Source organism: Solanum dulcamara, chromosome 8 (assembly GCF_947179165.1).
Source record: "Solanum dulcamara chromosome 8, daSolDulc1.2, whole genome shotgun sequence".
NCBI lineage: Eukaryota > Viridiplantae > Streptophyta > Magnoliopsida > Solanales > Solanaceae > Solanum > Solanum dulcamara.
The window spans coordinates 28,796,668-28,868,756 of NC_077244.1; positions in this window are offsets into that span (position 1 = coordinate 28,796,668).

A 72,089-nucleotide genomic window follows, 5' to 3' on the forward strand; every position below is an offset into this window, starting at 1 on the left:
TGTTGAGTTTTGGGCCACGTTTCAAGTGCTTACCCAAGCCGTAGCCTCTCAAGATAATACAAAAGTTTAGATCCTATGAACCTAAATATGGGTACGATGGTTATCCGAGTTTGTGACTTTGCCTACATGAACCATTCAGAGTTTCATGGCTAAGGTGGATGGGGATCCACAAGAATTTATTGAGGGTACTGGGACGATCGTTGATATCATGGGAATTAGTCTAGTGGAGAAGGAGGACTTGTTGGCTTATCAATTCAAGGGGGTTGCATAAGTTTGGTATGACTAATAGAAGAGTTAAAGAGGTAGAGATGATGGTATTGTTGATTAGGAAAAGTTCAAGCATGCTTTTCTTAATCGTTTTTTTACATTGGAGTTGAGGGAAGTACAGGTTCAAGAGTTCATCAATTTACGATAAGGTAATATGAGTGTAAGGGAGTATGCTCTTAAGTTCACTAAGTTGTCAGAATATGCTCCTTTCATGGTCGCTGATCCAAGGGCTCATATGAGTAAGTTTGTTTTAGGTGTGTTGGACTTAGTGGTCAAGGAGTGTAGAATCACCATGCTAATCGGGAAAATGTACATTTCTAGGCTCATGAAACATGCCGAACAAATAGAAGAGAAAAAGTTGAAGGAGAGGCCTAGAAGAGAGTCCAAGAGGGATCAAACCTATGGTGGTGAGTTTTCATATGGTTAGTGTGGAAATGGTGTCCATCCTCAATTTCGTCAAAAGTACTCCGGCAAAATTTTTTTAAACAATCCAGCTCCAAAGTTTGATAGGGATAGGGTGCCCATTCCTAAGGTTCAAGAGGAGCTCCGAGTGGCCAAGTCATTTCTCCGTGAAAGACATATGGAAGAAAACACACAAAAGAGTGCTTGGCGGGATCAGGGGAATGTTATAGATGCGGTATGCTAGGTCATCATGCAAAGGATTTTAGAAGTGGTGGACGACCCCAGGCTCAGACTCAAGCTACAGGGTCCAATAACGGTTAGTGCTAAAACCGATTCTATGCTTTTCAGACTAGGCAGGATGTGGAGGAGTCTCCCGATATTGTGATTGCTATGTTGAAAGACTTTGAATTTAATGTTTATACATTATTAGATACGGGTTATACTCTATCATTTGTTACTCGTTATCTTTCTATGAAGTTTGCTGTTATTCCTGAGATTTTGTTAGAGCCTTTTTTGCTCTATACTCTTGTTGGTGATTCAGTTTTGGCTAAAAGAGTCTATAAAAGTTGTCCACTTTCAATTTTCCATAAAATCAGCTTAGTTGATCTTTTAGAGCTTGATATGTCTAATTTTGATATTATTCTCAGTATGGATTGGCTTTATGTATGTTATGCTTCTGTATGTTGCAGAACCCGTATGGTCAAGTTTTATTTTCCTGATAAGTTAGTCCTAGAATGGAAAGGTTGTAATACTTTGTTTAAAATTCAATTCTTCCCGTGCCTTGAAGCTCAAAAAATAATTTCCAAATGTTACATATATCATCTAATTTGGGTTAGGGACATGAATTCCGAAGCTCCTACTCTTGAGTTAGTTTTGATCATTAATGAGTTTTCAGAAGTATTTCCAAATTATCTCCTAAGTATCCCTACTGAAAGAGAGATAGAATTCGGTATTGATCTTCTTTGCGATACCCAACATATCTCTATTCCTCTTACCAAATGGCTTGGTAGAACTAAAAGAATTAAAGGACCAGTTGAAAGATTTGTTATATAAGGGTTTCATTAGACCGAGTATCTCTCCATGGGGTGCTCCAATTCTCCTTTTTAGGAAAAAAGATGTTTCTCTATGCATGTGTATCGACTACCGGCAATTGAACAAGGTCACAATTAAGAATAAGTATCCCATTCAAGGATTTATGACTTGTTTGATCAAATTCAAGGAGTAAGTTATTTTTCAAAAATTGATCTTCGATCGAGTTATTATTAACATCGAGTAAGAGTATGTGACATTTTGAAGATGGCTTTTAGAACTTGGTATGGCCACTTAAAATTTTTTGTTATGTCTTACGGACTAATGAATGCTCTACAAATTTTATGGATTTAATAAACAGGGTGTTCAAGCAAATATTTTGATATATTTGTTATTGTATTCATTGATGATATATTGATCTATTCTCAGAGTAAGGAGGAGCATGATGGTTATTTAAGGAGGAGTATGCTGGTTATTTGAGGATTGTCTTGCATATTCTCAAGGATCTTTAACTATTTGCTAAGTTAAGCAAGTGTGAAGTTCCATATTTTCTCCGGTAAAGGTATTATGATAGATCAAAAGAAAACTATAGCGGTTAAGAATTGGCCTAGACCTTTGACTCCTTTTGATATTCAAAGTTTCTTGGGCCTAGCCTATTATTATAGATGGTCTGTGGAAGGATTCTCTTCCATTGCATCGTCCTTGACTACTTTTCCTTAAAAGAAGGTGAAATTTCAACAGTTCAAGGCATTTGAGAAAGGTTTCCAAGAGTTGAAGGAAAAACTTACTTCCTCTCCAGTGTTGACCTTACTAGAAGGGTTTGATGGTTTCATTGTCTATTATGATGCTTCAAGGGTTGGCTTGGTTGTGTTTTAATGCAAAATGGTAAGGTGATAACCTATGTTTCTAGGCAATTCAAGGTACATGAAAAGAATAATTTGACTCATGGTTTGCAATTAGAACCGGTGGTATTTGCTTTAAAGATTTGGAGACACTATATTTATGGTGTTCATGTTGATGTATTCACCGACCATAATAGCTTGCAATATGTTTTCAACCAGAAGGACTTGAACCTTTAGCAGAGGATATGGCTTGAGTTATTGAAAGAATATGATATGAGTGTATAATACCATTCGGGTAAGGCAAATATGGTTTCTAATGCTCTTAGTAGATTGTTCATGAATAGTGTTGCCCATGTTGAGGTTGAAAATAAGGAGTTAATTTGTGATTTTCATACACTAGCTCATTTGGGTGTTCGCTTGGTTAATTCGAAGGATGATGGTATAGTTGTGCAAAATAGTTCCGAATCATTGGTAGTGGCGGATGTTAAGATAAAGCAAGACAATGATCCTATCTTGGTTGCGTTGAAGAAATCAGTTGTTGAAAAAACTATTAAGGCTTTCTCCCAAGGGGGGATGGTGTACGTAGATATCAAGGCCATTTATGTGTTCCCCATGTCGATGGCTTGAGAGAAATGCTCTTATCCGAATATCATAGTTTGCGGTATTCTATTCATTCGGGTTCCACAGAGATGTATAGAGATTTGAGAGAAGTGTATCGGTGGAATGACATGAAGAAGGATATTGTAGAGTTTGTGGCCAAGTATTGTAATTGTCAATAAGTGAAAGTTGACCATCAAAAACCAAAAGGTTTAGCTCATGATATTGATATTCCTATTTGGAAGTGCATAAACTTGAATTTGGACTTCATTATAGGTTTGCCTCGTTCCCATAGGCAACATGATTCTATTCTGCTGAGGACTATGCTAGAATTTATATTCGTGAGTTGGTTAATGTTACCCCTCGTACTTTTGTACCTTGAAAGACTTTTGTATCTTGAGAGGTTTTTGAGTTTCTTGGAAGGTTCTAAAGCTTCTTAAGCTTCTTGAACGTCTTAAGCTTCTTAAGATTTGCTACATTCTTGAAAGCTTCTTAGAAGTTACCATGTGAACCGGATAGGCTATAAAGCTATCAAACAATGCTAAGGAAAGGAGAATGTGATACCCATGGAAGGGAAGATTGGAAATAAAGTTATAAGAATCCGGGAGGAATTAGAGGCCAAGTAGGGAGTCGTAGGACCCAAATTACTTGTGTAAGCTATTACTTTGGATGTGTTACATACGTAAGCTACCAACTTGGAAATTTTACATACTTAAACTACTTGAGTACGTATTCGTAAAAGGAGATGAGATTACGAACCCACGAGGGGGAAAAGAAGGTGTCATGTGGCAGCATGAGAGAGTGCCACATGGAAGAAGTTGGAGCAAGGGGTGGGCCCCCACATGCCACATGGCAGCCCATGATTGGAGGAAGGGTTGTGTTGTCCCAATGAGGGCTTGACACATGTCACCACTTAGGGGTTGACATGTGTCACCAATTAGGGGTTGACACGTGTCACCAATTAGGGGTTGACACGTGTCACCAATTAGGGGTTGACACGTGTCACCAATTAGGGCACCACTTAGGGGTTTACATGTGTCACCACTTAGGGGTTGACATGTGTCACCCCCTTAGGTGTCCTATATATATATATATGTCTTATGACTTATTAAAGTTCCATACTTATCTAGAAAATTCAAGAACAAGAAAGAAGAGAAGAGAAGAAACTAGAGAGGGAGAGAGAGAGCTACGGTTTTGGAGGAGAAAAAGGTAAGCTCTTCGATTTCGTTCCATGAATAAATTATCTAGGGTATAACATGATGATATAAAGGTGTTAATAATAAAAAATTATGGTTTGTAGCAGCACCAAAACGTTAACAAACAGCCCTGAAGTTTCAGCTGCGCTAAAGAAAATTCCGAGGTAAGTTTTGGCGAGTTTTGGGTAAGGTAAAGTTTTCTCTTTTGAACTGGAGTTTATGATTATTTTATGTGTTATATTACATTTCTTTAATGAGGTTGTAAGTAGATAAATTTCATAAGGACGCTTGACGTTAGAAACGAACTAAATTGAAGTGGTTATAGCTAAATAAAAGTCGAGTAGTGGATTATCGTTGTGGTGATGTGGGTGCAGATGGTTGGGTTGCATGTTGTAGGGATTTAAAGTGTTTTAAAAAGGGTTTGGGTGCTTCTGCTTTTATCCACACGACCCTCCGTTTGGTATGGTTAAAGATTTTATGAAACAAAGGTTAGAAACTCTATTTTGATATCGTAGTTTTGAGCTAGTGGTTTGGAGTTGTATTGAGTAATCTTGAAGTGATTTAATTATATATATGCTGCTGATTTTTGTTGTTGGTATGGTTTTTGAAATGGTGGCTGAGTTGAAATCTCAAGGATATTGAAGTTATAGGGGAGATGCTTCCCGATTTTCGGTAACTTAGGAACTAGTAATGAACTAGTCTAGGGAAATGGATAAAGAAATGACCTCTATGGAGACTTGGTTATAGAGTTGGAATTTTAAAGTGAAAGTCCATTAACCATAGTATTACTTTCATGTTAAATAGGTTCAAGAGACGACGAGGCGAATGTATTAGGAGTAATCTGTAAGAGGTATGTAAAGCTAACCGTTCCTTCATTTGGCATGTATTTGGCATAAGTATGTAAAGCTTATTCTTTATCTTGGCATGTTTTGACGTAAGTATATAAAGCTAATCTTCCTTTTTGGCATGGTTTGTATAAAACAAGTATATGACTTTTATATGATTCCAAGGAAGTTCATATTCGTAGAGCCGCTAGGATGGCCAATTTCTTGACTTCTAAAAGATATTTTGTTATGCCTTGATACATGTATATAATTCCAAAAGTTCTATTTTGATATAACCTATAGTAGCTTTTAAAAGGTACTTGATATGACTCTTGTCTTTATTTTTGAATGATAGCTCATTTTAAGTACCCCATCGAGTCTCAAATATGATTTAAATTGCATCTAGTTTGTCACTACTCCACTCGTGGATGCCTCAATGCTTTTTTTCATTGAGCCCGAGCTAGGTGTGTTATCGTGCATACCTCTCTACATTGTTTACCATACCTCGAGCGAGGGGGAAGGTATGCCCTGTACATGGATTTGTGGAGTTATGCTATTCTATGTACACGTATGCTGATGATATGATATGATATGACCATCTGATATGATATGATTTATTATGGAGATATTTCCTACTCTGGATATATGCTATGCTATGGCGCTAGTGATGGGGTGGCGACCATATTTTGTTTATCGAGTCTTGTAATGGGGCCGGATATGGCATATGTTTTTCCGCTTGCATTATCTGGGGTTGTAAAAAGCATTTTGATATTTCTAGATATTTTGCCTTTGTTTGGCACATTCTGTTCTGGTGATGACTTTATTTATTACAGTCCTTGCTTTATATATTTGGTATATTTTCCATACTGACCCTCTTTTTTGGGGTGCTGCATTACATGCCCGCAGGTATAGATGCTCGGTTTGCTAATCCGCTCTCTTAGGACATCCACCCTGTTGGTTGGTAGTGCTCCTTTGTCCGAAGCCCTATTTTGGTACTAACTTTTCTATTGTACATTTGTACATGTTGGTTAAGGGTACGATGGGGCCCTTTCCCATTATATGACTAGGCTATCATTGTATAGAGGTCTGTAGACTTGTGATGTGGGTTATGTGTATATGTTTTGGGCTTTGTGTTCCGTGATGGCCTTAATGGACCTCTTGTGCTATATCTATTCTCATATGCTCTCTAGTGACCCCTTTTTGATTTCTACTTTTGTTTGTTCTGCTAACATGCTAAGTGGGGCTAAGGGTACATATGGGTGCCCAACTCGGGCACCAGTCATGGCCTACGGAGTTGGTTCATGACAGTTAAGCTTCATGGTGTTCCGTTATCTATTATTTAACATCAAGGTACTCAGTTCACATCTTAGTTTTAGAGGTCTTTCCTAAAGGGTCTTGCTACTCAATTTAAGATTAGCATAACTTTTCACCCTCAGACAGATGGTCAAGCTGAGCGTGCCATTTTGACCTTGTTAAGTTGAGTGTACCATTCAGACCTTAGAAGATATGTTGAGAGAATGTGTGATTGACTTCAAGAGTATTTGGGATAGTCATTTTTTGTTAATTGAGTTTGCTTATAACAATAGTTACCATTCTAGTATTTAGATTGTTCCATTTGAGGCCTTATATGGTAGGAGATGTAGATATCCTTTTAGTTGGTTTTAGATTGGTGAATTTTCCTTGATTGGACCTGAGTTAGTACATGAGGCCATGGATAAGGTGAGACTCATTAGAGAAAGATTAAAGACTGCTCAGAGTTGATAAAAATCCTATTCAGACGAGAGAAGAAGGGAACTTGAGTTTGAGGTGAATAATTGGGTTTACCTAAAAATCTCACCTATGAAGGGTGTGATGTGTTTTGGAAAAAAAGGGAAGCTTAGTCTTTTCCATGTAGTCCTATATCAGATTTTGAGGTTGCTTGGAAAGGTGGAATATGAGTTGGATTTGACCTCAGAATTGGCATCAGTGCATCTGATGTTTCATGTGTCCTTATTGAGGAAGTATGTTGGTAATCCTAACTCTATTGTACCTTTGGAAAATATTGGTGTAAAGGAGAGTTTATCCTATGAGGAGGGTCCGATTGAGATTCTAGACTGATAAGTTCAAAGGTTGAGAAATAAGGAAATAGCTTTCGTTAAAGTGTTATGGAGGAACAAGGAGGTCGAAAGCACTACCTGGGGGGCTGAAGCTAATATGGTGTCATGATATCCTCATATCTTCGCATCCATTCCAAGTTCAGGTATTAATTTCCTTCATGATTCACTCAATCAAATCTGTTTATTTCAGGCATTCTCATATTTTCATATGCATGCATGTTCAAGAAATGCGTTTTTAAGTCATGTTTTAGCTTGGTATTTAATATTCTATGTTTTATGCATCATTGATATGTTTTGCATTCATGTTGGGCTTGTATGTCTCTTTTGTATTTCATTCATTCTAGTTTGATTACAATTCAACAATGAATGTTCCCAAGGGGGAGATATTGCGAGACCAAGAAAGTTGAAAATTCATAAAATAGTGTTTAAAAGAAAATTTCTCAAAAGTTACAACTTTTTGGGGTTTCATAGAGCCCTTTGATGGACTGTAGTGCTCTTCACGAGCCATGAAAAGGTGCTGGGGAAAAGCATTGATAAGTGGGAATTAAGGTAAAGAGTCTACGGAGGGCTCTATGGGTCATGGTGTGTACCAAGGATTGTGAAGTTATCCGTGAACCTGGCCCCTCAAGACCCTAAGTTTGATTGATGACCATGAGAGAGTCCTACGATTTGTGGTAAGTCTACTCTCAGAGGGCATGTTGGGTCATTCTTCACGGAGCTCTTTACAACCCACGGATCTTCCCATGAGCCGTGAAAGGGGCATATGGAAATTGACAGTTCTAGGCCAAGACCCCTCCTATCTATGTCCCTCTCCACTGATCGTGGAGAGGTTGACGGCCCGTAAAGATCCTTTATCTAGAGGACCCGATCAATTATTTTAAAGGGGTACTTTGGTATTTTCCGTATTAATTCATTACAGTATTTGGATGGTTTTTGGGGTTAAGTCCTAGTCTATTAATGTCATGACCTGGCCTAGAGCCTAGTCATAACACGATGATCGAAACTCTGAAGGATCCCAACCAATCCTCTTTGCATATATCACATTCATAAGGTAAGGTAAACCATGATAAAACAAGCGGAAGAAGAATCTCATACATGGAACTCAAAAAATTGAAAATGAAATCTCAAATCATATGTCCAAATGGACTACACCAACTCTATGTCTAAATATGCCTTTATCATACTAACCTAGGTAGGGTCATAGAATAACCCACTAGCTCCAACATAGTCTAAGGGTAGAAAAAAAGAAATAAGCTCAATAGGTAGTCCCCGAAGCATGAGGACTTACTAAATCAAGTAAACAAGTCTTCTATCTAGCCACGGGAGTGTGTGGGGTGATGTCCAAACCCTACATTATGAGACAATGTAGGAAACAAAATGTGTTAGTACTTTGAATGTACTAAGTATGAGGGCATGACATGAAATGTAAATAATGAGATGCAATGATCAAGTAAATACATAATAAGATAAGATAAGTAAAGACGTAAGAGAATCATGATGATCAAAGAATTTGAAAAGCATAGTTTAGATTGTGAAAATACGTAAGAGATCATACATATGTGGGATAGGAATCAAAACCAATATTAAAAGTATACGATCTATAACATGGAATCCCGATATTACCCTTACATCGGAAAAGGGGAATCTACTTGCCAAGGTAGACTCTACTCTATTTGGCAAGTCATAACATACGCTTTATGTGGATCCACTAACTAAGCCATGAAAGCAACTTATGATGGCACGTATTTTATGAGATAATGGGATGTTACTATGGGTTTCTTGCCTCAAATACGGGAGAGAATGCCTATCCCAAGGTCCACTCGATGCTAAGTCAAATCCTACGGAATACATAACATATTAACATACTTAGCATATATCATAACTTGTTCATAAACTTCATATTTCATAGAATATATCATTTCATAATATACTTGTAATGCGAGAATTGTCCTTTCATCATTATAATCATATTTGCATAATTCATATAGTTAGGTCCTAGGTCACCACTAGGGCCCTAAGTCACCTTACTTCATAACTTGCATGGAATTCATACCCTGAACATACTTGTGATTCATGATCACAATTCATACTTGAATTGATAGTAAAACTCATATGAATAGTCAATTTAAAGAAAAATCATGATAATACCTTTGAAATCATTGAATTCATAATTATACTTCATACTTCATCATAGAAAATAGGCTTCATGCATGGGAAATCATGATTGAACTTAAAATCATGTAATTCATATAGAAACATACTTATAATGATCAAATATGATGATTTAAAATCATAATGTAAACAACCCATTGTAATTCATAAGATTAGAGTTACAAACCCAATTGAAATTCATGAAATTTTGAGTAGAAACCTTGGGACTCCATGGGTGAAAGGGACCCATGGATCAATACCTACATACCTTGATCAAATTTGACCTTGGAGTTGAAAGAGGAAGCTTGTTCCTGAAGCAACCCTAGCCAAAAGCTTGATGAAGAAGATAGACTTTGGAGGAGCCTTGAGAGAGAAATCTTTTAGTTGATTAGGAGTTAATGAGGGAAAAGAATAGATTAAAGAGCATTTAGGATATTTTCATACTAAATCTAGTCCCAAAAATGTACACATACATTCATAAAAGAATAAGGAATGACTAAAATACCCCTCATTTAACTGAAGCTGGGACCCACTACGGAGGACCCATCATGACCCGTGATGCTCATCACGGTCCGTGGTGGTGTCTGTGATGTTTGACTTGATCTTGAGTTTTTGAGAGTTACAGGGTTAGTTTTAGAACTTTCTTTACGATAACCTTCATGGTTCGTGAAGTGCACCACGGGATATGAAGAGTTGGCATGGTGTAGGCACTGTAGGGTGACCTGTAGGAGTGACCATCACGGAACACACCACGGTCCGTAAAATGTTCCAAGGCCCGTGGTGGCCAATAGTGGTCCTTTCCTTGGGGCCATGTTTGGAGGCTTCAGTGGAGGGGTCACCACGGAAGGCTTCGCGGCCTGTGGTGCTCACCAAGGCCTGTGATGACCTCCGTGGTCATTATTTGGTGCCAAAATTATAGGTTTTCCAGATTTTCATTTTTTGATCCTTATTTCCCAACTTTCCAGATTCCGAGGTGTTACAATATATCTGTCTTGGAATATTCGTCCTCAAATGGGACTCAAGCTAGAATGAATGGAATAGGAAAGGAACATAACAACCCAACATGAATGCAAAACATCTCAAAAAGCCATAAAAACATGTGATCTTCAATATTAAGCAAAAACACAACTTTAAAACTCATTTTGTGAACATGAATGCATATGTAACCATTGAAATAACCAAAATACATGATTTGGGCTAGTTGGTTCATGAAGGAGCTAAATACCTTAACTAGGCATGAAATAAAAAAGATGAGGATATTTGGACATCATATCGGCCTCGACCTCCCATTTAGCACCCTCAACCTCCTGATTCCTCCATAACACCTTAACTGAAGCTACTTCTTTATTACTCATCTTTATAACTTGCTGGTCTAAGATCTCAACTGGAATCTCTTCAATGAAAGACCATCCTTAAACTCAACGCTTTCTAATGGTACAATGGTTCTAGGATCACCAACAAACTTCCTCAATAATGACACATGAAACACCAAATTAATCGATGGCAAATCTGAGGGTAAATCCAATTCATAAGCCACTTTCCCGATTCACCTTAAAATCTGATATACGCCAACATAGAGGGGACTTAGCTTTCTTTTCTTACCAAAATGTATCACACCCTTCATGGGTGAAATTTTCAAGAAAACATAATCGTTGGCTTCAAATTCAAGTTCTCTTCTCCTCACATTTGAATAGGACTTTTGTCGGCTTTGGGCAATTTTCAATCTTTCTCTAATGAGTCTAACTTTCCCCATAGCCTCAAATATCAACTCAGGTCTTATTAAAGTAGCGTAACCTACCTCAAACCATCCGATAGGGGATCTACACCACCCACTATACAAAGCCTCAAATGGAGCCATTTCTAAGCTAGAGTGATGACTGTTATTATAAAAAAACTCTATCAATTGAAAATGGTCATCCCAATCCCTTTTAAAATCGATCACGCATGCTCTCAACATTTCCTCTAAGGTCTGAATAGTGTGTTCATTCTGACCATCTATCTGTGGATGAAAAGCTATACTAAGCTTCACTTGGGTACCTAGACCTTTTTGGAAGGATCTCTAAAACTGAGATTTGAACTGAGTACCTCGATCAAAAATGATAGACAGTGGGACACCATAAAGCTTCACTAATTCTCGATTATACAATCTAGCATCGATATAGGGAGAAAATGAGATGAATTAGTCATTTCATCAAAATTACCCAAATAGAATCATGTTGCTTACGAGTACAAGGCAAATAATAACAAAGTCCATATTCAAGGTTTCCCACTTCGAAGTAGGAATCTCAATGTCTTGAGCCAAACCTCTCAGTTTTTGATGCTCAACTTTGACTTGCTGACAATTTGGGTCACTTAGCCATAAATTCTGCTTCCCTCAAATCTCGATACATCTTCATGGAACCTAGATGAATAGAATATCACGAACTATGAGCTTCGGACAATATCATATCTTTCAAACTATTTACATTGGGCACACACAATCGGCCCTGATATTGCAAAATACCATCTTTCACTTAGGAGAGAGCCTCAATAGATTTTTTGACAACCGCTTTATTCAATTCAACCAAAGAGGGATCATCATCTTGGTTTGCCTTTACATCCTCCACAAGAGATTATTCAGAACCATTTTGCATAATAACTCCTCCAACTTCCGAATAAACCAATCACACACCAAACGGGCTAACCTGCATACATCCTAAACCAACTCTTTGTTCTTATTATCAATAAGGAAAACACTGTTCATAGAAAATCTACTGAAAGTGTCGACGACCATATTCGCCTTACCTAGATGTTATAGAATACTCATGTCATAATCCTTCAATAGTTTAAGCCATCTCCTTTGTCAAATGTTTAAGTCCTTTTGAGTGAATACCTATTGGAAACTCTTATGATCGGTGAAAATATATACATGAACACCATAGAGATAGTTTCTCCATAATTTCAAAGTAAATACCACCGCAGCCAATTCCAAATCATGAGTTGGGTAATTCTTCTCATGTATCTTGAGTTTCCTTGAAGTATAAGCTATCACATTGCCATTTTGCATTAGGACACAATTAATATCAACTCGTGAAATATCACAATATACAATAAATCCATTGGAACCTTTCAACAAAGTTAACACCGGAGTGGAGATAAGTCTATCCTTTAACTCTTGGAATCTTTTTTCAGATGCCTCTGACCATTGGAAGTTTACCTTCTTTTTAGTCAAAGCAGTCAAAGGCGATCCAATGGAAGAGAAACCTTCCACAAACCATCTATAATACCCAGCTAAGCCTAAGAAACTCCGAATATTAAAAGGAGACAATGGTCTAGGCTAATTCTTAATCACTTTGGTCTTTTTAGGATCAACTATAATACCTTCACCAGAGACAATATGGCCAAGGAAAGAAACTGACCTCAACTAAAACTCATACTTTCTAAACCTAGCAAATAACTAACATTCCTTGAGGATATCTAAGACAATCCTCAAATGGTCAACATGCTCTTCCTCACTTCGATAATAGATCAAAATATCATCAATGAACACAATTACGAATATATCCAAATGTTGCTTGATCACCCTCTTCATTAAATCCATAAACATTGCAAGAGTATTTGTTAGTCCAAAAGATATAACCAAGAATTAAAAGTGACCATACCGCGTACTAAAAGCCATCTTTGGAATTTCACATTCTCTTACTCAGAGTTGATGATAACTCAATCAAAGATCAATATTTGAAAAGTAGCTTGCTTCTTGAAGTTGATTGAATAAGTCATCAATCCTTGGAATGAGATACTTATTCTTAATTATGACCTTGTTCAATTATTGGTAGTCAATAAATATATGGAAAGAACCATCCTTCTTCCTAACAAAGTGAACCAGAGCACCCCATAGAGAGATACTCAGTCTAATGAAATCCTTATCCAACAAATACTTCAACTGATCCACTACCATGAGAGGAGCATATTTTGAAAACTTACTGAACTTGAGGGCATACTCCCTCATACTCATATTACCTTAGAGCAAATTGATGAATTCTTACACCTTAGCCTCCTTCAACTCCAAAGGAAAGAACTGGTCAAGAAAAGTGTCCTTAAATTCCTCCCAATCGATGAGACTATCATCTCCACCTCTTTTATCTTTCCATTGATCATACCATACTTGAGAAACCCCTTTATGTTGATATGCTGCCAAGTCCTCTTTTTCCATCAGGCTAATAACCATTATGTCAATAATCTTACCAATAGTCTCCACGAACTCTTTTGGATCCTCATCCACCTTAGAACCATAAAACACAAGAGGGTTCATATGGGTGAAATTATGAAGTCAGCTAGCTGCGGTACCCATATTTAGGTTCACGGGAGCAAACAACTCACTGTTCACTTGAGATGCCATGGTTTGACCAAGAACATAAAAAACATCTCTAAACTCCCTATGAGACATTTGTTCAAAAAAGGGTCATTTGGAGCTTGTTTCTCCTTCTCAACATTCTTTTGGACAGGGTTCCTTCATAGATGCATATTTTTGAAATTGCACAGAGAAAGTGTTAGAGGAGAAGCCTTAGATTTCAACTCTATTGCATGATGAGATCATGAAAGAAGTGATGTTTTTCCTAAGATGACTCATAGACCCTTATTCATAAATATGGTGCACTTCATATCATTGAACAAGACTCTACTCTATGCGGTATGTTAGACAACCTATGACACTTTAAAATATGTACTCTAATACCAAGTTTGTCATGATCCAAGCTAGACCCTAGGTGTTACACGATGATTAGAATCTTGAGGTACCCAACCAATCCTCTTAACATATCATTCATGAGCATACACAAGGTAGGTAAAGCAATCAATCTAATACATAGATGTGTAATTAAAGTCTCAACATGAATAATCTCAATAAAAGAGAACAAATCTCAAACTTGAAAGAAAAGACAACATAGACTTCCTGACATGCAACATGCCTCTACTAACTAGATTGGGGAATATGACATAATCCTACCTCACCCAATATAAAAGATAGAAAATTCATAAAGACACAAAGAAAGTAAAATTTCATATCCTCGAAATATGAGGACTCACCATAGATGAAAGTAACAAGCTTAATTCTACTCATAAATAGGACGTGCGCGATGATCATCTGTACCTACATTATGATACAATATAGGAAAAAGTATGCATTAGTACATGTAATGCAATAAGTTTGTATGAAAAATGAACATAGGACTTAATTAATATAAATCATGAGATGCATGACCAATATATTAAAACATGAATAAAACCATAAAACTATAAAATATCATAATCATATGGTTAATGCATTAAAACATCATCATGAGAACTTTATACCTTTCCATTTACCTTAATGTGGGATAAGACCTTTAACCGATATATAAAATCATGTGAGATATAACATGGAATCCGATGTACTCCTACATCGAGAAGGAGAGGTTACTTTGCCAATGTAGACTCCGTGATAGTACTTTCTCTAACTTTGTGCTATATGTGGATCCACTAGCTATGTCATATTGGAATCATAATCCTATGCGGGCAACGTAGTTAGGGACTAAAGGGTTGCTACTAGAATTTCCATGGGTAACTACTTTGGCTATCGGACCGAACACAACCTTAAAGTCCTCTCAGTGATTAGTTATTATCCCAACGGAACTTCATAAAAACATAGTCATTAACTTCATTAGGAAATACAATAAAATATATCAATCCTCATCATAAAGTAATCATAACAATAGATCATTAACATGATTGATTCATAAGAATCCATGACTTGGTGAGAATGTCCTTTCACCTCTTGAAAATTATTGTGTGAGAACTACCTTATTATACCATAATTTCTTGCTTAAAATATCACTGAAACATCATTCATAATATTTCATGAGTCAATCATAAATTTTTATAAGCATTCATAAAATATTCATTAAAACCCATTGCAATTCATGATCATGATTCATTGAAAACATACTTAAACCAAGTATATAGCATGGGTCTTTGAAATTCAACTGAAATCATGTAATGTATTGTGAATTATGCATAATTAGACTAATAACAATGATATATATCATAATTATGAAGACCAAGTGCAAATTCATGGAATTAGGGCTTTTAGAAGAAGATTCATAAGAGAATTTGTGAGAAAATTTGGGATTTCATGGGTGAAAGAATCCATGGATGAATTCCCACATACCTTAGATCTTAGAAGACCTAACTTGTTCTTGTCTTGAAGACTTGACTTAAATTTCTCTTTAAATTTCTTAAAGAAGAAGGTTCTTGAGAGGAAAACTTTATAGAGAAGATTTTGGGATTTGGGTGTTAGGGTGACAAAGAGAGGGTCAAGAGGGATTATGTAGCTAATACGATAGAATAGGATGAGAATAAGAAGGTTAAGAGGGATTAGGTTAGTTAATAGGATAGATTAAACCCCCCCAATTTATCTATATTCATTAATGAGATCATAGGGAAAAGACCATAACAACCTTAAACTTAACTGAAATAACACCTGCACGGATTACCCACCACAGCCCGTGAATCTCACCACGGCCTATGGTGGTGGTCATGGTGATGGTCTCTATTTTGGGTTTGAAGGGATGACCTTCATGGAGGCCACCACGGCTCATGGTAACTACCACGGCCCGTGGAACCTCTCGTGGTCCTCACCCATTATTCATTTTGCACCAAGATGGACCACGATGGCTATTCACGGCCCATGGAGGGCTTTATGAAGGCCACCTAGAGCCAAAAAACTGCACTTTTCTAAGAACACTTCTATAAACCTCATTTTTTGACTTTTTAACTTTCAGGGTCTTACAGCCTAACTAGTGGATCTAAAAATAGCTCAACTTTAAGATGTTCTCATGGAGCCTACCTTGGAAAGTAGTCTCTCTTTTTTCAATGTGGGAGTTACATCAGATTCTATGTTATAGATCATATGGTCTTATATATCGGTTAATGGTCCTATCCCATAAAGGTTTATGAAATGGTTTAAGTTCTCATGATTTTTATGATGCATTAACCTCAAGATTATGATATTCAAATGTTTTCATGTTTTACTCATGGTTTAAGATATTGTTCATGCATCCATGTTCATATTGTTATGTCTTATTATCATATTTCATGCATGCTTGTCATAAACTTAGTGCATTCTATGTACTAACATGTCATGACGCGACCTAGGACCTAGTTGTAACATGAAGATCAAAACTCCAAGGGGCTCCAACCAAGCCTCTTGACATATCATAAAGCATGTATAAGGTAAAGTAAATGCGAAATTATCATAAGAGAGTCTAAATCATAATTCATAAAGAAGAATGTTATGATGCCACTACAGCCTAGCTAGTGGATATACATATAGATCATGATGTTATAATGTTCTCATGTAGTCTCTGTTGACAAAGTAGCCTCTCCCTTCATGATGTGGGAGTTACATCGGATTCCATGTTATAGCTAGCATGGCCTTATATGTCGGTTAAATGTCATATCCTACACCAATGTATATGAAAAGGTATAAAGTTCTCATGATAATGTTTTGATATATTGACCATATGATTATGATGTTTTTGAGGTTTTCAAGGTTTTACTCATGTTTTATGATATTGGTCACACATTTCATGTTCATATTGATTATGTCCTATTTATATTGTTCATGCATACTTCTCACATACTTAGTGAATTTTATGAACTAATACATACTTTTTGTCTTTATGGTATCATAATGTAGGGTTAGATGATCATTATGCACCTCCTACTCATGGTTAGAGTTGAACTTTACTTTCTTATAGTTGGTGAGTCCTTATGCTTCTAGAAAAAAACTTTTATCTTTTTATCATCCTTATGAATTTTATATGTTGTCATGAGTGAGCTAGGAACTTATCTTATGACCCCATCTAGTTTAGTAGATGCATGTTGGATGTCATGGAGTCTATGTTATCTTTTCATTTAGAGTTTGAGACTTGTTCTCTTTTGTTGAGACTTTATTTCTGCATTTATGTCTTAGCTTTATTCCTTATGAATTTTATATGTTGTCATGGGTGAGCTAGGAACTTGTCTTATGACCCCATCTAGTTTAGTAGAGGTATGTTAGATGTTATGGAGTCTATGTTGTCATTTCATTTCAAGTTTGAGACTTTTTTTCTTTGTTGATTCTTTTCATGTTGAGACTTTATTTCTGCATCTATGTCTTAGATTTATTGCTTTACTTAGCTTATGTATTGTCAAGACCCAAGTTAGACCTTAGGTGAGACACGATGATTAGAATACTGATGGACCCCAACCAAGCCTCTTAGCATATCATACATGAACATATATAATGTATGTATAGAAATAAGCTAAGACAAATATGTGGAAGTAAAGTCTCAATAAAAGAACATAAGTCTCAAATTCGACATAAAAAACAACATAGACTCCATAACATCCAACATGCCTCTACTAACTAGATGGGGACATAAGACAAGCTCCTATCTCACCCATTATAACATAAAAGAAATGAAAAATCATACGATGCAATGGAAATAAATTTTCTTGTCCTCGAATGGTGAGTAATCACCAATAATGGAAGTAAACAAGCCTAACTCTACTCACGAATAGGAGGTGTGTGATGAACGTCCATCCCTACATTATGATACAATGTAGGAAAAAATATATGTTAGTACATGGAATGCACTAAGTATGTGAGAAGTATGCATAAAAAATGAATGTAGGACATAGTCAATATGAATCATGGGATGCATGACCAATATCTTAAAATATAAGTAAAACCATGAAAACCTTAGAACATATCATCATATGGTCAATGCATCAAAACATCATCATGAGAACTTTATACCTTTTTCATTTACCTTGATGTGGGATGGGAACTTTAACCGACATATAAGACCATGTGAGCTACAACATGAAATTTGATGTGCCTCATGTCAAGAAGGAGGAGGCTACTTTGCTACGATAGACTCCGTGATGGTACTTTCTCTAAATTTGTGCTATATGTGGATCCACTGGTTATGCCATATTGACATCATAAACCTATGCGGGCAATGTAGTTAGGGACTAAAGGTTGATACTAGGATTTCCTTGGGTAGCTACAAAGGCTACCAGACTGAACCCCACCTTAAAGTCCTCTCAGTGCTTAGTCATTATCCCAATAGAACTTTATGAAAATATAGTTATTAACATCATTTAGGAAATAAAACAATATTTATGAATCCTCATCATAAGAAAATCATAAATTAACTTATTAACATGATTGATTCATAAGAATCCATCAGTTGGTGAGAACTACCTTATCACCTCTTTAAATGATTGTGTGAGAACTACCTTATCACACCATAACTTCTTTCTTAAAGAATATTTGAAGCATCATTCATAATCTTTCATAAGTCATTAATAAGCTTCGTTAATTATTTATAAAGCTTTTATTGAAATCCCTTGTAATTCATGATATAATTCATTGAAAACATACTTGAAAGTAGCATATAGCATGGGTCATTGAAATTCATCTTGAAATCATGTAATATGATGTGAATTATGAATAATTAGACTAGTAACAATGAAATATATCATAAGTAGGAAGACCCAATACAATTCATGAAATTAGGTCTTTTAGAAGGGGAATTCATAAGAGATTTTTGATAAAAAAAAACTTGGGATTCCATGGGTGAAAGGGACCATGGATGAATTCACATATACCTTTAATATTAGGAGCCCTATTTTCAAGTAATTGAATCTTTGACCTTGAAAAAATCCTTTGAGTTGGTTGAGGGAATAGAAGACTCTTCAGAGAACACTTTAGAGAGAGGATTTTGATTTTGAGTACTTGGGTGATATTGAGAGGGTTATGAGGGATTAGGGTAGTTAATAGGTTAGTATAAACCCTCCAAAATCATTCTCATTCATTAATGAAAATGTAGTAAAATACCAAAACACCCTTGAACTTAAACTGAAACTTCACCTGAATGGGGGTCCCATCACGGTTCTTAAAACTCACCATGGCCCATGGTGATGGTCGTGGTGAGGGATATGAACTAGTTTGTGCGATGGGTTAGGAGGGGGGTTCCTCGATGGAGAAAACCATGGTGCGTGGATGCCTATATGGATCGTGAACGTCCCACGTGATGGGGACTTTCTTGGACCCATGAGGGGGTTGGACCATAGGACATCACCACAGCTTGTGGTACTCCTCACGGTCGATGAACCCTCTCATAGTCCTCCACCCTTAACTGACCACTTCTATAGTGGGACCACGTGTTCTCTCCATGGCCCGTGGTCCTTTTTATAAACTATGAAGGGCTCCATAAAGTTCCCCTGGTGCCAAAAACCAAATATTTTTTTAAAAAACTTCCTATGAAATCCATTTTCCGACTTTATAACTTTTGGGGCATTACATGTATGATATTAATGATATTTTAAGAGGCTTGGTTGGGGTCCCTCGAGATTCTACTCGCCGTGTTGCACCTAGGGCTAGCTTGGATTATGAAAAACTTGGTATTAGAGGACAAGATTTAATATGTCCTAGGAAGTCAAACATGCCACATCAAGTAGGATCTTGTTCATCACTGTGATATGTGCCACATTAATGAATTGGAGGTTGTGAGGCCACAAGAGTCAAAAAGTTTGAATTTTGAGTTAAAAAGAAGAAACAGTGAAAATTGGAGCCTAAAGCTCACCTAATGGAATTGGCATTTCCCATAAGCTTTCCAAGTATGCTCGGAATGAAGGTTTAGGGGTTAGGGAGTTAGGCGAGCAAGGAGCTGACTCAATGACTCACCAAACTGACTATGTGAGCAGGTCTAACTTGCTGAAAGATGCAGAAAACTTGGAAGGATTGAGGCTAGATTGGGCAAGGTGATGTACCAATTGGAGATACACCAAATGGGAAAGGCGAGCTAGGTGAGCTTGGATAAAACTTCAAAGAAGTTGGTAGGTTTGAAGGGAAATTGGGTAAGAGAAGGATCAAGATGGTGACCCGCCGACTAGGAAGGTGAGCTACATCAATATCACCAAGTCAACCAGAGATTTTTTCCTAATAAATACCTGAGGTTAGCGAGCTGAGGTTGGGATCGACGACTTGTCAACTGGGTCAGTGAGCACGACCCATATCGCTCGCTCTGTCCTCAACAGTTATTTTTAAGGGTATTTTGCTCAATCCCGATTCTTTCTATCCCTAGTCTACATTATTTTAAGCCTAAGACCTAACACTATAACTGTCCAAACCTTTTTTAATTCCCCATAATCCTCTCCAATCCTCTATTGCAATAATCTTCTCTCTAAAACATTCTACCTAAGGATTTCATTTTCAAGCAAGTTAGGGTTCAAGGATTCTACAGTTCCAAGTCTCTATTATCTTTTCACTAAGGCCCTATTGATCAAGGTATGTGAGAATCCACCAATGGATTCCATCCATGCATTGGTTCCCAAAAGATCTAAAATTTCTCAATTCAATTTCACCCAATTTATGAGGGTTCACATCAATTCTTCAGGGCTCCTTATTATTCGATTTCAATCAATATTATTCTTCATTATCATGCATGAATTCACTATAATACATGATTTCCAAATTATTTCACATGGACCCATGAATTGAGCTATGATTTTAAATTTTAAAGGTTGAATTTACAAAGCTATGACCATGAATTTTGATGATATATTTTATGAAGAGCTACAGTGATGATGAATTATATTTAAATGATGTTTAAGAAAGATATTAATATTGTGAAAGTTTATCCTCACAAATCATGTTTAAGAGGTGAAAGTATTTATTCACCTACTCATGGATTCTTATGAATCGCTCATGTAATGAGATACTCTTATGATTATTTTATGATGATGTTTTAATGAATTCCATTATGAAAATGACTAAGCACTGAGAGGATTTTTAGGTGGAGTTCTATCCGGTAGCCAAAGTAGTTACCCAAGGGAATCTTAGTAGCAACTTATAGTCCATAATTACGTTGCCACCATAGGTTGTCTTTACGGCTTAGCTAGTGGAACCATGAATAGATCATGATATTAAGGTGTTCTCATGTAGTCTACCTTGGCAAGTAGCCTCTCTCTTCTCTATGTGGAAGTTACATCGGATTCCATATTATAGATCACATGGTCTTAAGTGTCGGTTAAGGTCCTATCCCACACAAAGGTATATTCTATGATATCATCTCACATGTCAGTTTTATGATGCATTAACCACATAATTACAATGTTTTCAAGTTTTACTCATGCTTTTAAAGGTATTGGTTATGCATTTCTTATTCATATTGCTTATGTTCTATTATTATTTTCATGCATACTTTTTACATAATTAATGCATTCCATGTACTAACACATACTTTTTTATGGATTGTATTATAATATTATAGGGTTCGATGATCATTCTCCTTCCACTTGTGGTTAGAGTTACATTGGTTACTATCTCTTGATTAGTGATTCCTCTTGTCTTGAGGTCGTAACCAATATGAGTTTATATTATTTTATCTTGACATTTATTTCTTCTATGGGTGAGCTAGGAACATGTCTTACTCCCCCATCTAGACTATATAAAGGCATGTTTAGACTATTATAAGTTGTAGTTGTGATTGCTAGGACATGTTGCTTAAAGTGTTTCTTTTATTGAGACTTACCTTCCGTTTATGTTTTTCATTGATGTTTCAAGTTACATTATGTATTCTATGTATTCTAAGAGTCTTGGTTGAGGTCTCTCGAGATTTCGATTGTCGTGTCACCCTAGGGCCTAGCTTGAGTTGTGACAAACTTGGTATCAGAGCTCAAAGTTTAAAGTGTCTCAGGGAGTCTAACATGCCATGTCAAGTAAAGTCTTGTTCTTTGGTGTGAAGCATGCCACATTGATGAATAGGAGGCTATGAGGCATTTTAGGAATTTTTACTTCTTTCATGATCTTATCATGTGCTAGAGTTGAACTCTAAGGATTCCCTTTTAACTCTTTCTCTTTCCAATTACAAAAATATGCCTCCACAAAGAAACCTCATCTAAAGGAACATTGAGGAGGAGCAACAGGCTCCAAATGACCCCTTGAAAGAGAAAGTCTCTTATGCGGAGTTCCCATCCGTGTTCCATATACTCTCTCAAGCAGTGGAAGGTCATGCCAACCTATAGGTAGTTTCTCCCATGAACCCAAATATGGGTACGACAACAACAAAGGTTTAAGATTTCATGAGAATGAGTCCCCCGGGGTTTCATGAGTCCAAAGTCAATGAGGATCCATAAGAGTTCATTGAAAGTATTCATAACATTGTCGAGATTATAGGGGTTAGTCTAATAGAGATGGAAGAGTTGGCCACGTAATAATTAAAGGTAGTTTCTAGGGTTTTGTTTGATCAATGAAAGGTGGAACAAGCTAGGGAGGCAGATCCTATCATTTGGGATGAGTTCAAAGAAGTGTTTCTGGACCCTTGCTTTCCCCTTGAGCTAAGGGAGGAAAATATCCTAGAGTTAATCAAATTGTGGAAAGGTAATATTAGGGTTAGAGAGTATTCCCTCAAGTTCACACTATTGTCAAAGTATGCACCGTTCATTGCATCCAACTCAAGAGCCCCAATGAGTAAGTTTGTGTCGGGTGTTTTGGACATAGTGAAAAAGGGGAGAAAAATATACATTTTAATTAAGGAGATGGATATCTAAAGGATTATGACCTATGTCAAGCAAATAGAGGATGAGAAGATTAGGGAGAAGGCAAGAGAGTCTAAGAGGGCAAGGACCGATGGTGGTAACCTTTCACACTCTAGGTCCAGCAATGGTGTTCATCCTTAATTTCACCAGGGTATTCGAACCAAAACTCTTCAAACACTCCTGAGAAGGTGTCTAACCCTAAGGTTCAAGGAGGAGCTCCAAATGGTCAAGTTATTCCCTCCTGCAAGAAGTATTGAAGGAATCATAAAGGAGAATGCTTAGTGGGTTTGAATACATGCTTTAGGTATGGCAAGATGGGTCATCAAGCTAAGGAGTGTAGAGGTGGTGATCGACCCCAGGCTCAGTCTTAAGCTATAGGTCATCCGGTTTAGTAGGGTGCTACTATGGGTGCCGGTGGCGGTCAATGCCAAAATCGATTCTAGGCTCTTAAGACTAGGAAAGATTTGAAAGAGTCCCCTAATGTTGAGAAGGGTATGTTGAAAGTCTTTGACTTTGATATTTATGATTTACTAGCTCCAGGTGCTACTTAATCTTTTATTACTCCCTATTTTGTCATGAGATTTATTGTTGATCTTGAGATTTTGATAAAGACTTTTTTAGTTTATACTCTGACTGCTGATTTAGTTATGTCTAAGAGATTTTATAGAGATTGTCTGGTCTCGGTATTTCATAAGGTTACCCCATGTGATCTTGTAGAGCTTGATATAATTGATGTTGATGTTATTCTCGGTATGTATTGACTTCATGCATGCTCCACTATGTTGTAGAATTCGTATAGTCAAGTTTTAGTTTCCTAATGAGCCAGTCCTAGAATAGAAAGGTAGTAATGTCATGTTTAAGTAGAGAGGTGGTCTCTCCTGTGAACCTAAACATGGGTATGTCAACTAGCCGAGTTTATGATTTTACTTGGATGAACCCTCCTAAATTCCATGGATTCAAGGTAGACGAGGATCCATAAGAATTTTTTGAGGGCATTGGTAAGATCATTAGGATTATGGGTATTAGTCTGGCAGGGAAGGTGGACCTAGAAGCTTATCAACTCAAAGGAGTAGCATAAGTTTGGTATGAGAAATAGAAGGATAAAAATGGTAGAGATGATGGCCCCGCTGATTAGGAGGAATTCACGAGTGCCTTTCTTGATTGACTCTTTCCTTTGGAGTTGAGCAGAGCTAAGGTACAAGAATTCATCAATATGCATCAAGGTAATATGAGTGTGAGGGAGTATGTCGTCAAGTTCACAAAGTTATCAAAATATGATCTTTTTATGGTCGCCGAACCAAGGGCTTATATAAGCAAGTTTGTTTTGGATGTGTCGGATTTGGTGGTCAAAGAATGTAGAACCGCCATGCTAATCAAAGATATAGATATTTTGAGGATTATGATACATGCCGAACAAATAGATGAGGAGAAGTTGAAGGAGAGATCTATGAAGGAGTCCAAGAGGGATCACACCGATGGCAAAACTTTTTCAAATGGTATGTCCAAAATGGTGGTCATCCTTAGTTTCATCAAAACTATTCTAGTCATGATTCTTCAAACACTCCATCTTCAAAGTTTGATAAAGATAGGGTGTCTAACCCTAAGCTACAAAAAGGACTTTGGGTGGTCAAGTCAGTCCTCCATGAAAGAAATATGGAAGGACCCAGAAGAGAGAATGTTTAGCGGGATCGAATGTATGCTATAGGTGTAGAAAGCCAGATTGTAAGAGTGGTGCTAGATCCCAGGCTCAAGATTAAACTACAGGATGTTCTGATTAGCATGGTACTACTTTAGTTGACGGTCAACACCAAGATAGATTTTATTACCTTCGTACTCTTCAGAAGTTAGAGGATTCGTCCATGTTGTGACTGGTATGTTGAAAGTATCTGACTATGATGTTTATTCATTGTTAGATCCGGGTGACACTCTATTATTTTTTACTCCTTATCTTTCTATGAAATTTATTATTAGCCCCAATATCTTGTTAGATCCTTTTTAGGTCTATATTCTTATTGGTGATTCAGTTTTGGCTTCTATCAAAATTGGCCAATTTCAATTTTCCATAAAATCACCTTAGTTGATCTTGTTGAGCTTGATATGACCGATTTTGATGTTATTCTTGGTATGGATTGGCTTCATACATGTTATGCTTCTATATGTTGTAGAACCTACGTGGTTAAGGTTAAGTTCCATGAGGTAGTCCTAGAATGGAAAGGTACTAATTTCATGTTTAAAGGTAAATTCATCTCGTTCCTTAAAAATTGGAAAATGATTTCCAAGTGGTGCAACTATCATCTAGTTAAGATTAGAGATATAAATTCTAAAGCTCCTTCTCTTGAATTTGTTTTAGTTTTTAATGAGTATCCAGAAGTCTTCCCCATAATCTCTCAAGTGTTCCTCCCAAAAGGGAGATAGGATTTGGTATCGATCTTCTTCCCGATACCCAACCTATCTCTATTCCTCTTTATCGAATGGCCCTAATAGAATTGAAGGAGTTAAAGGATCAGTTGAAGGATTTGTTGGACAAGGTTTTATTAGACCGAGCATCTCTCCATGGGGTGCTCCGGCTCTCGTTATTAGGAAGAAGGATGGTGCTCTTCAATTGTGTGTTGACTATCAATAATTAAACAAGGTCACAATTATGAATAAGTATCCCATTCTAAGGATTGATGACTTGTTCGATCAACTTCAAGGAGGAAGCTATTTTTCAAAGATTGATCTTTGATCGAGGTATCATCAACTCTGAGTAAGGGAATATGACATTCTGAAGACGAACTTTAGAACTCGTTATGGTCACTTCAAATTCTTGGTTATGACATTTGGACTAACGAATTCTCCTGCAACTTTTATGGACTTGATGAACATGGTATTCAAGCAATATTTGGATATGTTCATAATTGTGTTCATTGATGATATTTTAATCTATTCTCAGAGTGAGGAGAAGCATACAAATCATTTGAGGATTGTCTTGCATATTCTCAATGACTGCCAGTTATTTTCCAAGTTTAGCAAGTGTGAGTTTTCATTAAGGTCAGTTTCTTTCCTTAGACATATTGTCTCTGGTGAAAGTATTATGGTGATCCTAAAAAGACCGAAGTGGTTAAGAATTGGCCTAGACCTTTGTTTCTTTCTGATATTGAGAGTTTCTTGGGTTAACTGGTTATTATAGGCAGTTTGGGGAAGGTTTCTCTTCCATTTCATCATCCTTGACTACTTTGACACAAATAAAGGTGAAATTCCAATGGTCTGAGGTATGTGATAAGAGTTTCCAAGAGATGAAAGATAGGCATACTTTCGCTCATATGTTGACTTTGTTGGAAGGTTCCAATGGGTTTATTGTGTATTGTGATGCTTCAAGAGTTGATATTGGTTGTTTTCTAATGCAAAATTGCAAGGTGATAGCCTATGCTTCTAGGCAACTCAAGGTGCATGAAAAGAACTATCCAACTCATGACTTGGAATTAGCGGCAGTGGTTTTTACTTTGAAGATTTGGATACACTACCTTTATGGTGTGCATGTTGATGTATTCACCAATCATAAGAGTTTGCACTATGTATTCACTCAAAAGAACTTGAATTTTTCGACAAAGGAGATGTCTTGAGTTGTTGAAGGACTATGACATGAGTGTATTATACCATTCGGGAAAAGTGAGTGTGGTTGCCGATGTTCTTAGTAGATTGTCCATTAATAGTGTTACCCATTTTGAGGATGTAAAAAAAGAGTTAGTCCATGATGTCCATAGATTACCCTGTTTGGGTGTTCGATTGGTTTATTCTGAGGATGATAGTGTTATTGTTCAAAATGGTTCCGAATTGTTTCTTGTGGCAGATATTAAGGCTAAGAAAGATAATGATCCTACTTTAGTTGAATTAAAGAAACCGATTACCACAAAAATCCATTGAGGCTTTCTTCTGAGGGGGAGATGGTATATCAAGATATCAAGGATGATTGTGTGTTTCCGATATTGATCGCTTGAGGGAACTGATATTGTCCAAATATTATAGTTTGCAGTATTCTATTCATTCGAGTTCCATGAAAATGTATCGTGATTTGGAGGAACTATATTGGTGGAAGGGCATAAAGAGGGATATTGCAGAATTTATAGCAAAATTTCCTAATTATCAACAAGTGAAGGTTGAGCATTGATAACGTTCAAGTCAATCAGTAGACATATATTTACCCAACTAAGAGTCGGGGTCAATTCCACAGGGAATAGGTTAAAACAAGTCTATTAGTAAGCACTTTTCAGTTGTAGTTCCTAATTCCTCAAAACAAAAGTGCATTAAGTAAAATGGGGTTTTGTTTATTGATTTTGTAACACTAAATGATGCAATAACAAAGTAGCTAGTAATTAGGTTGTGAACAATGTGATAATTTAGCTAGGATTGTGTTCCCCATGACTTTTAACTCAATAGACTAATTGTATTAGTGATAATGTTTCAATGAGTTGCAAGCAAAATCTAGAGAGTTATGTAATATCTAATTCACCTCCCGATCCTTGTTAGATGTATTTCATTCATTTTCTCCCGGTATCAAAATGTGTGCTTTACTAACCCTCGCTCTAGATCTCATAGTACTATCCTCTCCTAGGCTAAAGTAACTTAGACAATGTTTTGTTCCTCTGAATTTATGTTGTGATAATCTTTTCCTAATCACTACCTCCCTCCCATGAAAGAAATAAATACAGGAAGGTTCCCAATGCATGCACTCATCAAGAAAAACTTATAGACCAAGAAAATCACAATACATACAAGACAAATCATGATAATCACTTTACACGTTTATCTACCTCATTATTTTTTCATGGTTCCTACAACCCTAGTTGTGGGCTTAGCTGCTCATAATTGAAAGTAAACAAATAAGAATTTGTATAGAATTAATGAATTAATACCTACATGAATGAATAAGTAAACCTTGAATCACACACAAACCACGAATCAAAAATGAAAATCAAAATTATATTTCAAGAATCAATCTCCAAAAGTATTAGAATGTATGTTCAATTGGTCACAATAATAATCAAAAACTGATAATAAAATGTGGACCCCTCAAAAATATAATAAATTCGGGTATTTATAGAATTACAAAACCTAATCCTAAACCAAATAGGAAACCTGAGTCAATGCATATCACGATGGTTCTTCACGAGCCATGGAGCTATTCACATTCTGTGGTGTGAAGTCGTGGTCTTCTTCTTTGAAAATCAGTTGCATGGATATCATCTTCATAGCTATCTTTCACGGTCCATTTAGGATACCATGGTCCGTGAACTGGACCATTGAAATCACCTTAAACTTTTCAGTTTGAACTCTGTGTCTTCTTCAAGGGCAACATTCACAATCTGTGGAATTTCATATGACTGGTGATTGGTCTTGTGGAGATTTACTTCTCACTTTCCTGAATCCAATTTTAGCTCACCTTTGACATACATATTTCATGGCTTGTTCAAACCTCCACATCCCATGAAGGGTGTCATAGGGATGCACTTTAAACAATTTTGTTATACCCCATACTTTTGTACCTTGGAATGTGTTCTTAAGCTTCTTAAGATTTTTAAGTTTTTTGAAAGGTTGTTAGGCTTCTTAGAAGGCCCCATGTGAGCTGGATAATCTATAACGCTCTTAAGTAACTCTAAGGAAAGGAGAATGTGATGCCCTATAATAGAGAAGATCGGAAATAGGGTTATAAGAATTCGGATGAAGTTGGAGGCCAAGTAATGAGTCATAGGACTCGAATTACTTATGTAAGTTACCAACTTGACAATCCTACATACTCAAGCTACTTGAGTTCATACCAAGCGTACGTAGCAAGGATTACATAGGTTCATAAAGTAAGACGAGATTATGAACCAACGAGGAGGAAAAGAAAGTGCCACATGGCAGGAAGAGAGAGTATCATGTGTAAGCAGCTGGAAGTGCCATGTGGTAGCAGCTGAAGCAAAGGGGTGGACCCCACTTTCCACGTGGCAGCCCATGGTTGGAGGAGGGGTGTATTGGCCCAATAAAGGCTTGACACACGTCACAACTTAGGGGCTGACATGTGTCACCCCCTAAGGTGGCCTATATATATATGTTTTATGGTCATATTTATCCAAATAAGTCATCCTTATCAAGAAAATTCTAGAAAAAAAAGAGAAGAGAAACCTTGAGCTAGAGAGATAGAGCCACGAATTTAGGAGAAAAAAAGGTAAGTTCTCCGATTTTGTTCCATGAATTAATTATATAGGGTATACCATGAGGGTATGGAGGTATTATTAATGTAAATTTATGGTTTTTAGTAGCACCAAGAGCATAAAAAACAGCCATGAAGTTTCAGTCGCACTAAAAGAGCTTCTAAGGCGAGTCTTGGTGAGTTTCGGGCAAGGTAAAGCTTTCCCTTTCAAATCGGAGTTTATGATATTGTTATGCAGTATAATACATGTCTTAATTAAGGCTGGAAGTTGAAAAATTGTATAAGGATGCTTGACGTTAGAAAAAAACTAAATTGAAGTCGTTAGAGTTAAATCGAAGTCGAGTAGTGTGTTGTGATTGTGGTGCTGCGGTTGCAGCTGGCTTGGTTATGTGTTGAAGGGATGGAAAGTGTTTCAAAAAGTGTGTGTTTGCTTCTGGTTTCAGCCACACTACCCTCCATTTCGTATGGTTAAAGGTTTTATGAAACAAAGATTAAAAACTCTATTTTGGTATAGTAGTTTTGAGCTAGTTGGTTGGAGTTTGTATTGTGTAATGTTGAATTGATTTACTTGTATATATAGATGCCGGTTGTTTTTGGTAATATGGATGAAAATATTAGAATTTGGATAGGGCAAGTTACAGGGGAGATGCTGCCCGATTTCTGCCAACTTCGAAACTAGTAATAAACTAGTCGAGAGAAATGGATAAGGAAATGATTTCTATGGATACTTGGTTGTAGAGTTAGAAATTGGAAAGTGAAAGTTTATTAACCTTAGTATTTCTTTCATTTTAAATAGGTTCAAAAGACGACAAGGCGAACGTGGTTAAGGGTAATCCATAAGATGTATGTGAAGCTACCTTCTTTCTCTTAACATGTTTTTGGCATAAGTATGTAAAGCTACCCTTCTTCTCTCTTGATATGTCTTTGACATAAGTTATGATGTTATGATGAAATATTTATGGTACCAAGTCCCTTGATGGTCCAAGTATGATATATTTTGCTATCTAAGGATCAGGCCGAATGGTCCCCGACATATGTTACTATCTAAGGATCAGGCCAAATGTTCCTCGACATATGTTACTCTATAAGGATTGGGCCGAACATTGCTCGGCATATGTTACTATATAAGGATCAGGCTAAATGTTCCTCGGCATATGTTACTATCTAAGGATCGGGCTGTACGTTCCTTGGCACATATGTATATGACGACTACATGAGGGAAAGTAGAGAGTATGTAAAGTCGTCCCTTCTTTCTTTTGGCATGTCTTAGAATTAAGTAAGGATTAATATAAGCTTTGGGGGTAATTCTATTCCTAAGTCTCGAGGGTGATTCATAATTTCTGTTCTTAAAAATGCTCCGATAGTTAATATCCTTGACTTTTATGAGTTATTTTGTATCATCTTGATTCATGCCTATGATTTCTAAGGCTCTTTTGATATGATCAATAGTGATATTTGAGGGATGATTGATATGACTATCATCCTGATTTTCAAATGACAATTAGTATTTATTACTTCATTAAGTCTTTGACAATGTTTTAAATTTCATATGGTTACTCACTACTCTACTCGTGTATACTGTAACCCTTCTTTCATAGAGTCCCAGGTCGGGTACGTAATTGTGCGCAGTTCACTGCATTATCCACCAAGTCCCTCACTGAAGGGCCGGATACGCTATACGAGGACATGACAATGATATGACATGAACAACTCACCAAGTCCCTCACTAAAGGGCCGGGTACGTATATATGTATATATATATATGATGATGATGTGATAAAGTGGTTATGGCGCTGGGCCCTATGATGGCCCTACAGTTATGATTCATCGAGTCCTTGAAAGGGCCGACTATATTGTATAATATGAGCATGCATGTTTTTATGATCCATATGGTACAGGTATAGTTTTTTCCTAAGTAACGTATTTACCCCCCTGACTCTCTCTATTTCAGATATGCTTCCAGTTATGCTTTACATACTTAGTACATATGTCGTACTGACCCTACTCTCTTCGGAGGGATGCATTTCATATCCGCAGGTATAGATAAACACTTTCGAGATCTGCCAACATAGGAGTCCCGCTCAGCAGTTCAGAAGTGCTCCATTGTGCTGGAGCCTAGATTTTGGTACTAACCCTCGATATATATATATTTATATGCTCACGGGTACGGCGGGGCCCTGTCCTACCTTATGTTACTGTTCTTACTCTTAAAGGTCAGTGGACATGAATGTAGGTTGTATATATATGTATGTACAGTTGTTCCTATATGTTGTGATGGCTTCGTCAGCTTATATGTTATCATGCCTGTTGATACATTATAACTCAAACAAGGGACAAGTTTACTTATAGTTAGCAGGGGTATATACGAGTGTCCAGTTCAGATACTCATCACGGCCTACGGGGTTGGGTTGTGACAAATTTCTTCAACACAGTCTCCAGCAAACTCTTCACGAGGCACTATCACGGGGCTTTCACTGGTCCATGATCCGTAAAATCCCATGTGAACCCACACTTGGACAAGTTTTCACAAAAAACTTATCCATCAGTCCAAAAACCATGCGTGACTCTAATTTCCTGCAAAACAAACAAAACACACATCATATCCACAAAATCATGCTTGTAACCTACACTAATTCACTATTTTGAGCGTCGTAATTGTCGTAATTACACAACACATCAACACCCTCAACTTAAATCCATTTTTTATTCTCAAGCAATGACACTAAAGAAAACAACATGACCCAAAAAAACAAATGACTATAACAGGATATATAGCAGGACCACAAATCAAATATGACCCTTCTATTCAATTTACTTGACTATGCAATACACTGGTAGTCCAAAGAACTCACATGGATAGACTTACGGCATCGCACTACTCACATTCAACCAAGCAATTGCAAATGACAGTGTACTAGTCAACATAGCAACTCAACAATATAATCATAGTGTCATCGCAACAAAGAAGTCTCTCGCACAGTATGTAAACATAGAATAGAGACTGAGATGAACTCACTCATACTTATAAAATGAAGTTCAATCAATGCACATGTACAGACCATAGGCTTGCCTTTATTTTCTAGACTGCACTTTTGAATAGTTCGTTTAGGATCACATTAGGACTTTCTTTTCTTTTAATGTTGGCTCGAGCTCAGGTAGGATCGACACAAGTAGTACTAACTGAAAGGGCTAATATGGCATGATCACGATTATAAACATCCTATTTAGTTTAGGGACTTAGGGACTAGGCCTGTTGAGGAACTAAGGTGATTCATCTTAGTCTTAATTTAGGATTTAAGTGACTACTTTAACCCTTCTTGATGCTACTTTGACTTAGATACTTCTCTTCCAATCGCCAAACTATTCCATAGCCTTGTTTACTTATATATTCTCGCCCGAATGTGGATTCCACCTTTGTTCTTTATTTATCTAAATGTGTTTTCTTATTCCAATTCTGAATTTCATGATGCATCACACTTGTTCTTTTATTTCATTAGCAGCCACACCTCCATGCTTATTATTTTTCTTCTCATCACATAAATTTTTTCATACCTTACTTTTTTCATTTTCTTTTTATAGTGGCCACCCTCAACTTAGGCTTTTTGCCTGAGTTGAAGTACATAATCTCCTAGGAGGGCCCAGGGCCAAGATAAAGGTTCACAAACTGCTTCTCCCTATAGTAGCCACCCCAAACTTAGGCTTTTAGCCTGAGTTGAAGTACACATTGTCCTTGGAGGGACTAGGGCCAAAATAAAGATTCATAGACAAAAAGGGAAGGTGAATTGTATTTAATCAAACAAAAGGTCTACTAAAGCCCAATCAGTTTGTTTAAAGGGTACAACTTTATTTGGTCTGTTGTTTTTATGCTAAGTGACTCATTTTCAACAACGGCCTATGATCCTGTCCTAATTAAGCTATTCAATCATTTTAATGTGAAAAAATAGGTAAGTTCTAGCTTACAGATGCCCTATTTAAACTAAGTATTTAAGCTCACACCATGGCACATATATTATACTATTCAACATTAATCCACCCAGTCATGTCCTAGCTAGTATTTTATCGATAAGTCAATATGTATAATGTCCTATAAATATCCTAACCAATCGGTTTTCACTAATCAGACCAATTACATAGTATTTCACAAAATATTTAGTTGGAAATCATTTTTGTTCAATTTGAATTATTCTTTTCACATGCTACTATATACTTCTATAGACTCTTGTATTTATATAGAAACATCATAAACATGTCAGTTCTACTAGATATACACTTGAGAGAAAAAAAATATGGCAACAAAAACTTCAAGCGTTAGGATGCCCCACCCCTATCAAAAAGATTGTGCATTGTCCTTAATTGCACGTCAAAAGGCTCAAAAATAAGTACAAGGGGAGTGATCATACCTGCGACGCCCTAGGAAGTAGTTTGTAGTAGTGTAGTTGCACCAGTGTCGGCCTATGCACTAAATGATGTAGGATCCCTCGAAGGGTCATCGCATGTCGCTAGAGTAAGCATGCTGGGAGCCACCTCACTCCCAATCAGAGCTGGAGCCAGGATCGCAACAATCTTAGAAGGAACGACTCCACTAGAAGATTCTCTAACCATAGTAGCCCAAACCTACTATATCAATAGCTTCTCCTTTTCCCATGCTTCCATTTCTGAAATGCACTTTTCTTTCTTCACTGTTTTTTTCTCAGCCCTTTTTTTCTTTTTGTCCTCATCAGGGGATCTATCTCTCTAGTGCCGCTTCTTACCCTTGCCCTTTTTATCGCATTCTGGGGCAAGAGCAGTTCCCCATACGTCATCCAAACTAGTGGGCCTAGGAGGAGGAGCAAGGGTAGAAAATAAGTGCGATAAAGAATTAGTGGCAACTGAAGGTGTAGCGACGGTGGATTTCTCCTGAAGCATAGTCAAATCTCTCTATAGGCCGGTCAACAGAACTCGCATGGGCTCTATTTTCATAGAAACCAGGTTAGCCATCTTTGCAGTAATATGGGCCTTTAAACTATTAATACGATCCTGCAATAGTGAAATCTTCTATCTAAGATCTGAGCGAAAGCGGGTCTCAATCTACTGGCCTTGAGTCTGGACCACCTGTGGAAGACGCTATATGATCTGGTCCATTATGCCTTAGTCTGATGCTTGGCTACCAAGTATGCAAGCAAATCATATGGAATAGTCACCATCATCCCAGAACTCACCGCGGTCGGAGGAGGCTGACTCTCACTCTCAGTCTTCTCAAAAGCCTCACAGGTCTATGGGAAAGGAGAGACTCCATCTAATGACATATTAGCTGGAGGTGGACCTGGTGATATAGTCACTGGGACAGTTGCTTGAGATGTCTTGAACTTATAGAGGGAATTCCCGACATCCTTTATCAGGGCAATATTGGTGGAGTTAGTGACTATGGTGTGCTTATCCAAGAATCGACAAAAAAGAATTTTATAGTAGACGCATAGTCGCTGAATTGGGCAAGGAAAGGGGAGACTGACTTTTTCATTAAGTAACCAGTCTTGCATCTCAGTCACTATCAATTGACCTACATTCAAAACATATCGAGATATGATGCAGGCTTCCAAAGATGCCTTAGATAGGAGAAGGGCATTATCATTAACAGTTGGCCTCAATCGGGCATAGACTACAGCCCACCAATATTTATCCATAAAAGTGAGAGACCCCTTAGTGATTAGCTGTGTCAAGTTAGTTACCCAAGTTGTCGTATCCCCCTCAATAGAAATAACCTGTGCAATCTATCTCATAATCTATGTCCGGTATATGGTATTAACCATCCGCTCTTCATCAGTCACCAAGTGGTGCAAAATGCTCATACATCCCTGATAGGTGTGGAGTATACTTAGGACCATGTAGAAACTAGAGGACAGTGGTATCACGACCCGACCTAGGGCCTAGTCGTAACACGATAATTAAAACCATGAAGGGATCCAACCAAGCCTCGTGTACATATCATAAGCATACATAAGGTAAAGGAAAAGCAGAAACATCATAAGAGAGTCTAAACTATGAATTGTAAATGAAGAATGTCATATGACAATATAGACTCAAAACATTGTCCAACTAGATGCCTCTACACATGAGTATGAGCGGGGGATAAGACATGTCCATAGCTCACCCTCAATATGAAATATAACAAAAGTCTTTGAAACAATAACCACCTCGATGACTAGTCCCCGATAAATGAGGACTCACCACAAACACCGCCGGATAGAAAAGCTTAACTAGCCACATGGATGAATATGATCTTTAACCTCAACCCCTACATTATGATACAATATAGGCAAAAAGTATGAATTAGTACGTTGGAATGTACTAAGTATGTAGGCAATGCAATGCATAGAAAACCATGTTTGTACAACTGACCATTTTAAATAGCATGATAGGAGAAGTAGTCATAAATCAAAAGTAGTCTTTAAGAAGGATCAATGCATAATAAACCATAAGAGTAGCATATAAAGTAAAAGATAGAAATAGTTATTTAAAACATAAAAAGTCCATACATATTGGGATAGGAATCATAACCGACAATAAGACTATACGAGCTATAACATGAAATCCCTATGTTGCCCCTACATTGGAGGAAAGGGGGAGACTACTTGCTAAGGTACTCCAACATGCCTAAGTGGATCCACTAAGAGGTTATGTGAACCGGGTAGTCACCCCTAGTTCTTAGACTCGGGTACTCACCTCCAAGCCTTGATATTTTGGGTACACACCTCTTAGAGATATAGGTATTCGCCACTAATCCCTTTGTACCTATGGTGGCTCGTAGTTATGTGACAAGAGACTTTATATAAGGATCTCATATTTTGAGTCCTCACCTCAAGTCCAGAATCGGTGCTAAGTCAAATTCCACATAATACATACATAGTATAGAAATCATAATAACATATATCATAGTCATGATCATAGGTTCGAAAATCATAGAGTAGCTCATTTTCATAATATAAGTGCAATGCGGCCATTGTCCTTCCACATTACAAATCATACATACATAGACATAATTCATACTTGGAAATTAGTATAAAACTTGGATGCATAATCAATTTGAATGAGATTCATAATAAGACCTTTGAAATTATTAAATAAAACTTCTCATACAATATAACTTGAAAATTCATGATGATAGCTTATACTTGAAATTAGGGTAAGACATGAATGCATGATCTATTAATTTCAAAATCATGTAATCGATTTGAAAACATGCATGATCATAAACTTTATATTTGCCCATACATAATTCATATAGATAATATCATTAGAAAGTATAATTGCAAATACTCATAATTTTCATCATGAACCCTAAAAATCAAAAATAGGAGAATTCATGGAAAAAATCTTCAATTTAATGCAATAGCCATCAATTTATATCAAAATAGACTCATGATCATACTTTGAATCAAAATTCATGCAATATGGATAGAGATCATAAAACCAATAAAATACCATATTTTAATTTGATAGAAAACCTTGAAAAATTGATTGGGCTTCATGGATGAAAGAATTCATGAATCAATACTAACATATCTTAAGTGAGAACACCAAATAATTGGAAGAACTTGAGAATTTTGATGGAGAGCTTGAGTGAATTTACTTAAAGTGTTCAATGGTGTTCTTGAGAATCTTTTGTAGAGAGAGAAATATTTGAGTAGGTGAATTATAGAAGAATAAATAGAATTAGAGGTTTAGGTTAATTTATAGAGTTGGATTAGGTACTAAAAACGTCTAGGTTCATTATTTAATAATTTGAGAAAAGTCTAAAATGCCCTTACTAAAACTCCAACTCGGCAGAAAACCCCTGCCAAGTCTGCGATGCGGACTTGTCTCGGACCTTTCTGTTTTGTGCAGGTTTTGACTCCCCAGATCGATATTCCAAATTTGGATTTTCCAAAAAGATTAGGGATAATGCATTACATGAGCGGCCTATTTCCAAGGCATTCTAAAGGCACTTATGAGCATTTTGAGGGATGTTACAAGTGGCTTCCGATATTTCTAATCGAGCATCCCTCAATTGTAATGTATCTAGCGGAGACAACTTTATGGCCAGGGATATCTTCTTCTTTCGTGAGGTCTCATCAGTGGTGGAGTTTAGGATGGTGGATACATAGGTAGAATAGCACTCATGGAGAAGCTACTCAGAATTGTACTCCTGTGAACTACTCATCCACTTAAACCAATGGTTGTTAAACGAGTCCTTTATCTTAGGCACGAGGATAAGTTGTCGGTGACAACTCGAATCTCTGGAACTATAGCCCATTCGCTGGGCCTACTGGACTATTTGGTCACACCATCATCAAATATTTTCTAAGCCCCCAGCAACGGTGCCATTTTTGAAAACGTTCAAGTATACCTCTCAAAAGAAATATAGACAATCATTAGAAATATATTTATCGAACTAAGAGTAAGGGTCGATCCCACAGGGAATAGGTTGAAACAAGTCTATTAATAAGCACTTTTAAGTTGTAGTTCCTACTTCCCAAAAACAAAAGTGCATAAAGTAAAATAGGGGTTTTGTTGCTTGATTTAGTAACACTAAATGATGCAATAACAAAGTAATGAATAATTAGGTTGTGAACAATGTGAGAATTTAGTTAGGATTGTGTTTCTCATGACTTTTAACTCATCAGACTAATCATGTTAGTGGTAATATTTCAATGAGTTATGTGCAAAATCTAGAAAGTTATGTAACATCTAATTCACTTCTCAGTCCTTTTAGACATATTTCATTCATCTCCACTTGGTCTTAAAATGTGTGCTTTACTAACCCTCGCTCTGGATCTCAAAGTGCTATCTCCCTCCCGGGCTCAAGTAACTTTGACAAAGTTTTATTCATCTGAATTTTTGTTATGATATTGTTTTCCTAATCACTACCTATCTCCCAGAAAAAGCAATGACAAAGGGAAGGTTCCTAATGAGAGCACTTATCAATAATGACTTATAGATGATGAAAATCATAATATATGCAAGACAAATCACAGTTATCATTTTACACATTTATCTACTTCGTTATTTCGTCATGGTTCCCACAACCCTAGTTGTGGGCTAAGCTGCTCATAATTATAAGTAAAAGAATAAGAATTTATTTAGAATTTATGAATCAATACCTACATAAATGAAGAAGTAAACCTAGAATCACACATGAATCACGAATCAAGAATGAAAACCAAAATTATATTTCAAGAATTAATCTCAAAAAGTAGTAAATGTATCTTCAATGTGTTCACAATAATAATTAAAAATTGATAATAAAATGTGGAACTCTCAAAATATAATAAGTTTGGTTATTTATAGAATTACAAAACCTGATACTAAACCAACTAGGATATATAAGTTGGCGCATGTCATGATGACTCTTCACGAGCCGTGGAGCTATTCATGTTCTGTGGTGTGAAGTCGTGGTCTTCTCCTTTGTAAATCTACCGCATGGATATCATCTTCACGACCATATTTCACGGTCTATTTTGGACACCACAGTCTTTGAACTGCACCGTTGAAATCCCCTCAAACTTTTCACTTTGAACTCTGTTTCTTCTTTAAGGGCAACATTTACGATTCGAGGAACTTCAAACAACCTATGATTGGGCTTGTGGAGAATTCTTTTTCACTTTCCTGAATCCAATTTTAGCTTGATAGACATATTTCACGGCGTGCAAACCTCTATGTCTCATGAAGGGTGTCGTAGGGATGCAATTCAAACAATTTTTTTAACATAGTCTCTAGCAATCTTTTCATAAGGCACTACCATGGGGCTTTCACTGGTCCACTATCCGTGAAAGCCTACGTGAATTCACACTTGGCCAATTTTTCACAGAAAACTTATCCATTAGCTCAAAAACTATGTGTGACTCTAATTTTGAGAAAAATAAATAAAATACACATCATATCCACAAAAAAATGTTTGTAACCCACACTAATTCACCATTTTGAGCGTCTTAAGTTTCATAATTTCACGACACATCAAGAATCAAAAATTGGGAGGTTTGGTTTACGATATTGAGATTCCTACCTAGAAGTGGGAAGTTTTGAATATGGACTTCAATACATGTTTGCCTCATATTTGTAGGCAACATGATTTGATTTGGGTGGTCGTTGACCAAATTACTAAGTCAGTTCACTTCCTTCTCATTAATATATAATACCCCGTAAGTCAAAATATCGATATAAAAGAACAACCTTGGGAAAATGGAATGGAAAAATGCTCCTATGACTCAAACTTATGAGTCGTAGGTACTTCTATGATAGTAAGACTGACTCATAGAAGTGACATGGAGGTTTAGAAATGGACTAAGGGTTAGGGAGACCCTCTGGGTCAAGTTGATGATTCATTTTTTCCTCAAAAACTTATAGATGGACGAGTAGTAGAGGAAGTTCAGAGACTCAGTCGTTAGGGTCTTTCCAAACCTTGCAGGATGAGTCCCTTCTACGACTCATAGGAAAAGTCCTGAGAGTCAGTTCTAAGGGTCTTTCTTAGACCCTGCAGGAAAAGTTGTTCCTATGAGTCATCAACCCTTTTATGACCCATAAGGACAAATCTTAAGGTTGTCTGGCTAAGATTTTAAGAAGGATATTTTGGTATTTTCCCATGTTCTATCATCAAAGTGTGGTCATTTGGGGACTAAAATCTACCATATCTAAGGAACCTAAACTATCCTAAACCCCTTATTGTCACATTAAGTCTTAAACTCACAAAACTTTCCTCTCCCAAAGCTTCTCTCAAAGTCTTCTTCATCACAAGCAAAGTTTAGGATTCATCAAGGACAAGTCTCAATTTTCAAGATTTCATTACAACTTTATTTCCCAAGGTATGTGGGTGTTAATTTATGGTTTCTGTCACCCATGGAGCCTAAGTATCTTCAAACCTAGTATTTCAATCTCAAGTTGTGAACTTCCTATGGGTTTTCATATCATGATTCCAAATGCATAGATTATTATGTATTTGAAGTTTATTTACCTTTATTAGCTTATATTAGGTCTTGATTTCATGGAATAGTCGATTTATCAAAGATCTTTATATGAAGGCATAAAAGGGTTTTAAGGTAAATTAGTGGATTATCTTAAGTATATTTTTAATTGACGCATTCCATTACTCTCATGCATGCTAGCATTGATTTTAATGATTTGGAAGTTGAAATTGAATAGAACCCACCTAGTTTTACTATGTTTTCAATGAGGTTTGATTGAAAGATTTTGACTCCAAGTGAATGTTTATGAAAGAAATGTATATGATAAAAAAAAGAGTCTTATGAAATGAGAGAATGATGAAATAATATGAATGATGGATTCTTATGCAATAAGGACAATTCTTGCATGTTTAAATCACCAGAGGATTTAAGGAGCTATTCTACCGAATAATGATTTGACATCTAAAACTCTATATATGCTTATGTTATTATGATATACTATTCTTTGGGATTGACTTAGCACCAAATGGGACATTAAGGTGGGATTTAATAAGGGAATCCTAGTAGAAACCCCCCCTGTATCATTAACTATGTGCCAACATAGGAGCCTTTATAGGCTTTTAGGCTAGGGGATCCACATATAGCCATCTAAAGTTAAAGTTAAATAAATGAATTTTGATTGATTTCTACCTGGCAAGTAGTCTCCTCATGCCAATATAGGGGGTTATGTTAGATTCCATGTAATAACTCACATGATCTTAATGTCGATTATAGTCATCTTCCTACAAATAAAGGTTTCAAATGCTATTTACTTGTTTTTTTATGCATACGACTACTCATGTACTTTACCTCATGATGCTTTAATCTTTCTATTATATATTGCATGCCTACATACTTAGTATATTCAAAGTACTAACACATACTTTTGCCTACATGATATCACCATGTAGGGACCGGTTTTCCTTCTCGTTCTGCCCTACGTGGTTAGCTGGAATTAGCTTGAAGGTTAATTGTGGTGAGCTCCTATATTTTGAGAACAACATTCCTTTTTATTCTAGCTTATGTTATGTAAAACATTAACACTTCTATTATGGCTTTTCTTGATACTTATTTTGAGGGTGAGCTATGGACATGTCTTAGCCCCGCTAAGTCTATTAGTAGAGGTATGTTTGGACATAATTGTATGATGTTGTAAAGTGGATAATGACTCTTATTCTATGATGTTCTCCCTTAGTTGCACTTTCCTCTTTTCTTTCGCTTATTTTTTATTGTCATCACTAATAAAAGGCTAAATAAATGATAAGAGGCAAGGGTGAGGTACCTCCAGACTCCTTATCCGCCGTATCACATCTAGAACCTAAGTTTGGGTTATGACATAAAACTTCTTATTTGGCCAAGGAAGATGCTAGATTGTATATTTGATAGTTGGTTAAGCAATATGGTGTCCCATTGTCTATCATTTTAGACTGGCATACTCAGTTTTGGAGATCTGTCTAAAAGGTTCTTGGTACTCAGGTTAAGATTAGTATATGTTTTCACCCTCAGACTGACAGCCAAGCCGAGTGTACCATTCACACCTTAGAGGATATATTGAGAGTCTATGTCATTGATTTCAAAGGTAATTGGGATGATCATTTGCCATTGATAATGTTTATTTATAACAATAGTCTAAAAGGTTCTTGGTACTCAGGTTAAGATTAGTATATGTTTTCGTGCAGGTGGCGTTTTAGTTAAGTTAATAGGTGTTTTGGTCTTTTCTCTATGCAGTCATTAATAAATGTGGACAACTTTTGGGGGTTTATTCTATCCTATTAACTACCCTAAGCCCTTATAACTCTATCATTCTCACCCCTAACACTCAAATCTCAAAATTGTCTCTCTAAAGTTCTCTCTCAAGGTTCTTGTTCATCCTAAAGGTCATTCAAAGAGAAGTCAAGTCAAGAGCAAATTAGGACTTCGAAGTCTAAGGTATTTAGGAATTAATCAATGAGTCCTTTCATCCATGGAATCCCAAGGTTCTTCCCAAATTCTCTTTATAAATTCTTCTTCTAAAAGCCGTAGTTTTATGAATTTGCATTGGGTCTTCATAATTATGATTTATCTTATGATTATTGGTCAAATTATGCATAATTCGCATCTTAGAGATACGAAGATATACTAGAACATCAAAGAACACTATTGGTAGAATGGTATGAAGAAAGAAACTACAGAGTTCATTTTAAAATGTTTGTTTTGTCAACAAGTAAAGGCAGAACATAAAGTCCCAGTTTGTTTGCTACAACCCTTTTTGATGTCGAAAAAGGAAATTGGAGAATAACTATGGAATTTATTTCTGTACTTCCTCACACTCAAAGAAATCATGATGCAATGTGGGCAGATAGGCTAACAAAGAGTGCTAACAAAGAGTGCTCACTTGGCAGTCAGGATGGATTACCCACTTGAGTGTTTAACTAAATTTTACATAAATGAGATTGTAAGACTGTATGGGATCCCTATTTCTATTGTATCTGAACGAGACCCAAGGTTTACATCTATATTTTAGGGTAACTTGTAGGAAGCCTTGGTTTCTAACTTGAAGTTTAGCACTTTGTTCCATCCCCAGAGAAACTGTTTGTTGAAATGAGTAATACGAATTTCGGAGGATATGCTATGAGCTTGCATTATTGAGTTTGAGGTTTGTTAGGACAAATACTTTTTTTGATAGAGTTTGCTTACAATAATAGCTACCAATCAAGTATCGAAATACCTCACTTTGAAGCCTTATACGGGGGAAAATGTCGGACCCCTCTTTGATGGAGTGAAGTTGGTGAAAGAAAACTTGTTTTTATTTTAACGACCCTTGGAGGGGTCAGGGGCTGAGCAACTCCCCCAAGCCTTAACATAAATATAAAAATAATGAAAGTACAAGAAGAGGGAAATACACCTTACCTTCGATCATATGGTGGTTCATAAGTGGGTTGACCTACTGTAACGTTCCTCAAAATGCACAAGTGCCTTAAGAAATGCCTTGGGAATAGGCCGCTCATGTAATGCGCTATCGTTAATCTTTTTGGAAAATCCGAGTTCAGAATATCGATCAGGGAATCAAAACCTATGAAAAACGGTCTCGGTGGATTCTTAGGTCCCGTATATCGAAAGATAGATTTTCAAAGAAAATACACAAAATACAAATATCACGATAGGTCCACATCGCGGACCTGGCAAGGATTTTCTGGTCGAGTTGGGTTTTTAATAAGGGCATTTTAGACTTTTTCCTAATTATTAGATAATAAACCTAGACGTTTTTAGGACCTAATGCAACTCTATAAATTGACCTAAACCTCTAATTCTATTTATTCTCCTATAATTCACCTACTCAAATATTTCTCTCTTTACAAAAGACTCTCAAGGACTCTATTGAAGACTTCAAGTAAATTCACTCAAGCTCTCCATCAAAACTCTCAAGTTCTTCCAAATTATTTGGTGTTTTCACTTAAGGTATGTGGGTATTGATTCATGGATTCTTTCATCTATGAAGTCCAATCAATTTCTCAAGGTTTTCTATTAAATTAAAGTATGGTATTTTATGGGTTTTATGATCTATATTCCTATTGCATGCATTATGATTCAAAATATGATCACGAGTCTATTTTGATATAAATTGATGGTTATTGCATTGAATTGAAGAATTTTCCCATGAATTCTCCTATTTTGATTTTTAGGGTTCATGATGTAAATTATGAGTATTTTGAATTATACTTCCAAAGGATATTATCTATATGAATTATGTATGGGTTGATATAAATTTTATGATCATGCTTGTTTTCAAGTGAATTACATGATTTTCAAAGTCAATTGATTATTCAATTGAGTTTTTCTCTAAGTTCAAGGTATGAATTTCATGCAATTTATGAAGTAAGGTGACTTAGGGCCCTATGTGGTGACCTAAGGCCTAAAAGGTGACTTAGGGACCTATGTGGTGACCTAAGTCCTAACGATATAAATTATGCAAATATGATTGTAATGATGAAAGGACAATTATCACATTACAAGTATGTTATGAAAATGAGCAACTCTATCATTTCAAACCTATGATCATGACTATGATATATGTAATTATGATTTCTATGATATGCATGTATTCCATGGGATTTGACTTAGCACCGAGTGGACGTGAGGTGGGGGCCCTACCAAAAGCCTTAGTAGCAACCTCATGTCCTATAAACTATGTGCCACCATAGGTTGCCTTCATAGATTAGCTATTGGATCCATATATAGTGTATGTATGACCTGCCTAGCAGGGTAGAGTCTACCTTGGCAAGTAGATTCCCCTTTTGTTCATTGTATAGGAAGACAACGGGATTCCATGTTATAGCTCGCATGGTGTTATTGTCGGTTATGGGTCCTATCCCACATATGTATGATCTCTTAAGTATGTTATGATTTTAAATTTATGCTTTTAAATACTTTGGTCAATATAATTTCTCATGACTTTACTTATTCCATCTTATCATGTATTTTACTTGACCTTTGCATTCCATGATTACGTTGTATGTCACACCCTCATACTTAGTACATTTTAACGTACTAATGCATACTTTTTCCTACATTGTCTCATAATATAGGGGTTGAAGTTTAAGATCATACTCATCTACGTGGCAAGTTAAGCTTCCCTATTATGTGGCATTGTGGTGAGTCCTCATTTATCAAAAACTAGTTGTTGAGTTAGTTACTATTTCCAAAGACTTTTTTTATGTTTCATATGAGCTGGGGACATATCTTAGCCTCCGCTCATATTCATGAGCAGAGGCATATAGTTGGACAAATATTTTGAGTCTATATTGTCATGTAACATTCTTCATTTACTATTCATGGTTTAGACTCTCTTATGATATTTTTGCCTTTTACTTTACCTTATGAATGCGTATGATATATATAAAAGGCTTGGTTGGAGTTCTTCGAGATTTCAATTGCCTTATTATGACTAGGCCCTAGGTCGGGTGGTGACACCTACTAAGGTCGGTCAACTTATCCCCATACAAGAAAGGAGAAAATAACCTAGCAATACTAAGAACCTAAGAAGAGGACTCCCCTTTAATACATAGTAAAACTAGAAAAGCATAAACAAGGGAGACTCTCTCTTTACAATAAAAGAAAAATAAAAAATATAACCAAAGGCATCTTCAACATGGTTATATCAATACAACATATCCTAGGTAAAGATGTTCAAAACATAAGAAAAGGACAATGAAATAAAGTGATAAAACAGAACATTCAGCATCAAATTCTAGGTGGGTTTTTAATCCTCTTCAGTCTCCTCTTTCTGAAAATTCCATATTGATCTTATTCATATTTATTGACCTCTACCTTCCTTTGGGAGTTGATATTCATGGAAGTAATACTGAGGTTCTTCATGTTGGTGATTGGATTTAGATAAAACATCAGTCATAAATTTAGCTTTGCTGAAGGTATGTAGACAGTTGAAAACCAAGAATTAATCATAGATGTGTCTGGGTTTATCAAGGGCATGCTGCAGGTTCAATGATGGTGGTGCGAGCAACTTGATCCACTTGACCACAAACTTAGAGTCGACTTCTAAGATTAATTGGTTGTATCCATTATTAAGACACCAAAATAAGCTCCATGTTGTTGCCTCTACTTCAGCCTAATTGTTAGTACCAAATCCAACAGGAATAGCATAGCCATAGATAATGACACCATGGTCATCTCTTATAATACCTCCAACACTAATTCTTCTCGAATTATCTAAAGCACTACTATCTGAGTTGAGCTTAACCATCTTAGCAGGAGGTTTGCTCCACCAGATTTTAGTGACTTTAATGGAATAAGTGCATTTCTCAAGAAAAATTATCAATTCATGCCAATTAGAAGGCCAAGGTATATGAGGAAAACTGGTAGTGAGTAGGTTGGAAATGTCTTTGAAGATAAAAAAAATTATGTCTTTCCATATTAGACTTCCCCAACCCCCCCCCCCCCCCATATTTTAACAACACGTCTATTTTCCAAAGATTCCAATACTAAAAATAGGACAGCCTATAGAATAAGTTTGGGAGGATCATTTTTATGCTTCAATAGGCCCCACATCATAACATGGTTTCTAAGATGAGTGGGAGCATGGTTAATACCCATCCCACTTAAGAAGAATTGCCAAATGTTCCTAGAAAAATGACCATCCACAAAAATATGATTAATGTTGTCAGGGCTAAGTTTATAACAACAGACAAAATCTAAGGGTTCTTGTCATAATGATGTAATTTTCTCATCTGTAGGGAGTTTTCCTCATAAATCTCTCCATTGAAGGAAAGAACTTTTGAAGGGGATCTACTTGTGCCATGTGTAATTATTTATCCTTGTGGTAGCTTTGTGGTGTCTAATAAGATGGTAAGCTGGTGAACAAGTGAATTTCCTAGGAGAATTCAATTTCTAGTAGGGTTTATTAGGAATGTTAGCTTTAAATTGAAATTAGAAGGCAAGTATCTTAGGGATCATAATATTTGAAGCAATCTGGTTGCGTTTATCAATATCCCATGCACCATTGTTAAGAATATAAGACACCTTGATGGTTTTGGCCTTAATATTATCAATCTTGAAAATAGAAATAGGACCAACTGCTAACCAATTATCCCACCAAAAATGACAAGTGCCAGAACTTAGCTTCCAGAAAATGTGCTTTTCACCATTAACCTTGCTGGTCATCAAATGTTTCCGGACCAAAGACTGACCAGTGTGCAACTTCTTTCTAACAGGGTTAGCTCTTTGGCAATACTTGTCTCTTAAGAATTCTCCCCAAAGAAGGGTTTAGCTTTGAATACCCACCATTATTTGTATTAAAGGGAAGTGAAAATGTTAGAAACCTGTCTAAAGCCAACACCCCCCTCATCCAATTGATAGCTTAAGTTTTTCCAACAAGACCAATGGTATTTTTTCTTGTTATCTTTACAACCCAGAAAAACTCAGCAAGTAGGGATGTGATTTGCTTCATTGTAGTGGTAGGAGGAGTTGTTGCAGAGAGAATGTGAATAGGAAGAGAATATAGATCATGTTTAATAATTGTTGCTCTATTCCCATAACGAATCATTTTGGAATGCTAACCACTGATCCTGGACACAACCTTGGATTTCATGTTAGAGTAGAAGATAATTATTTTCTTCCAATGTAGATAAGGCATCCTAGATAAGTAATAGGGCTGGACCTTTGCTTAAAACTAGTTTCCCTCATAATTATGGATAAAGTGCTAGTAAATGCATTGGAGTGTTATAAGAAGTGAATCCTATCCTTATTAATCATCTTACCAGAAACACTTTCATAAGTTCTCAGAGTCTTCATAATAAGTCTATGAGTTTGTGTACTCCCAGAAGTGAAGATAATGATATCATCTGCAAAGTTGAGGCGATTAATTTGAGGACCTCTAATTTCCATATAAAAAACATGATAATGATGATGCTGATAAAGATTATTCAGAAGTCTGTAAAGGACTTCAGTACCTAAAATAAATAGGGCTGGGGAGAAGGAGTCACCTTTCTTAAGACCTCTAGTTGAATGAAAGAATTCATGTCTTGACCCATTAATGATCACAAAATACCAATTATTAGACATAGTCCTCTAAACCATATTAATAAAGATATCTCTAAATCCCATTCTTTTGACTACAAGATAGATGAAAGACCAAGACACCCTGATGACACATTACCACCAATGTTTGGTTTTTTAATGTCACGAATGATCTCTTGAGCTAGCATAATATTCTCAGATATGTTTTTACCCTTCAAAGAAATAGATTGGTTTGGAGAAATTAGAGATAGAAGGATGGGAGCAAGTTTGAGGAAAAGGAGTTTGGAGATAATTTTATTAGTAAAGTTGTTGAGACTAATTGGCCTGAATTCTGAAAGCTTGTTAGGATGGTCCACTTTTGGGAGTAGAACTAAAAAGACATATGAAAAATATTTGGGCATTAGATGAACACAAAAGAATTAATGAGTCACTTTAAAAATTTCATGCAAGACTGGAAAAAAACATTCCATTAATATCGTCAGGCCTGCTGCAGAATACGGACTCCTAGAGAAGACCATTTGTTCCAATTCCTCCATGGTAGGCATCTCTTGTAGCACATAATTTTGGTCATCGTCAATCATCCAGGGAATGCACTGGAGTGCCTCCTCATTAGTCATGTCCTCATTACCATTGAAAATGGTTTGGAAATGTTCATAGGCTGCTTTAGCAATGTGACCATCACCTTGAAAGCACTCCCCATTCTCATTCTTCACTTTGTGAATAAAGAGTCTCCTCTTTCTTCCTGTCATTAAAGCATTAAAATTGTTGGTATTACTATCTCCTTCTTTAAACTAGTGAAGCTGAGTCTTTTGTTTAAGAATAGACTCTTCTAATTTTAAGAACTTTATGTACTCAATATTTAGAGTATTAAGCTTTGTTGTATTCATATCAGTGTTGTTATTAATAAAGTCTTCCTCGGCTTGCCTTACTTTCTCCTCATAGTCTTTAACCTTTGCATAAATATCACCATACTCATTTTTAGACCATCTACTCAGAGTAGAAGACAACCTTTTTAAATTCTGATGAAAGATGCACATGGTGTTACCTTCACATGGTCTCTGCCAACAAGCTTTATAAGTGGACAGAAAAGTTAGGTTCTCCACCCGACAATTTAGAAATTTGAAATATTTGATGTAGTCTTCCTGTCTTTCTTTCATTTCCAATAACAAGGGATAACAATCAGACTCTACAAAAGGAAGGTGAGTAATGGTGGTAAGAGACATCTTTTCTAACCAGATATTACATACTAGAGCCCTATCCAACCTTTTTCATATTTTGAAGTGAATGCCCCTTGTTACTCTGGGTGTATTTGTGACCATGAAAACCTATATTAGTGAGCCCATAATCCTCAATAACTCTAAGAAATTCAAAACTTTTCTTGATATTATAAAAGATGCCACTAAACTTCTCATCAGGAGTAGTGATGACATTACAATCTCCAATAGAGCACCAAGGGTAAGAATAAATAGAGTCGTGTGATATCTTTTTCCATAGAGGTCTTCTTAGTGGATCCTTACATTTAGTATAGAAAAATGTCATCAAATAAGGAGTGACATATGTACCATGCTTAATCCTGTAAGTAATTTGTTATTCATATGTGTTTAAAATAGTGCAATCAATGTCTTGGAACAAAAAAATCTAGATTTTACCATTTGGATTACAATTAGCAAAGTCCATTTGAAGCTCATTTCTAAAACTTTGGATATGAGAATTATTAGAGAAAGGTTAAAGGATGGGAATGAGAAAACCTAGTAGATATGCTTGAGTTATTTAAGACTTTCCAGGGTAACCTTGGTATCGATGCCCCTGGCATTTTAGATGACCTTATTTATCATAGAACACCATTGAGTTGGGATCTAGTGGACCCTTCTACCATCATTATTAGAGGTACTAGTAGTATCTTTATGGTTGAATTATGGCTTTAGATGCTGACCCTTGGTAGATAGTCCCTGTTTTGCTAAAATCTATTGAACTTCTTCCTGTGTAGTAGGTTTTTGCTTTTTTCTGAGCTATATGTTGAATCTTTTCTTGTTTCTTAGCATTTTCTAGTACAAGTCTTTCCTATCTTCTTTTTAAAGCATCTTTTTTCTTTTGACTAAGCTGACTAGAACTTTTGTTGGTACCAAGTTGGTGCTCTTATCCCTTTCTAGTATGGTGATCAATCATCTCTTCCATTATCTTGGGAATATCATCCCCATCTTCACACACTGGCCAATCATTATGCACCTGTTTAGCAAAAGTTCACATTACCTTAACCTAAGTTTTAACCTGTGAAGAATCCACCTCATTCTCCTGATCATTGTAACCCATTTCATTCCTTTCCATAGTTTCATTACTTGATTCAACAACATCTAGATCAATGTCTTCAATAAGAGCATCATTTAAATTCTGAGTGTTGTTGATGAGATTGTTGTTGTTAGCATAAGTTTATACCATGGGAGATTGTAATTCGTGGTAGCATGGGCTTTAAGGTCTAACTTAGGGTCATCCAGCCTATTCTCATGTGCATCATGAGTTCTACCACCCCTTTTTGGTACCCCATACTGCATATTAGTGATTTCCTCCTGACAGACCCCTTCCTCACCCCCAGACTTCTTAGCACAATCTAATACATAAAATAAATTATTGGGAAAGGGTTTATGGAGCATTGAGTCAACACCTAAGATCTTTATCCCTTGTTGAATAGTAGTCTTTTTACAGTTAACACTACACTTAGGTATCACAGAGTTACCATAGGATATTGGGGATGGGAGCATTGAGTCAATACCTAATGTCTTTATTCATTGCTTCTTAGTAGTCATATTGGGGGTAACATTGGGGTTAGGATTCACAGAGGGTTTTAGGGATGGGAGCCTTGAGTCAATCCTTTTTTTTCTCTGTTGTCCTGGATGTTCCCTCACCTTTTGTGTATTGGTAGGTACTAGTTTTTGCACTTTATTTTGCTGAGTAGTACCATTGATATTTTTTTTATTTTGGTTATAGCCTGTGAAGTTCCTTTTGTTTTAAGTTTGGCGTTAACCTCCTTGATGCCTTTGTTGTTCCTTTTGCTGCATCTGCTGGTTTTGCTATTGGTTATCATTAGTACCAGTATCACTAGGAAAACCATTAGTAGTAACAAGTTGATTCTTTTGACCATTAGAAGTTACCTGATTGTTGTCACCCTGAGTTGGTTTGTTCTTATTCTTAATTACAACTTCTGCCTTATTTCTCCTCTTATACTCATCGTCCCTTATTTTGACATTGCATGCATGCGAAGATGACCTTGCTATCTATAGTATGTCCAATATTCAAGATACCTTTATAATGAATAGACTACCATTTTCCCACAGTTTGATCCTTTTTATCAAATCTTATCTATATGTGAGGGGGTCTCTCTTTAGTTATATCCAGTTGTATCTTAACTTTGAGAACACTCCCCCTATTCTTCTGGATAGATGCAGAATCTAAGTATAATGCTTTGCCTACTAGTAATAATAGTGCAGAGACAAACCCATGTTGTAACAGTGCCAAAGTAGTCCTGGCAAGGTAACCCATATAGGCACTATAGGAGTCTCTTCATCCTGAAAGTAGGTGACCAAGCTTGCAACCTCATTAGTTTACCCTCTATATACATCCTTTGTTGAGTCCAAACTGTTATGTGATCATGTTCATTATCCAAGTCAATACAAACATGATTGGCATCAAAGTGATCTATTTTAACCCCTCATGCAAGCTATCTATAAAGCTTTTCCTAATGAGATCAATTTTAGGCATGGTTTGATAAATTTACCAACAATGATATGCTTACACATCTTTGCAAGCTTGATCATAAAATCCTCCTTCTCAAAGATCACTATAGGAAGACCTTGTCTTGTAGTTATAGTTGGGGGTTCCAGTGGGATAGCGGTGGTATTTTCCATATGGTTTGATCTTTATCTTATAGATATGGACTGTATGACAGTGAAAGGAGTTGGTGCTGGAACATTATTGTTTTGGGGAAATTTTGGAAGTTTTAAAGAGCTGGATTATTGATAATATCCTTGGAGTTCTCCTGATTATTCTTTTGCAGGTTGCTATTAAATTTGTCCATGTCTTTGGAAGAGTTATTGGTACTGGCTGTTGGGGATTTTTGGTGTTGGTTTTGTGTTTCAATAGCTTCAATGATTATACCCTCAGTAGTTTTGCTATCATTATTACCATCCTGAACCTCCATACTTGTATCAATAGAATTATTGGCAATTATATTATTTTGTATGGGAGAAGTTAACATTCTAGAATTGTGATCAATTACAACAGATTGTAATTGATCACTAGTGATAACAATATTAGAATTAACTAAATTGTTGATAATAGGATTAGAGAACTTACTTGTTTCTATGGTAGAAGTAGCCTACGGATTTAGTAACTCAGTAGAACCATTGATTTCCTCATCTTTAGTTTGATCCTTAGTCAAATCTACTACCTCATTTGTTGTATTGAGACTAGACTTTTGACATTGATCACTTCTATTGGCATTTGTATTGAGTTCTACAATATTTTTTGAAACTCTTTGCATATGTCTACTCCTATTCATATCACTGTGATCTCTAGAGGAGGAATTTTAGGAAATTTATTGTTCAGACATAGGAGTTTCTTCACAAGATGTTTTATTTCAATCCCATTAACAAGTTTACATTGGGAATTTTGCAAATTAACTGTAGGAACTCCCTCATTCAAATTTTGGCAATTATGATAAACTGGAAGCTTAATTGGCACATTTGAATCAGTGGAAATTAAATTAATAAGGGGTTTTATGGTAGTGATGTGTACCCTTGTCCCCTGAATAATTTGGCATTGGATATGGTTGGGGTTACTTATAGGAGTTTCTTCGTCGATGTCAAAAAATTGTTCCCTGAATATTTCATTGTTAGAATTCCTTACCAAATCCTCCTTAGGTGCGCCTTGGTTTGAAAAATATTTTATTGAATTCAATTCTTCTCGAAACTCAGCAGAACTTGCTTGAATTTGAGTGAGCACATGTGATGATTTTTTGTTGACCCTCTTAAAACTCACCTGATTGAATCTCTCAATTTAAAATATGGATTTTTTGATTTTTCATGTGGAGACAGCTTTTGTAGTGTAGAATCATTCTTGTCATTCAAAATTCTATAAAGCAAACCCAATGAAGAAAGAGATTGAATCTTATGTAACTACTCCAACTCCTTGATCAAATCTCCACAGTCATCGCACCTCTGTGTTGATTATTTGTAGAGTTGGGAGTGGAATTAGAGGTTGATAATTGTTGGGTTATCTTTGTATTAGCATAAAGCTCCTCCTATGGTAATTCCGGTAGTCATAGGACTTCTATAGGCGGCTCTAATACCATCTAGTAGTTCTAACTGCAACAGCTCTTTAGTGAGAATGAATAAAAAATTTAGAGAGAGAAAATTTAGAAAAGGTTGTGATGTGAAAGAAAACTTATTGTTCCTGAAATTGTGAAACAAATGAAGGACAAGGTAAAACTTATCAAGGATCGTCTAAAGATTATTTTGGATAGACAAAATTCGAACACTGATCTTAAAAGGCGTGATATTGAGAATCAAGTTGGCGATAAAGTATTCTTAAATGTGTTTCCATGGAAAAATAGTATAACATTTGTCCAAAAATAAAGCTTAGTCCTTGATTTATCATACCTTATGACATACTTAAAAGAGTGGGACCAGTTGCATATAGATTGGATTTACCACCTGAGTTGGACAAGATCCACAATGTCTTCCATGTTTCTATGCTCACATGATATCATTCAGATCTGTTTCATGGGTTATTCAATTAATACTTGGATATGTTCATTATTATGATTATTGACGAAAAAATATTGATCTAGTTTCTGAGTGAGAATGAGCATGCCGATCATTTGAGGATTATCTTCAAAATTCTCAAGAATCGTCAATTGTTTGCTAAGTTTAGAAAGTGTGAGTTTTGATTGAGGTTGGTTTATTTCCTTGATCATATTGTGTCTAGTGAAGGTATTATATTGGATCCAAAGAAAACTAATGCGGTTAATAATTGGCCTAGATATTTGTCTCTTTTCGATATTTGATGTTTTTTGGGTTAGACGGCTATTATAGATGGTTTGTGGAAGGAGTCTCCTCCATTGCATCGCCCTTGACTACTTTAAATCAAAAGAAGGTGAAATTGCAATGGTCTGATTCATGTCAGAAAAGCTTTCAAGAGTTGAAAGATAGACTTACCTTCACTCCGGTGTTGACTTTATCAAAAGGGTCTGATGGGTTAGTTGTGTATTGTTTTCAAGTATGTTGTTCTTGGTTGTGTTTTGATGAAAAATGGTAAAATTGTAGCCTATGCTTCTAGGTAATTAAATATGCATGAAAAGAACTATCTGACTCATATCCTAGAGTTAGCGGCGATTATGTTCAGTTTGAATAGTTTGAAACACTATCTTTATGGTGTCCATGATAATGTATTCACTGACCATAAGAGTTTGCAATATGTGTTAAACCAAAAGGATTTGAACCTTCGACAAATGAGATGGCTTAACTTTTAGAAGGATTATGAAATAAGTGTGTTGTACCATCTAGATAAGGTAAATGTAATTTTTGATGCTCTGCGTAGGATGTCCATGAATAATGTTGCCCATATAGAGGAAGAAAAGAAGAAGTTAGTTCATGATATTCATAGGCTAGATCATTTGGGTATTCTCTTTAAGGATTCCTAGGATGGTGGTGTAGTAGTGCAAAATAGTTCTAAATCATCTCTTGTGGATGATGTTAAGAAAAAGTAAGACAATGATCCAACTTTGGTTGAGTTGAGGAAAGCGATTACCGGAAAAGCCATTGAGACTTTCTTCCAAGGGGGAAATGGTATGCTTAGATATCAAGGTCTATTATGTGTTCTTGATGTTGATGGATTGAGGACAATGATATAGTCTGAAGCTTATAGTTCGCGGTATTCGATTTATCCAGGTTCCATAAAGATGTATTGATATTTAAAGGAAGTTTATTGGTAGAATGGCATGAAGAAGTGTATTGCGAAGTTTGTGGCCAAAATCCTAATTGTCAATAAGTGGAGGTTGAGCATATAAAATCGGGAGGTTTAGATCAAGATATTAGGATTCCAACTTGGAAGTGGAAAGACTTGAATATGGACTTTATTACAGGCTTGCCTCATACCAGTAGGCAACATGATTCAAATTTGGAGGTTGTTGACTGAATAACTAAGTTGATGCAATTGTTATCATTAAGACATCCTAGTTAGCCAAGGATTATGCTAGAATTTATATTTATGAGTAAGTTAAGATTAATGGTGTGTCGTTATCTATCATTTTGGATCGAGGTACTCAATTTACATCTCATTTTTGGAGATTATTCCAAAAGGGTCTTGGAACTCAAGTTAAGTTAAGTACAACTTATCATCCTCAGACCGATGGTCAAGCCAAGCATACCATTCAGACTTTGAAAGACATGTTGAGAGGTTGTATAATTGTCATCAAGGGAAATTAGAATGATCAATTGCCATTGATCGAGTTTGCTTACAATAATAGTTACCATTTAGCATCCAGATGGCTCTACTTGAGGTTTTATATGGTAAGAGGTGTAGGTCTCCTATTGGTTGATTTGAAGTTGGTGAAGTTGCCTTGATATGACCCGAGTTTGTGCATGAGGTTAAGGAGAAGGTTAGAGTCATTAAAGAAAGATTAAAGACTGCCCAAAATTGATAAAAGTCCTTGGATGTAACGAGAAGGAAACTTGAGTTTGAGGTTAATGATTGGGTTTACTTGAAAATCTCACCCATGAAGGTGTATGCATTTTGACAAGAAGGGGAAGCTTAGTCCCCGATATATAGGCCCATATCACATTTTAAGGCATTTTGGGGTGGCATATGAGTTGGATTTGCCTCCAAGTTTGCATGTGTGCATCCAGTGTGTCATGTTTCATTGTTAAAGAAATATGTTGGTGATCTTATCTCTATTGTGCCTTTGGACAACATTGGTGTGAAAGAGAATCTATCCAGTGAAGAGATCTTTGTTGAAATTATAGACCAGGATGTTTGAAGGTTGAAGAACAAGGATGTGGCATCAATTAAGGTGTTATGGAGGAACCAGGAGGTTGAAGATGCTAAATAGAAGGCCGAGGACAATATGATGACACAGTATCCTCATTTCTTTCCTTCTGTTCCAAGTTGAGGTATTTCTCTCCTTCATAATTCGCTCCTTCAAATTCATGTGTTTCAGTCATTTTCATGTTTTTATATGATTGCATGTTCGTGAAATGAGTATTAAAGTCTTATTTTAGCTTGGGATTAAATATTCCATATTTCTATGCATTTTGATGTATCATTGCATTCATTTTGGGTTGATAGTCTTTTTTCGTACTCTATTCATGCTAGCTTGAGTCCTATTCAAGGACAAATATTCCCAAGAGGGAGATATTGTAAGATCCTGGAAGTTGGAAGGTTGGACAAATGAAGATTTTCAAAAAAATGACAGCTTTTGGGTTTCATAAGGCCCTTTGATGGGCCTTGGAACAAACCACGAGCCATGGTAGGCATTGTGGTAGAGAACTGGGAAAAAAGGGAAGGTCCACAAAAGGGTTGACGGTGCTGTTCCACGAACCGCAGAATGGTCCACTAACCTGAACCCTTAAGGACCTAATCTTGTTGATTTCCACAAACACTTTGTATGGTACTTTGAAAACTACATGAACCGTAGAAGGGTCCGTGTAGGAGGATTGTTAGACACAAGGAAAAGGTCACTTTAAGACAGGGTCTAGATGAATGACACTAGCAGTAATCATGCTTAAACAGTCCAACAATTTCCCAAAATAATACCTAGGACATAAATTCTATGAATTTAGCATGCTCGACACCCCAACCCCTCCAACTCATATAATTAAAGATATAATTGCCAAAACATGCACACTCTCACGATGGGAAAATAGTAGCCTACCTGAAGGCCGACTACGCGATCTATAACTCATGAAACTAGACCTTTTCCTTTTTGAGTAGCCTCTGAATACTGCCACTCTTTCAATAATAGAATCACAATGTTAATACGGACGTTATGACACCAAAATTATTAAATTCAGAGATGGGATAAATTTGGAGTCACAAATCAAGAATTTTAGGACCCGCTCTTTAATTCACGGAATTGACCCTGAGAATAGGCTCCAACTACTACCCCCAGCTCATGTTCCACAAGGGAACACAATTCACACAACAAAATAGACCCAAACCAAACATGCAAAAATGATCAACTTCAAGGCCTAAGAACTTAGAAACGTAGGGGAAAAGGAAATTTTACCTCACAAGAAGCCTCAACTCATAATTCTGAACACACCACTGGGTTCCTCTCGAAAATCTAAATAATTTAGCCTTTTGAATCTCCTAAATTGTGAAGGAGAAAACAAGGTTTAAAGTTTGATAAAAAATCTGGAAATTGGATCTTAAGAATGACCCTCTGACGTTACTTTAGAGACACCCCGGTGATCACTTAAGTGACACCCACATAAAAGGTGGGCATCGTTTTAGCGATACCTGGACACATAAGCGACTAGTCGCTTTAGCGATAGGGTTGTCTGTTAAGCGACACCCGCTCAAGAGGGATGGTCACTTTAGCAAGCTCATAGCTGCTTTAGTGGTACTTGCTCTAGCAACCAGGGGACGCTTTAGCAATGGAACCAAACACAGTTGGTGCAAGAATGAGCTTAGCATGCTATATCCTCCAATAGGGTGCTCGGGATTCATTCGGAACCCCGTCCGTGCAAATGAGATATGCTACCCCAAAAAATTTGATGTTACAGACTAAATGACGCATTCAAAATTCTTATACAAGGTCATTTTAATAAAAAGTGGGTCCCACACCCAAGTGTTATTTTGAGCCCATTTCCACAACAGGCCTCGGGATTTAACCGAAAGCCTCAGGAAGTGAATGAAGGGTCGTTCTAGACCAAACTTGACATTTCAGAGCTAACCGCACTGTCAGAATTCTCATCCGAGTGCATTTTCCAAGAATATTGACCAAAGTTAACTATAGGCCAAATTTCAAAGGCACAAGTACCAAATGGTCCTAAACTCGTATCGATTGCCTCAATACTTATGCCGACCAAGATACTAGCATAATTTGGCCATTCCAGAGCTGATGGGACCGCTGAATTCCGTTATGAGGTCATTTTTCCAAAGTTATGACTGAAGTCAATATTTTAAGTTATAACAACTTCAAAATAGGAAAACGGGGCCTAAAACCCAAATGAACTACAAGGTGACCGAAAAATTAGTGTTAGCAAGTTATAAAATACGTGGGGTCACTACAGGAACACTCTAAATGACAGAATGAATACTAAAATTCAAAAATGACCTAGAGGATTATTACAATATCTACTACCAAAAAAACTTTCATCTGCCAAAATAAGAGTCAAGAAGTACCTAAAGGCTCAAATAAGCCAAGGAACAGGGTCAAATCTCATGCTTGGTCTCTTAAATAGCCTCTTCTTTTGGGCGATGCCTCCAATAGATCTTAACCACAAGCAACCCTCAGCGGATGATAATTATGATCTTCATAGCTCCTGTGTCTACTCTGAGTTATCCTACGGCTATCCTAAATCACCCTCACATGATAAAGCCTCCTATATCAAGTTTGTACCATGCGGCTTGGGCTCAGTAGACTCAAACCAAAAAACTGGAAAGCGATAACACCTACCATATAAGGCCTTAAATAGGGCCATCTAATACTACAATAGCAGCTATTGTTGTATGCAAACTCCGCCAAGGGCAAAAACTGATCCTACTGACCTCCAAAATCCATAACACAAGCCCGCAACATGTCCTTACGAACCTGTACAATATGCTTTGACTAACCATAAGTATGCAGGTGGAAAGCTTTACTAAGGTTGAAACGAGAACCCAACTCCTCCTGAAAAGTCCACCAAAATCTAGATATGAACTGTGAGCCCCCATCTGAGATGATAGAAATAGGCACACCATAAAGATGGTTCACCTCCCGAATATAGATACAGGCTAACCTCTTAGCACTGTAGGATGTATGGACAGGTAGGAAGTATGCTGACTTGGTCAATCGATCCATGATTAACCAAATGCTATCAAGATCGCGAGAAGTGCAAGGTAACCCCATAATGAAATCCATGGTGATCCTCTCCCATTTCCACTCAGGAATGACTAATCTATGAGTCTCGCTACCAAACCTCAAATGCTCGGCCTTAACCTGTTGTCAACTTAAGCAACATGAAATATAATCGTAATATATCTCCTCATGCCGCTCCACTAGTAGTGCTAATTTAAGACACGATACATCTTAGTGGTGCCCAGATGGATAGAATATTTGGAGTCATTAGCCTCGCTAAGGATCATTTGAAGCAATCCCCCAAATCTCGAAACATAGAGATGACCACCAAACCTCAAAACCCTATCTGAATTTAAGGTAGCCAGACTAGTGTCACCTCTCAAAACTCAATCTCGAAGAATAACTAACTCTTCATCCTTAAACTAAAGGTTGCGAATCCAGTCTAACAAAGATGAATGAGCTTCTATATAAGCAAACATACACACTGGGAATTAGAGATGTCAAGTTGAATCATCTGGTTAGCTAAGGACTAGATGTCCAAAGCTAATAGTCGCTCCAAAGTAGAAAGTAAGGACAGACTGCCCATACTCACCGCCTTTCGAATCAAAGCGTCCGCTACTACATTCGCTCTATCTAGATAGTAGAGAATAAAGAGGTCATAGTACTTTAGGAGCTCAATCTAGCAGTGCTGCCTTGAATTAAGATCCCTCAGGTTCATAATATACTGAAGGCTCTTGTAATCACTATAAATCTCACATTGAACTCCATACAGGTAGTGCCTTCAAATCTTAAGTGCAAATACTACCATCGCCAACTCTAACTCATGAGTGGAGTACTTGTGCTCGTGTATCTTAAGCTGCCTTGACACATAACAAATAACCTAGCCCTACTACATCAGTACACAATCTAAACCAATACCAGATGCATCATAATAAATGGTGAATCTCTCACCCTCAACTAGAAGAGTCATAAAAGAGCAGTAGTAATCAACTCGTTAAGCCTCAAAAAGCTCTTCTCGCACTCCTCCAACCATAACAATAGGACATCTTCGCAAGTCAACCTAGTCAGAGGTGTCTCTATAGTAGAAAACCCCTCAACAAGGAAACTGTAGTACACTTCTAATCCGATGAAGCTATGAATCTCAGTCATAGAGGTGGGTGTGATAAACTTGGTATTAGAGCAGATCGTATCCCAGAGAGTCCATAAGTTGTGTCTAGTAGAGTCTTTCTTATGGGTATGTTTTCACCACACTTATAATAAAGAGGCTATAAGGCATTTTGGAATGGTTACGTTTCTTATAATTAATAGATCGTGCTATAGAGAAAAGCTATAAGAACATATGAAATCTAAATTTTGCTTTATGTATCTTATCTAACAGGATACCTATACTCAGGAGATGGCACATCGAGAGAGAGGTATGAATCTAGGGGAAGGTGATAGTCATTCCCTACCAGGTCAGAGGGATAGATTCCCTTAGAGGCACACCATGAGTCTCCAGTACCTCTAGTACCATCTCCCCCCATATCTATTGACGCTTGAGGAGATGTAGTACCCCTAATCTTACTTGTTCCATAGGTACCTGAGGCAACTAAGGACACAAGACCTATAACACCTATTGCCCCCTACTAGATATTGGGGAGTAGGGTTAAGGGAGGCAGTTCAATTACTGACTAGGATGGTTTCTATACATGAGCAATAGTTAGAATTAGGAGCAGATGTTTGGAAAGATTGGGAAAAAAACTCAAATATATGAGAGTTACTTCATCTGGCCCCTCCATTCTTTATAGGATCCAATTCCATTGAGGATCCGCAAGACTTTATAGTCCATATGTATAGAGTATTTTTCCAAGTTATAATCATATGGATAATATGCTGATTAAAACTCAATTATGCACTATTTATACTTGTGTATAAGATGTATATATATAGTATCTGCGAAGATTATGATATAAGTAACAACTTTTGTGAAGGAACTACGGGCATTGGGATGTTTGATTATATGATTTACTGTCATTCAGGGCATGACCTTAACGGTCCAGACTTAGTATTTCAAATATTGTGTTGTTCGATCTTTTGGGGCCCCAGTTTAGTTAGTAACTATGTTCTATGGTTAAATCGATCAATTATGGTATCGAGAGCCAGTCGTACCTCTTCTATTTTGGAGTGTGGCAAACTTGGTATCAGAGTAGGTCGTATCCCAAGGAGTCTACAAGTCGTGTCTAGTAGAGTCTTGCTTATGGGTATGTTGCACACCACACTTATAATTAGGAGGCTATAAGGAATTTAGGAATGGTTACTTTTCTTATAATTAATAGATCGTGATATAGAGCGATGCTATAAGAACATATGAAATCTAAATCGTGTTTTATGTATCTTATCTAGCAGTATACCTATGCTCTGGAGATAGCACATCGAGAGAGAGGTATGGATCCAGGGGAAGGTGCCAGTCATTCCCCACCAGGTGAGAGAGATAGATTTCCCTTGGAGGTACTTTGTGAGTCTCCAGTACCTCTAGTACCAGCTTCCCCCGCATCTATTGACGCTCGAAGAGATTTAGTTCCCCCAGCCTCACCTATTCCATGGGTACTTGAGGCAACTAGGGACATAGGACTTGTAGTACCTATTGTCCCCCCACTAGAGACTAGGGAGTAGGGATGAGGGAGCTAGTTCAATTACTAACTAGGATGGTTTTTATGAATGAGTGATAGTTAGAATCGGGAGCAGATGCTCAGAGAGATCAGGTAGAAAGCTCGAAGGTACGAGAGTTTCTTCACCTAGTCCCTCTATTGTTTATAGGATCCAGTTCCATTGAGGATCCCCAGGACTTTATAGACCATATATATAGAGTATTAAGGATGTACGCCTCCGTCATCGATGCTGTGGAGTTAGCTTCTTTTTGGTTATGTAATTTAGCCGTCTTATGGTTTAAGGCATGGGAGAGATTCAAAGGACCTAATATTCTACCTGCAAAGTAGAAGAAATTCTCTGAATCCTTTCTAGCCTATTATCTACTACGAGAGGTTTGAGAGGCCCATCTTGATGAGTTTATTAGCTTGAGGAAGGGGAACAGGAGTGTGAGGGATTATAGCCATAGAATTAATTCTTTGGCGAGGAATGCACCTGATATCGTATGTACCATGAGGGATAGAATTCATCATTATGTGGATGGTTTGGGGGATTATCTGATCAAACATTGTAGGTTAGCATCCCTATCGAATGATGTAAATATTTCTAGTATACAAGCTTTCGCTCAGACTACAGAGGATCTTTCTCATCCGATTTGTGATACCCACAGGGATAGGGAGTAGAGTAAGAGGGCCCATACTATTGGGTCGTATAGGGAGCCATGAGGTGATCTTAGACCCCTACTACCTTGATATGTACCTTGGCCTATAGGTGGTGTTCAGCCATATATGTAGGGTCAGCAGTTTGATCGTTATAACAGTCAGGACTAGAGCAGAGCTCTGGCCAGCCTGAAGTCCATCGATAGGAGTGTTCTACATAGATAAGACAACCTACTCATCTATGTACACAATGTTGTAAGATGCACACTAGTAGTGCAGAAAGGTTTCGGTGTATGTTATCATTATGGGAAGATAGGACTTTTTATTAGTCAATGTCCGAGGCTAGGTGGAGGTGTTGTAGGTCAGCCTTGATGATCCACAGTAGCCTCTTCACCCTTAGTCCATGCTCCCTGACCAAGTCCACATTTTACTCAGGGCTGTGGTAGGGAGAGAGTTGGAGAAGACACCTCAGGTTTGAATGGTGCCCAGAATAATTTTTATGCACTTCCAGTCCAATATGATTCAGAGGCGTCCCTAGAGGTTATCGAGGTATATTAATGATACATTTTTATGTTATTTATGAATTGATAGATCCTGGCTCTACATTTTCATATATTACTCCATTTATTGCTGGTAAGCTTAATATGAGGTTTGAGTTGTTTCCGCTGTCAGTTGAGGTATCTACGCCAATTGGCGAATCTATTGTACCTAGTCATGTCTATCGAGGTTCTACAATTTTAATTAATGATATTCCAACCATCGATGATTTAGTTGAACTGATTATGCTAGACTTCAATGTCATTATGGGTATGGATTGGTTGGTAGCTTATTGTTCTAATATTGATTGTCATACAAAGCTGGTCCGATTTTATCTTCCAAGTAAGCCTGTCCTTGAATGAAAAGGTAATGCAGCCACGCACAAGCGTAAGTTTATTTCATACCTCAGGGCTCAAAAGTTTATAGCTAAAGGTTGTATATACCATTTGGTTCGTGTCAGGAATATAGATAATGAGACAATGACTCTTTAGTCAGTTCCTATTGTGAATGAATTCTCGATGGTATTCTCTGACGAACTTCCAAGAATTCCCCCCACCCCCCGAAAGGGAAATTAATTTTTCTATAAATTTGCTTCCGGATACGCAGCCTATATCCATTCCTTCTTATAGAATATGTCCTTCGAAGCAAAGGGAATTAAAGGAACAACTGATGGACTTGCTCGATAAAGACTTTATTAGGCCGAGTACATCCCCATAGGGTGCTTTTTGTTCAAAAGAAAGATGTCTCATTGCAGATGTGTATTTTATAGGCAACTAAATAATGTCACTATTAAAAATAGATATCCTCTTCCATGGATTGATGACTTGTTCCACCTATTACAAGGTGCAAAATGCTTTTTGAAGATAGACTTGTGATCTAGGTACCATCAGCTATAAGTCAGGGATATTGATATCCAAAAAATAGAATTTAGGATGCGGTATGGCCATTTTGAATTCCTTGATATATCTTTTGGGCTTACGAATGCCCTGGTAGCCTTATGGATCTTACGAATCGGGTATTCAAACCATTATTGGATGAATTTTTGATTGTGTTTATTGATGACATCCTGATATATTCACGGTCAGAAGCTGAGCATGTTTATTTTTTTATAAAAAAAAATATTTGATCACTTGTGAGCTATATTGCAACTCTCCAGGAGTACTGGTTATATACTAAATTCTCTAAATGTGAATTTTGGCTAAATTCTATAGTTTTTCATGGTCATTTCATTACAAGTGGTGGTATCAAAGTTGATGGCCAAAAAAATTGAAGTTGTGATGACTTTGCCAAGTCCCTTGAATCCGATAGAGGTTTGTAGCTTTTTAGCTTAGCAAGATATTATCGAAAGTTTGTGGAGGGATTTTCCTCTATCTATGCACCACTAACAAAATTGACACATAAAAGAGCTAAGTTTCAATGGACTAAGTCATATGAACAAAGTCTTCAGGAACTAAAGAAAAGTCTTACCACAGCACATATTTTGACTCTTTCGGATGGCATCGAGGGTTATACTGTATATTGTGACTCCTCGAGAATCGGTCTAGGTTTTCTTCTTATGCAACATTGTAAGGTTATTTCATACACTTCAAAAACATTATGAAAACATGAATAGAACTATCCTACACATGATCTTGAGTTAGCCGCAGTTGTCTTTGCCCTAAAGATTTGGAGGCATTATCTTTACGGAGTGCAAATTGATGTTTTCACTGACCATCAGAGTCTTCAGTATTAATTTAAGCAGAGGGAAATAAATCTAAGACAAATAAGGTGGCTAGAATTACTAAAGGACTATGATGTTGACATTTTATATCATCCCGATAAAGCTAATGTTGTTCCTGATGCGATTAGCAGGAAGTCCATGGGAAGTCTAAGCCATGTTGAAGCTGATAAGGTCAAAATGATGAAATATCTATGCCATCTATCTAATTTACAGGTGCGATTGATAGATGTAGAGGATGGAGGTGTTGTTGTTTAAAATACAGTAGAATCCTCCTTTTGTTACTAAAGTGAAAGAACGGCAGCATGAGAATCCTGAGCTTATGAACTGAGGGAAGGTATTCCACAATAGCAACAACCTTTATTTGAGCTAACTAAATATAGAGTCCTTAGATAGTCCTTAGATACCAGGATCGCTTATGTGTATCAAAATTCGGAGAGCTCCGCACCAGGATTCTTTTAAAGGATCATTATTCTAGATATGCAGCTCACCCGAGAGTGACAAACATGTACCGAGACCTTCGACAGATCTATTGGTGGAATGGCATGAAAAAAGACATCGCAAATATGGTAGTCTAATATCCCATCTGCCAGCAAGTTAAAGTGGAACATCAGAGGCCTGGGGGCCTAACTCAGTATATTGAGGTTCCATTAGGGAAATGGGACATGATAAACATGGACTTCATCACTGGTTTGCCTCGCACACCACAGAGGTATGATTCTATTTGTGTAATTATTGATAGGCTGGTGAAATTCGCTCATTTCTTGTCAGTCAGGATGACATATTCAGTCGAGGATTATGCCAAGCACCTTCATGGATTTCCAGTATCTATTATCTCTGATTGAGGGGCTCAATTTACAGCATATTTTTGGAGATCTTTTCAGAAATGTCTAGGAAATTAGGTAAATCTTAGCATTGCTTTTCATCCGCCAATTGATGGGCAGGTAGTGCTTACTATTTAGACCATTGAGGATATGCTACGTCCCTGCGTGTTGGATTTTAATGAAAGCTAGGATGATCATCTACCTCTTATTTAATTTGCTTATAATAACAGCTTCTAAGCTAGTATTCAAATGGCCCCTTACGAAGCACTATACAAGCAGAAATGTAGGTTATTAATTGGTTGGTTCGAGGTCGGGAAAGCAGAGTTTCTAGGTCCTAATCTAGTTCAGCAAGCGATTGAAAATTATTAGATACTAGTTGCATATAGCACAAAGTCGGCAGAAGTCATCAGATGTTCGACGATGAGACTTAGAGTTTAATGTATAAGATTAGATTTTCTTGAAAGTATCACCTATGAAGGGTGTCATGCGATTTGGAAAGAAAGGAAAGCTCAGGCCCAGGTATGTTAGGCCATATAAGATTATTCGAAGGATTGGTAAGGTGGTATACGATCTTGATTTGCCTTCAGAATTAGAGGCAGTCCATCCTAATATTTCATGTATCTATGTTGCAAAAGTACATTGGAGATCTTTCGTGTAGTAAACCCATTAAGGATATTCACATTGCTGAATATTTTTCTTATGCGGAGGTACCAGTAGCTATTTTAGATTAGTAGGTAAGGAAGCTTCGAACTAAAGAAGTAGCTTCCGTGAAACAGTTATGGAGAAATAACAACATCAAGAAAATGACTTGGGAAGTTGAGGAGGAAATGATGAAGAAGCACCCTCATCTATATATAACTTAAGGTGAGTCACATTTCAATAGTGTGTAATTATTTTTTTACAAGTTAATTGGATTTTAAATGACTTGAAAGTGAAATTTTTATGTCTTATTGTGAGATAGCTATACGAAGCCTAATAGTTAGAATTTTCAGAATTTGATTTAAGCTTTGCAAGAGTAGAAAATATAGCCTCGCAAATGATGTATTAGGGGGAAAATAATTCGACCAAGGAATTCCATCAATCCATTCGTAGACGAATGTTCTTAGGGGGGGAGAATATGAAACCCCATGTTTTTTATCTTACATAATATACATAGCATGGTGTGGTTATATAAAGTGCATATGATTTGGTCTAGTATAGTGGGAGAATGATACTACAATTGTGTGGTAATATCAAGAAACTAAATTTTTAGGCCAAAGGAATACCTTAAACAATGGTTCAGGGTTAAAGAAATGTCTCGGGTAGCACTCCATATATTCGAAGGGTTTAAAATAACTTGCACCTTCGGGATAAGGCCAAGAGTGTCTAATATTCTAAGAATAATATTTTATGAGCTATTATAATAGCATAATGGTCATATGTTAAGTTTTGGAGTCAAACTAGTTACAAAATAAAGGTCGGCAAAAGTTATCATAAGTTTCTCTTATAATTATTTTTAAACATTGGGTAAAATGTCTCAGATCATTTCTCCCAATATATAAGAAATTATAGGAACCACGACCTACCAAATCTAAGGTCTACGAGTCTAATATGCAACCAACAAAACAGTATGTCAATCCGACATTGGAGTAAAAGTTATGACTATTTTACCACAGACTATCTAGGCTGAAATCGGGTCGCGAACTAGGGGGTCAACAATGAGGTTAAGTCAGCCTGTGGACGTTTTAAAGCATCAAAAAAATTTATTTTCATCCAAAAATAGTAAGCAAGATGAAGATAAGAGTACCATGGTATTCTTGGGTGATCAAGGTGAGTTTAACGATTTCTACCATTAACATTTTTCCCCGTGTCTAGAAACGTAATCTTTATACTTTACAATCATTTTTCCCTTCTATTAGTTGCGTTTGGAGCTATTTTGAGAATTTAGGACTTTTTTTCTCTTACTGGTTCTTCAATATTTAACCATGTTTTTCTAAAGTAATAATCTTGGGACTCTTTTATGATCGTTTTTACGAAGTTCTACGAATATTTTTTCAAGTTATAATTATATGGATAATCTGCCGATTAAAGCTCAATTATGAACTATTTACAGGTGTGTATAAATTGCATATATATAGTATTTGCGAAGCTTAGGATCTAAGGAACAACTTTCGTGAAGGAACTACGGGCATCCGGACATTCAATGGCTTGTATGTCAAGGCTAAGCTTTGTCCTTCCTTTTAGCACGAATTCTGGGAAATTCCTAAAATGACAAATGTGATATTTTACTATTCTATTATTAAGAAGACCTTCTGTGAAAGGGAGTGGGATTGCAGCTGAAGTATTTTTAAGATTCTATTACGTTGATATCCACTCGTTCAGTTAAATAGGGTATTCGATATCTATATATGTCATTTTGTCGGCTTTCTTGACTATATGTCCATATGTGTGAATTCTTATTTGTCTTTGGGTGATGTAACCTAAATATATTAGGAAAATAATTTAATATTGGAAATCAGTCCTTTTTCATAGTTAATGTGTATTTTAAAATCTTTAAAGTAACACGTTTATTTCCAAAAATCTCAAATATAATTTCTATTTTTAAACTACTAAAACACTTGTTTTTTTTAAATACTTTCTTTTTCTAATTATCAATGGATCAAGTATAAGATGTAAGTGAATTACCTTAAGATCCTTATGGACATCTTCAAGGTTAAATTATCTTTCTAAAATGTTGAGTTAATTTTCCAAGCTTATTTGAAAAACATATGAAGTTTCCTGAGGCGTTTACATGCTATACGAAAGTAATTACGAAATTATGAGAATAAGAGTGCTAATGAGCCATGATTGGCTAAGTTCTTGTTATGGCCTAATATGTGCATTCAATTTTCATATAATTTATGGCATGTTAGGCATGGACTCCGAGGTACAATCGGAGGCAAGGGGCCTATTTTCCTATATGATTATATATATTGTATAGATGGTCATAGGTTGGCAATATGATGCCGGTTAACTACCAGAAAGACCGCCATTGCTAGAATTTGGTTGGGTATGTCATGCATTTGTATTTATAAATATGTATGCACAATATAGGATTATGCGGGCATACCATGCATATTTGTTGATTATGAGGTTAGATGTCGGTCATGGAGGCTATCAGAGTTTCGGTTTCAGGTAGTATCTCTATTACCCTTCTTTTTACAGAAGCTATTTATGATTCTACTTTTTGCCTTATATACCATTACATTTTTATTCATATTGATGTCCCATTGCCTGGGGATACTGCATTTTTGGTTTCATGCATGTAGGTTCATGTAGGGATTCTGATCGACCATTCGACTAGGATTTGGGATTCATCTATGAGTTGGAAAGCTCTACCTCTTACTAGATCTTTCATAGGATGTCTACATTTATTGTATAGTTTGGGTATAGTCGGGGCCTTGTTTCGACAGTGCTTATGACACTCTTAGAGGCTATTGTGGATACAGTATTCTAGGATTCCTTTTTGTAGATTTCAGTCTCCAGCCCATAGGCTTGGCATGTATATATATGTGTATGCATGTATGTCTTCAGTTGTAGCCTCGTCGCCTAGCTAGTACTTTATCAGCTTGGCTTATCTACCCTTTATTATATGATTTACTGTTCTTCAGGTCATAACCTTAACGGTCCAGGCTTAGTATTTCAGATGTTGTGCTGTCTGATCTTTTGGGCCCCCAGTATAGTTAGTAGTATGTTCAGTGGCTAACTCGATCAATTATAGTATTGGGTGTCAGTTGTATCTCCCCTATTTTGGGGTGTGACAGCCTGGACTCTAGGTATGTACGCCACCACTATCGGGTGTGGCCGTATAGCTGGAAAGTATTAAAGTCAGCTCATCTCGACCCACTACACCTAAGGTCTATAGTTTCTCTCGTCAAGTGAGTAGAAACTCGTGTTTAACCTCACTCAGCCCCATAAAACATTGGCGGTGATAGCCTAAGGAACACCATGAGAATCTTCTGCTCCCAAAGCAGCATGACGCCCTCCAAATCACCTGGCTGAGCAGCTGGTATCGGTGGCTACTGAACCACTAGTGCCTCTAGTATAGGTTGGTCCTGTGTCACTAGAGGGATTGGAGCTGGAGCCTGCTGCATACCCCCAATAGCAGCAAGAATCTGAGCGAACATTGCCTGTAAGTTTGGAGTTGCGACTAGCTCAGGCGGTGGCTGAGCTGGTCCTAGGCCCACTGACTGTTGATGTTCTGGAGTTACCAGTGGCTCCACCTTCGGATATGGAGTCTTCTCTTGGTCCCTAGCTGGTGCTGCAACCCTGGCATAACCCCGAGGTCAGCCTCAACCTCCAAACCGCGTGCGAACCATCCTGTAAAAGAGTGAAACAAGTGAGATTTCAAGAAACCAACAAGACACACATTGCACGACAATGATACAAAAGAGACATGTTTCTAAAGACATCTTATAGCCTCCTAAAGATAAGTCACAAACGTCTTCGTGCCGATCCGTAGGACTCTACTAGAAGTTAGCATTGTACAAGTGAGATTGGTGAACCTAGGGCTCTAATTCCAAATTGTCATGACCCGATTTCTTAGGTCATGATAGCGCCTACTATGACCCACCAGTAGGCAAGACAACCTACATGTATCCCAAAACTGTGAATAATGGGATGTTAGGGTAGAAGACCAGCAATTCAATCTAAAATAGTACAAAAATAATAGGAGCGTACATGAACGGGCGGAAGCAACTAAGTATATATAAACAAAAAAATCCCTGCCAGAACCTGGAAGTCACATGTACAAAGATACTAGTAAAAAGAGTATAAGGACCAAAAGTGGACCACAGAAACAGAACTATCTCAAAAAGCAAAAGACAGGAAAAATGTATATACAGAGGGAGACAGGTAAATCCAGGATGCGATGATCTCACCCTCTCCTCCGATCATGACCACTACTGGCTCGAGTCAACGCCAGTATCTAGTACTCAGACCTGCATCACAAAAACAAATGCATAATGTAGTATGAGTACAAAAACAATAGGTACCTAGTAGGCATCATAGGCTGACTAAGCAAGATAAGCAAAAGTAAGTTGAAGTGCGAGTAAATAATCACAACCAAAGATAGAAAAAGAAGTAAATGTGGGTATGTACACGAGCATACTTAACAAACAAAGAGGAAGAATATAACAAAATCCGTCGGGCTCCCAAAATCCCCACGGGTATGCCCATGCAAGAGTATAAGGTAACCACCTGCATGGACTCCCATATGCCCATAAAGTGCAAGAATAGCTGAAGTAAAGTGAAAGGAGCCAAAAGGATTCTAATAATATCACTATTTCCCAGACTTGAATCAAACCATTCCCAAACTCTAATGCCTCAACCTAAAGCTGAGAGTAGATGAAGACATGAACCGAAGATTCTTCAGGGAATCAGGAATTGAACCACGTGTAAGCTGGACCATGAACTTCAATCGGATAACTGTAGCTAATGAGTCAAGACGAGTAAGCTAAACCACGGACTTCAACTGAGTACCTGTAGCCAAGGGGTCAAACACGGTTAAGCTAGACCATGGACTTCAACTAGGTAATTGTAGCTAAGGAGCCTGAACACAAGTAAGGTAGGCCATAGACTTCAATCGGGTAACTGTAGGGAAGGAACCGGACACAAGTAAGCTAGACCACGAGCTTGAACTGGGTATCTGTAGCTAAGGGATCAAACCAAATTAGAATCAACGACCAACCGAGCATCATAGAGAGTGCCTCCAAACTGAGTACCATCAATATATCACTCCCGCCCGAACTATATACAACCAGAATCATCGCGAAGTCTCGCAGATTAAAGAACCAAGCAATAGCAGACCGATATAAGAATAAGGCAATATGGAGGTAAGGTCACTCGCTGCATTACGGCCTAGCTAAAGCTCGGACTATCAGACTCAACTCTGCTATATCAGTCTATAGGGAGCTAACCATCAGAAATAACGTCGGAGAAGTTCTAAGGCCCAACGACACCAAAATCACACATGTCTAAGGCAATCAGTAGTCCAAACCTAAACCTTACATGCTTTCAAACATATAAGGTTTAAATCTAGATAGAAAATCTGGAAGTTGCGTCTTAAGAACGACCCTCTGATGTCGCTTTAGCGACCCCTAAATGATCATTTTAGTGACACCCACCTAAAAGGCGGGCATCACTTTAGTGACCTCCTGGCTTCTTTAACAGCACTCGCTTTAGCGACCAGGGGTCGCTTAAGTAACGGCACCAGACATAGCTGGTGGAAGAATGGGCTTATTATGCTAAATCTTTCGATGGGGTGCTCGAAATTTGTTCGGAACCCCATACACTTATACGAGATATGATACCCCACTAAATTCAAAGGTCTAGACTCAATGGCATATTTGAAATTCCTATATGAGGTCATTTTAATAAAAAATGGTCTCACACCCAAATGCCATTTTGAACCTATTTCCACAACGGGCCTCGAGATTTGATCGGAAGCCTCAGGAAGTGAACGAAGGGTTGTTCTAGACCAAACTAAATATTCTAGAGCTAACTACTCTATCCAAATTCTTATCCAAGTATGTTTTTCAAGAATGTTGACCAAAGTCAACTATAGGCCAAATTTCAAAGACAAGTGCCAAATTCTCTTTCTTTTAGTTATAGCTTTTTTGAAGTTTTAATAGTTAGGACTAATATGTAAAGTGGAGAGTCTCCTTTATTTATTGCTTTCCTAGATTCTATGTATCGAGAGGAGTCCTCTCTTCTAGATGTTTAGTTTTTAGGTTTGTTTTTTATAGTATTGGGGATGATTTGGCCGACCTTAGAAGGTTGGTCGACTTATGAACCACTATAGGATCAGAGGTAAGATTTATGTCCCCCTCCTTATATTTTATTTTTTTTGTTTATCAATGTTAAGGCCTGGGAGTGTTGCTCAGCCCCTGCCCCCCCCCCCTCCAAGGTTCCTTAATAAAAAGTGTCAAAAGCTACTAGCCTAATTTGGCCATACCGGAGTTGATAAAACCTTCAGAATTTCATTATGAGGTCATTTTCCTGAAGTCA